This window comes from Emys orbicularis, chromosome 4 (genome assembly GCF_028017835.1).
Source record: "Emys orbicularis isolate rEmyOrb1 chromosome 4, rEmyOrb1.hap1, whole genome shotgun sequence".
NCBI lineage: Eukaryota > Metazoa > Chordata > Testudines > Emydidae > Emys > Emys orbicularis.
In genome coordinates, this window is record NC_088686.1 from 150,483,382 (window position 1) to 150,555,470 (window position 72,089).

General features: G+C 45.3%; 3 protein-coding genes across 5 annotated transcripts; all 3 read right to left on the reverse strand.

Moving 5' to 3' along the window:
* Positions 1-9,575: 9,575 nt before the first annotated feature.
* LOC135877908 (olfactory receptor 5T17-like) lies at positions 9,576-10,532 on the reverse strand. The gene has a single exon (XM_065403431.1). The coding sequence runs from the start codon at positions 10,527-10,529 to the stop codon at positions 9,576-9,578; it is 954 nt and encodes a 317-aa protein (XP_065259503.1). The 5' UTR covers positions 10,530-10,532.
* Positions 10,533-26,407: 15,875 nt separating this feature from the next.
* On the reverse strand, positions 26,408-29,505 carry LOC135877650 (olfactory receptor 5AP2-like). 3 transcript variants are annotated; one of them, XM_065403175.1, is made up of 2 exons: positions 29,487-29,505; positions 26,408-27,345 (listed from the first exon to the last, which is right to left on the reverse strand). In XM_065403175.1, exons 1-2 carry the CDS (start codon positions 29,503-29,505, stop codon positions 26,408-26,410), a joined length of 957 nt encoding a protein of 318 aa, XP_065259247.1. The 3 variants fall into 3 exon arrangements, with proteins under 3 accessions (XP_065259247.1, XP_065259248.1, XP_065259249.1); XM_065403176.1 differs by lacking the exon at positions 29,487-29,505 and adding an exon at positions 28,460-28,476 and having other exon boundaries at positions 26,408-27,320; XM_065403177.1 differs by lacking the exon at positions 29,487-29,505 and having other exon boundaries at positions 26,408-27,349.
* A 9,795-nt stretch (positions 29,506-39,300) lies between these two features.
* On the reverse strand, positions 39,301-40,257 carry LOC135877910 (olfactory receptor 5AR1-like). The gene has a single exon (XM_065403432.1). It carries the CDS (start codon positions 40,255-40,257, stop codon positions 39,301-39,303), a length of 957 nt encoding a protein of 318 aa, XP_065259504.1.
* Positions 40,258-72,089: the final 31,832 nt, after the last annotated feature.

Genomic DNA, 72,089 nt, shown 5'->3' on the forward strand with positions numbered 1-72,089 from the left:
GAGAGCGCTATAAAAGTGCTCCCTGTTTTCTTCCTCATCATCAAGTGTTGGGGCGTATGCACTGATGACTGAGGCCTATTGGTTGTTGCTGAGCTTGAGCCGAAGAGTCATGAGATGCTCGTTGATCCCCACGGGTCTCACTAAGAACTGCAATGTCAATGTTGAGTCTTGCCAGTTCTCTGGCAATTATGGCCGTTCTTCTTTCTGGGCATTCCCTGTGCTGGGAAAAAAAAGGGACAAGTTACATAGGAACTTCTTTTTAGTCTATACTTAGTTACATGGTTTAGTTAGTCTTAGTCTATACATAGTTTCCTTAGTTCCTCTTAAGGGGAAAAAAAAGGGAAAAGAGAAGAAAGAAGACGACTTTTTCTCTCCTTAACTCCCTGTTTGGGAACAGTTTCTACAGTTTACCTTTACAATTAACTCCCACCCTTATCTCTTGAGAGGCGGGAGAGGCTTAACAGCAGTCATGCCGGGCTCAACGGGATTTAAAAAGTGTGACTCCTGACATGAACCGATGCCGGTCTGCCATACATCCTGCATTCGCTGTCTGGGGGAAACTCATATCTCCCCAAAATGCATACATCGCACCAAATTAACAACAAGGGCAAGACGTGACAGGGATCTCCGCTTGAAAATGCTTCTGCTGGAGAAATCCCTCCAACCTCCACAAGAGACATCCTCCAGCAAGTCTCATAAACAGAGATCCCTGAGCTCTGATAAGGTTCCAACTTCCAAAACTGTCAGGAAGCGAGCCTTGACCTCTCCAGCAAGGGGGTCTCAGAAAAAGAGAGCTTCCCCAGTGAGGTCTTTACCCTCAGTGCTCCACTCATCCAGAGTGAGCACTGACGAGGCACCGGGCTCCTCCGGCACTATCCCTCAGTGGACCCCTGCTGAGCCTCAACGCGCGGCACTGGAGTTGAGATGTCAAGTCTCCTCCACGGCACCGACTACCCCAGTGCAGAGTGCGGCACAGGCAGCGGCACCGCGATCAATGCTGCTGCCACCGGCACCAACCCAAGACTTGCTGCCGCCTATCAAGCCGAATTCAGCACCGGTCGGCGCTCCAACGGTCGACCGCAACCCCAAGGCAGGACCAGCGCAACTCCTGCGTCCTGCTGACATAGCAGTTTCTTCGGCACCGCAGTCACCACTGCTTGGCACCGAACACGCCCCACGCTATATAGCATGGTACCATCCTTCATCTCCTGCACCACTCTCCATGCATATTGGTGAGGAAGGAGACATGCAGGACAACCGCTTCTCCTCTTAACGTTCATCCCCATCACAGATGAGATCTACATGGAATGCTGTGAAGCCTAAGCCTCATCCCTCCGAGCATTCCCAGCCCTGGTATGCACAGCACTGGCCTTACCCATTACCACCTTACCCCTTGCAAAGGCCACAATGGGGTCCTTGGCCCACATCCCAGAACTCCTATTCTGGTCCCCCTTCCCCAGCAACAAGAGGTTCCAGAGTACACCCATCATTACCACATAGAGAAACCTCTGACCCCCCCCCCCCCTCTGAGATAGAGATAGAAGAGGAAGAGATACTATCTCAGGCAGACCTGGATAATTCAACACCTGCCCCACACTCATCTTCTGCCATTTTAGATTTGGTTTTGGTGAGTAGTGAGGACCTCATAGAAGAAATGGTTGTAGGGGACAACCTTGGTTCGAGCGATCATGAGCTAATTCAGTTTAAACTAAATGGAAGGATAAACAAAAATAGATCTGTGACTAGGGTTTTTGATTTCAAAAGGGCTAACTTTAAAAAAATAAGGAAATTAGTTAGGGAAGTGGGTTGGACTGAAGAACTTGGGGATCTAAAGGTGGAGGAGGCCTGGAATTACTTCAAGTCAAAGTTGCAGAAACTATCAGAAGCCGGCATCCCAAGAAAGAGGAAAAAATTCATAGGCAGGAGTTGTAGACCAAGCTGGATGAGCAAGCATCTCAGAGAGGTGATTAAGAAAAAGCAGAAAGCCTACAAGGAGTGGAAGATGGGAGGGATCAGCAAGGAAAGCTACCTTGTTGTGGTCAGAACATGTAGGGATAAAGTGAGAAAGGCCAAAAGCCATGTAGAGTTGGACCTTGCAAAGGGAATTAAAACCAGTAGTAAAAGGTTCTATAGCCATATAAATAAGAAGAAAACAAAGAAAGAAGAAGTGGGACCGCTAAACACTGAGGATGGAGTGGAGGTTAAGGATAATCTAGGCATGGCCCAATATCTAAACAAATACTTTGCCTCAGTCTTTAATGAGGCTAATGAGGCGCTTAGAGATAATGGTAGGATGGCAAATAGGAATGAGGATATGGAGGTAGATATTACCACATCCGAGGTAGAAGCCAAACTCGAACAGCTTAATAGGACTAAATCGGGGGGCCCAGATAATTTTCATCCAAGAATATTAAAGGAACTGACACATGAAATTGCAAGCCCATTAGCAAGAATTTTTAATGAATCTGTAAACTCAGGGGTTGTACCGTATGACTGGAGAATTGCTAACATAGTTCCTATCTTTAAGAAAGGAAAAAATGTGATCCGGGCAACTACAGGCCTGTCAGTTTGACATCTGTAGTATGCAAGGTCTTGGAAAAAATTTTGAAGGAGAAAGTAGTCAAGGACATTGAGGTCAATGGTAATTGGGACAAAAAACAACATGGTTTTACAAAAGGTAGCTCGTACCAAACCAACCTGAGCTCCTTCTTTGAGAAGGTAACAGATCTTTTAGACAAAAGAAACGCAGTGGATCTAATTTACCTCGATTTCAGTAAGGCATTTGATACAGTTCCACATGGGGAATTATTAGCTAAATTGGAAAAGATGGGGATCAATATGAAAATTGAAAGGTGGATAAGGAACTGGTAAAAGGGCAAACTACAACGGGTCATACTGAAAGGTGAACTGTCAGGCTGGAGGGAGGTTACTAGTGGAGTTCCTCAGGGATAGGTTTTGGGACCAATCTTATTTAATCTTTTTATTACTGACCTTGGCACAAAAAGTGGGAATGTGCTAATAAAGTTTGCGGATGACACAAAGCTGGGAGGTATTGCCAATACAGAGAAGGACCGGGATATCATACAGGAAGATCTGGATGACCTTGTAAACTGGAGTAATAGTAATAGGATGAAATTTAATAGTGAAAAGTGCAAGGTCATACATTTAGGGATTAATAACAAGAACTATTGTTATAAACTGGGGAGGCATCAGTTGGAATTAACAGAGGAGGAGAAGGACCTCGGAGTATTGGTTGATCACAGGATCACTATGAGCCGCCAATGTGATATGGCCGTGAAAAAAGCTAATGCAGTCTTGGGATGCATCAGGCGAGGTATTTCCAGTAGAGATAAGGAGGTGTTAGTACCGTTACACAAGGCACTGGTGAGACCTTATCTGGAATACTGTGTGCAGTTCTGGTCTCCGATATTTAAGAAGGATGAATTCAAACTGGAACAGGTACAGAGAAGGGCTACTAGGATGATCTGAGGAATGGAAAACCTGTCTTATGAAAGGAGACTCAAAGAGCTTGGCTTGTTTAGCCTAAGCAAAAGAAGGCTGAGGGGAGATATGATTGCTCTCTATAAATATATCAGAGGGATAAATACCAGGGAGGGAGAGGAATTATTTAAGATCAGTACCAATGTGGACACAAGAACAAATGGATATAAATTGGCTATCAGGAAGTTTAGACTTGAAATTAGAGAAAGGTTTCTAACCATCAGAGGAGTGAAGTTCTGAAACAGACTTCCAAGGGGAGTAGTGGGAGCAAAAGACATATCTGGCTTCAAGACTAAGCTTGATAAGTTTATGGAGGGGATGGTATGATGGGATAGCCTAATTTTGGAAATTAATTGGTCTTTGACTATTAGTGGTAAATATGCCCAATGGATTATGATGGGATGTTAGATGGGGTGGGATCTGAGTTACTACAGAGATTTCTTTCTTGGGTGTCTGGCTGGTGAGTCTTGCCCACATGCTCAGGGTTTAGCTGATCGCCATATTTGGGGTCGGGAAGGAATTTTCCTCCAGGACAGATTGGCAGAGGCCCTGGAGGTTTTTCGCCTTCCTCTGCAGCGTGGGGCACGGGTCACTTGCTGGAGGATTCTCTGCACCTTGAGGTCTTTAAATCACGATTTGAGGACTTCAATAACTCAGACATAGGTTAGGGGTTTGTTACAGGAGTGGGTGGATGAGATTCTGTGGCCTGCGTTGTGCAGGAGGTCGGACTAGATGATCATAATGGTCCCTTCTGACCTTAAAGTCTATGCTATTCTATGATATTCTGCACCAGATGAAGCGGTGACGCCGTCTACCCCTACGACACCACATGACCTGAAACAGTTCCAAGAACTCTTCAAAACAGTAGCAAACAGCCAAGAAATTGCCTTACATGAGGTGCAGGAGAAACAACATAAGTTGTTAAAAATCTTACAACCGGCATCATCGACCAAGATTGCCCTCCCCATGGATGAGGCTATAATAGAGCCTGCGGAGGTAATATGGCAAACACCGGCATCGGCACCACCCACCAACAAAAGGGCAGACAGAAAATACTTCGTTCCAGCCAAAGGCATGGAATTTTTGTTTTCACACCCTCTAGCCTGTTCGCTGGTAATAGGGGCTGCTAATCAGCGCAGTAAACAGCCTCATTTCCGCTCCTCACTGCAAGATAAAGTACACAAGAGACTGGACCTCTTTGGACGGAAAGTTTACTCGTCAGCCACCCTTCTGCTCAGAGTTGCCAACTATTCTGCTGTACTAGCAAATTACGACTACTCTAACTATAGTAAAATACAAGAGCTCGTGGAGCACAAACATCCTCAACTCAACCAGGGCTGGCTCTAGGCACCAGCAAAGCAAGCAGGTGCTTGGGGTGGCACATTTGCAGGGGCGGCATTCGGGCCATCCTTTTTTTTTTTGCTTGGGGGCCAGCCATAGCACCCCACAACACTCAATTCCTCCCCTCTCACAACCCTGCAGAAGTGGAGCCACCGAGCAGCAGCGGGGATCCCGCATAGGAGCTGAGAACCCAGGGGACCCTGGGAGCTGTAGTTCCTTGGCCAGCCAGCCCTGGATCAGGGAAGGAACTACATTTCCCAGCATTCCCTTGGTAGTGATCAACAGGAAAGGGAGGAGAGGGAGCGAGGTAACTGAGACCCCATGCTGCAGCTTGTGGTGAATGGAGAGCTGGCTGCTAGAACGGGGTGGTCCTATGAACGGGGAACAATAGGCTGCTTTGGCCCAGCTATCCCCTTCAGAAGACAGCCCCCAAAGAAGGAATTGGGTGGACTAAATGGACAGTGCCCCTCTCTATCTGAAGCCTAGCAAGGGAGATCCCACTAGAATTTAAAATGAAAAGTAAGGGAGGAGAGGCTCTACTAGGACCTGGGCAGCTTTAGATACACTACTAGGCACATAGGAGGATTTCCACTTCTGAGCCATGGAAGCAGAAATTGACTTTTCCTTTCCAGATTTAGCTAATATTCAGAAAGGGAATCTAGCACCTGCCTTCCAGATTTGAACACCCTCAAAATTCAGGAGTGCTCAAGCTCAATTTGGGCAGCTGTTACTTCATTTCTCCCAAATCAAATATACTGATCCACTGTAACTTACTGTAGAAAAAGTAGGATAAAATTGAGCAAGAAATGCTTCCCAGTGGTTATTAGGACTGGAATTGCTATTTTCAACAGCCATTGCCTTTTTTTTTATTTTTTTTTTAGTTTTATTTGTTTAAAAGAAAGACAGTGATATTGCATTGGCAAATTCCCCATAGAAACAAAGAGTGGAACAAAAGAATAATAAAGGCCCCTCAACTGTTCCTCATTTATATAGGACAGTCTTATAATATGCATCCAGATATCCTCCAATCACACAAGCTGAAAATTGTTCCACTTTATTGCAGTTCTGTAACCATATGGGAACCAATCCTGTCTGTGTTCTGTGCACATCCAAAATTCCTGCTGAATGACCCGCCCTGGGAGTGAATTACCAGTGACTCAGGGCTGGGGCGGCAGGAGGGTGCAGGTTGGGGGGAGGGCACTGGTGGGGAGGAAAAGGGGGAGCCCAGAGCGGGGGCGGCAGGGGGTGTGGGTGGTGGGGGGGGAGAGCCCAGGGCTGGGGCAGTAGGAGTGTGTGTGGGGGGAGCCTAGGGCTGGGGTGGGGGGCAGCCAAAATTTTTTTTTGCTTGGGGCGGCAAAAAACCTAGAGCCGGCCCTGAACTCAACGCCCTCATTAGCGAGGGTCAGTTAATAGTCCGCACAGCGCTGCAAACCTCAATGGATGTAGCGGACACAGCTGCCCGAAGAACCGCAACTGCTGTGGTTATGAAAAGAACATCATGGTTGCAGGCTTCGGGAATTCCAAAAGAACTACAGCTAAAAGTGGAGGACCTCCCCTTCGATAGGGATAAATTATTCTTGTCTCAAACGGATGACGTCTTCCATACCATGAAGGCCTCCCGAGCGACGCTGCGTACACTAGGCATACACCCTCTGCCTGACAAATGCCCTCACTTTACACCATACCAGAGGTCACAAGACACTTCATTTAACCGTCAACAACCACAATACTTCACTCAGAACACACCCAAACAATGGCCTCAGAGACAACGAGCTCCACAGAACCAGGCCTCGTCCACCCATCCATCTACATCTAAGCCACAATTTTGAAGTCTTGGTCGAGGGCATGCATGATCTCCCCATGCCTCTAGTGCCAACAGATACCCCATCCCATAATTTTGGTCACCGCCTACGCCCATTTTACCATGCCTGGGCTGCAATAATCACAGATCAATGGGTTTTGGAGATCATACAATCTGGCTACACCATTCCTTTCACAGCAATTCCCCTTACCCTCCCCCCTTCCCCGTCCCTCTTCAGGGACCTCTCTCATGACCACCTTCTGCAACAGGAAGTAGACCACCTCCTACTGCTGGGTGCTGAAGAATCAGTACCACATCAATCCTGAGGGAGGGGTTTTTATTCCAAATATTTCCTGACAGAGAAGAAAGGAGGGGGATGGAGACCAATCTTAGATCTCAGAAAATTCAACAGGTTCATATGCAACCACAAGTTCAAAATGTTCACTTTGGCCACAATAATCCCAGTGCTAGGTGTGGGGGGGACAGGTTTGCAGCCCTCGACCTCCAAGATGCATACTTCCATATTACAATACATCCTGCCCACAAACGGTTCCTGAGATTTACAGTAGGACCCAACCACAACCAATACAGGATCCTTCCCTTCGGACTGTCCACTGCTCCCCGCGTAGTCTCAAAAACGTTTGTGGTAGTAGCAGCAGCACATTTACGACACAAAGGAGCCATAATCTTCCCCTATTTGGATGATTGTCTTCTCAAGGGTGCCAACCGACAAGAATGCTGAAGACCACAATAGACCTGTTTCACCACCTAGGTCTACAGATAAACGAAAAGAAATCCACGCTGGAACCAACCCAGCAATTGGAGTTTATCAGAGCCGACCTAGACTCCATACAAGCCAAGGCAGTATTGCCAAACCACAGATTCACTACATTGACCAATCTTATTTCCGCAGTGATCATCAGCCCACAAACTTCAGTGGGGACATGCCTTCAGATTCTGGGACATATGGCAGCTATGACTTTTGTAGTAAAGTATGCCAGACTCCATATGCGCTGTCTGCAGCACTGGTTGAGCACGGTCTATGCACCCAGCAAACACTCTCTCAACAGACGTGTGACACTACCACCAAGGGTTATCCTCTCCCTACAATGGTGGACACAGCCAGGGAATGTATGCTCCAGGATTCCCTTTCAACAAGACCCCCCCCCCATCAGTGACTATCACAACAGATGCCTCGCTGATAGGTTGGGGCGCCCACTTGGGTCACCACAATGTACAAGGCAAGTGGCCAGCGACAGAAACCCAACTACATATCAATCTCCTGGAACTCCGCGAGGTACACAATGCATGCCGACACTTCCTCCCACTCATACGAGAAACCTCAGTCTCTATTCTCACTGACAATGTGGTGTGCATGTTTTACATCAATTGCCAAGGAGGAGCCAGGTCTCACTCGCTATGCGTAGAAGCCATGAATTTATAGAACTTCTGCATCGGCAACAATATAAACATCACAGCATCATACCTATCAGGGTGCCAAAACACTACAGCCGACAACCTCAGCAGGCACTTCTCACAGGAACATGAGTGGGAAATCCACGACAGTGTTCTCGACACAATATTCCAAAAATGGGGTCACACAGTAATTGACCTTTTTGCCTCGGTGACAAATCATAAATGTCCAGTGAAAGTATATGGCAATAAAGATTGTCTTTCAAGTAGCTCATTTTAAAGCAGGCATTGGTCTCTGGGAAAGAGAGGTGGGAGGAGGCCATACCTTATACTGACATGCTTGAACCTTTCATAAACTCAAGGTTGGTGTGTGGGAAGAACTTCTCCCTACAGAAGAAACAAACACAACAGAAACAGGACTTCTTTGTTCTGTTCTGCAACTTTGAATAAGAGTTATTGCTCCAACATCTGGCATTTTGCTGATTAGGCTTTTTTTTAGCAAAGCAAGGTTATCTTTTGTTTATTCTGCTTTCTCTTAGCTAATCACTATTTGCTAGGCCTCTGGTCTCTTGACCAAACTCTGGACTTCAGGTATGGAAAAGAGATGGTACAATCCATATACCAAGTTATTACATAAGCTCCACATGGATTTTAACCCTTCAATATCAGCCTCCCAGCCCCCCTGTACCCTGTTACAATGTAATAGCAAGCATTTGTATTGTATATACACCTGTAATTAAGTAAGCCATCAAACAGGTATAAACCTTGTGTAATGCAAATGAATGTTAACAGGAGTGTTAATTCCTGCACATTAAAAGCACGTGGTCATTGTGTGTGAGATTAAAGCTCAAACTCTCTAAATGCATTCCTCTTTTCCCTCCATGAAGAAAGAACTCACATGGGGGCCATCCTGTCAGATTGGTTTCTGTGAGAAGCAGCAATAGATATGGAAACAAGGAAAAATTCTTCTTTTTGGATTCTAACAGGGCAGAAAACTGAACCAGGAGGTGTAGATCCCCAGAGTTATTTTGAGTAGCCCTGAAAGACTTTTGGGAAACTGTCAGAACTCTACGTCTCTGCTACCTTTTGAAATTATAGACTGTGACTCACCTGTGCATATATTTTTATCTGCTTTAACCTCTCAATAATTCTTATTTCCTCACTTCCTCTTCCTGGTCCCAGATCACCTTTAGGACATGCTGGAATGCCTGTCTTGGCCCCCTTGCTCCAAGCTGGACAATATGTAGGAGTCAGAAGCCTCTGTTGAATATGCTTGCGGGTAAGTACAGATTTGCCTATCAAAGTTGCCCAGATTGGGTATAGGTTCTGAGATTACTGGGTTGGAATTGAGCCTCAGGTAAGCAAATCAGAGAATTTCCTAGGAAGAAGGATCCGGCCTTTGTTGCTGTCAATGCTGTTGACAGAAGGGTTATACATAGAATTCATGAAATTACGCAAGTTAGAAGCTGATGCATTACTTCCTTTGAAGCCATGCATTCTTTATTGTTTTATAAAATTGTTAATTATTAAATTTATTGGCAAACAATTTTATCTTAATTAAGGCTCTCAGGGCATCCTTCACATCTTGGTTTCTCAGGCTGTAGATGAGGGGGTTCAGCATGGGGATCACCACGGTATACAATACAGAGAATATTTTGTCTTGGTCCAAAGAGTAACTGGATGTGGATCGGAAATTCAAGAAGAGAATTGTCCCATGGAATATGGTGACAGCCGTCAGGTGGGAGGTGCAGGTGCTGAAGGTTTTCCATCTCCTATTGGTGGAGGGGATCCTGAGGATGGTGCTGAGGATGTAAATATAGGATACCAAGACTGATAGAATAGTGATTATTTCAATTAGTCCAGCAAGGTTAAATATCAGGAGTTCATTCGTATGGGTGTCAGAGCAAGAGAGCGATAACAATGACGTAATAGCACAGAAAAAATGATTTATCTCCTTAGACCCACAGAAGGACAAACTGAATGTGAAGCTTGTGTGTACCATGGAATGCAATAGGCCAATTATGTACGACCCAGCTACCAGTGAGACACAGACTCTAGGCGACATGATAATTGTGTAGAGCAGAGGGTTACAGATGGCCACATACCGATCATAGGCCATCACAGCCAGGAGGAAACACTCTGTAGTGCCCAGGGCTAAAAAGAAGTACAATTGTGCTGCACAGCCAGCCCAAGAGATGGCTTTTCTCTCCTCTAGGAAGCTGACAATTGTCTTGGGTGCGGTCACAGAGGAGTAACAGATATCCAGGAAAGATAAATTACTGAGGAAATAGTACATGGGGGTGTGAAGCCGAGATTCAATCCTAATTAACGTGATCATTCCAAGATTCCCCACCAAGGTGATGGTATAAATAGCTAGAAAGAATGCAAAAATGATGGTCTGAAGTGTTGGGTTTTCTGTTAATCCCACAAAAATGAATTCAGTGGCCTCTGTGGTATGGTTATCCACAGCCATTTTGTCTAAACTGAGTTACCTAGAGTTGACAAAAGAGAAGAGACAGACATTAGATGAGATTGTATAGGCAGCTAAATTAACTGCGTAGAGATGAAACACTTCTGTCAATCACTTTCTTGCTTAGTAGTCATAACTCCATGTGCATGAAGGGCTATGCTAGAAAGTGTTTCCATACCCCAGTATGAGCTGTTTACACCACATCCTGGTGCTATTTGGTGTTTTTTAAACATTAGGACTGGAGAAAACTCACTTGCCCAACACAGTCTCAAAAACACAGAGAACACACATTCTCTGGGTGTGTCTGCTCTGCAAAAAAAGATGTATTCTTAACTAGGGTTAAAATAGCAGTGAAAATGTGACAACTCAGCTTTTAATTTGGTTTAGCAACTTGAGTTAAAGCCTATAGGGAAGCCTGGGATTGAAATCAAGGTGCTACCCCAAGATAAAAGTCCAGTTGCCATATCCTCACTGCTATTTTCACTTGAGTTAGTTAATGCAGGTTAGCTAACTCATGGCAAGAACATACATTTTTATGCAGAGTAAACACGCCACCAGACCTTTACAAACAATCACATCAGGAATCTGGTTTTCAAACAAAGGGCTAATTAGAAACAACCCCTCCAAAGCAAAACTTGGCTTAGAAAAAGTTAATGTTTAAAAGTCCCCCACTGCCCGCTGCTCTTCAGCAATCCAAACACAATAACTATTTCCTCACTTCCTCTTCCTGGTCTCAGATCACCTTTAGGACATGCTGGAATGCCTGTCTTGGCCCCCTTGCTCCAAGCTGGACAATATGTTGGAGTCAGAAGCCGTGGTGTGGGTCTTTGTAAAGGATTTTGGTAGGATTTTAATTAATTGTTTTATAGGTATTTCTGTGTTCTATTCTTTACCCTGACAATAGTGTGCATTTAAAATATTGTCAAGGGAACCCAGAACGTTGGATGGGCCATCTTTTATTGTAGGAAAAATCTAAATAAATGAATAAATATAGTCCTTGTGCATCTAGATTCATCGATTTTAAGTTGAGAAAGGACTATTAGATCCTCTCGTCTGACATCATGTATAACACAGGCCATAAAAATTCACTCAGTTACTCCTTTACTGAGCCTAATAACTTGTTTTTGATGAAGGCATTCAGACCTGAAGACATCAATAGCTGGAGAATCCCCAGTTACTTTGGTAGTTAGTTCCCAGGGTTATTCATCCTCACTGTTAAATGATGTACTGCTTGCTATTAGCACAACAGATTTACATGAAACAATCTACATATGAAATCGTGAGTGGATTATTTTAAAAAAGAGTTTTTCTCTAAGAAATACATGTACATATATTTACATACAATTATACTTGAGGAACATAGACACTATCAATGTGACACTAATATATACTGCAGAAATGCTCACCACAAATTAATACACATTTCTTACACAATAGGATAAGAAATCCCAGATCATGGCTTCCGCAAACACGTTCATACATCTGAGACGCCACATGACTGATATTGTTCACATTGCCTAACAGATCATTCATATCATTTCCATTCCTAGAAATAATCTTCTGCTTCACCAACACATCCTACTGTGAGAAACAATAGTGCCTGATTCAAAGCCCCATTAAAGTCAATGAAAAGAATGCAGGGTACAGGAGGGAAAGAAAAATTGGAGCAGTGTGCAGTAGAATGTAGAGAAGTGTCAGGAGGCATGGGGAATTTGGGGTGTGTGGTGTGTAAAAGAATGTGGAGGGTAGGAAGGAAGGGGAAAGTGGGGGTACACTCCTGCTGCTATGTGCTCTTCCAGAGTAATCAGAGAGTAGCAATGAATCTGGCTCTAAAAGAAAATTAAAAAATATATCTCTTTAACTCATCAGAAATATCACATGATAGCATTATCATTGTGTTTTAGTGCTCAAGTATGAAAGTAAAATAAAACAAAAACAAACAAACAACAACCAAGGAAATTCCCAGGGAAACATATGTTAAGATGGAGTTAAGTTTCAGAATATGTATCAGTAAAATAAATTAGAAGGATGGTGTGATTATCCCAAAATAAGAGAAATCCAGGAAAATGTAAGACTTAAATCCAAACATGTCAAGGTATGAAGAGTTAAGCCACCCAACAAGCCTTAACTCTACTCTGCAGTGACACCATGAAAGGAGAAAAAACAGAAAAAAATTATTCAAAAATTGGTTAAATCTCACCCAACCCCCCACCATGTTCTCTCCCAAATGTTTCTCTCTCTCTCTCTCTCTCTCTCTCTCTCTCTCTCTCTCACACACACACACACACACACACACACACACACACACCCCTTTTCATTGTGCATCAGAATAGAAGCACATTTCAAACCTTGAAATATTTTGCCAAACAAGAATTCTTGTTTTCTGACCTGGTGTTAGTGGATTCAAACAGCTTGGGAAATTCAGTGTCACTGCCCTCTGAACACCAGATAGATGGGCTGTCACAACCCTAGAGCTGGGAAAATAACTGAGTTTTCAATTCAGCCAGCAAACCAAAAACATGAGGAAAAGAAATTATCAGATTGGTTTAGAAAATGTCCAGAATCTGTCAGCAAATCAGAGGAGGTGCACATGAGTGTAACCATGCTCCCCTTTGTAACCTATTGCCCAGCATGGTTTCATCTGTGCCTGGGATGCAGGAGACATCTCCTACTCTGGAACAGGGGCTTGAATTCAGTTCTTCTTTTTCCTTTGTGAGGTGCCAGACCAGTAGGCTTTAGGCCAAGGTGGGGTGAGTTGCTCTCAGACTGTCCTGCTGAAGTTGTTCTACTGTGTACAAATAAAGAGTAGGACAGAGAGAATGTCCCTAGAACCTGGTGATTAAAGGACTCGTGTAGCCAGTAGAAGATGTCATTGCAAATCCCTTCTCTGACTCATCACCTGCTTCCTGGGTGAGTCCCTTAATCACCAGGCTTCAGAGCTGATTGTGTGCTCTCTTTTCCACCCAATGAATATTGAAATATTTATACACAATGGAATAACTTCAACAAGAGCGATGGAGAGCCATCCATTCCAGAATAGCCTATAGTCTGGCAGTCAGACTGCTCATGTTGGTGGGGGGAGCACTGAGTTCACATCCCTGCTCCAGTGTGAGAATTGAGACCTTGGTCTACTGCACCCCAGGCAGGTGGAGGTTGTTAATGAGATGCACACATGCACTGTTTGCTAGCTGTGCAAAAAAACTGTTTCCCAGGTGAAGCTCTTTGGGGATAAACTATTTGCCTTCACATTTTCTCCCAGCTCTAGTCACAGCAAATACGTAGATCTCCAGCAAGAGTAATTGCATCATTAACCTTGACATCTCATTCTACTGCCTGAGTTGCAAAAATCAATTCCTGATTCTGAACTTCCCCTGTTGCAGCTTAAGCCCCTTTTTGTGACCTCAGCAACTTTATTGAGAGTAATCAGTCCCCACCCTCTTTATGACATATCGGTCTAGATCCAGGAAAGTTCTATTGCTTTTCTTGTCTTTTCTCCTCACTTTACATGCCCTACTCCCTTAATTCCCTCCCCTCTTCCCCCAATAATAAAAAAAGAATTTAAGCTGTGATCTTTGTGATCTGGGCCATACATCTTACCTGAACTACAGGAAAACAATTCTTCAAAGACCAAGGGAATTTGGTGTACAGATGAGATGCTACTGGCGTGTTTTATTTGTTCTGAAACCTTCTGGGAATGAGCCACTAAGACATCTCCAAGCTCTGTGTCTCAGATGGCTCTTCAGAAGCAATCACAATTCTCCTCTGTCTTTAAAGAGAATGAGGATGTGGCTCAGATTATGTACATTTATATTTTTAATGGTTGGATTGTATGTACTGTTCCTCCTTTCTGAATAAAAATATTTATCTCAGTGGCGAAGGTTATGGCTAAGATACTTCCATTCCAATATAAGAAGGGAAAACAAACTCACAAAGGATGCTGCCAGTCAGGATTCAGGCACATTCACTGAGCATCGTGGGGCTTCTAGACTGACAAGGCCTTGAAGGGGGACAGGATAACTAAGTACAGGCTTAGTTAACTTTGGTTTACTGAAGGCCTTGTCGCAGACCACTGGCTATGAAGTTACATCCATTTTGGCTTCTTTATTGGATTCTTATTCAGATGCTTATGGGTGGGTTGGGGAACTGGTGTTAGTGGTGGAAGAGTCAACTGTGAAACGTAGATTCTAAAACATTCTGGTGTCAAGCCCTGGAAACTTTTCAGATTTGGATCTGATAATGGTGCTTTGGACCCAGTCATGAGACCACTCTATGTCTTTCTGAGGAACATAAGAACAGCCATATTGGGTCAGACTAAACGCCAGTCTGGCCCAGTATTTAGCCCAGTATCCTGTCTTCCAACAGTGGCCAATGCCAGGTGCTTCAGAGGGAATTAACAGAACAGGTAATCATCAAGTGATACATTCCCTGTTGCCCACTCCCAGCTTCTGGCAAACAGAGGGTAGGGACATCATCCCTGCCCATCCTGGCTAGTATCCATTGATGGACTGATCCTCCATGAACTTATCTAGTTCTTTCTTGAACTCTGTTATAGTCTTGGCCTTTATAACATCCTCTGGCAAAGAGTTCCACAGGTTGACTGTGCGCTGTGTGAAGAAATACTTCCTTTTGTTTGTTTTAAACCTGCTGCCTATTAATTTAATTTGGTGACCCCTAGTTCTTGTGTTATGAGAAGGAGTAAATAACACTTCCTTATTTACTTTCTCTATACCACTCATGATTTATAGACCTCAATCATATCCCCCTTTAGTTGTCTCTTTTCTAAGCTGAAAAGTCCCAACCTTATTAATCTCTCAAACGGAAGCCATTCCATACCCCTAATCATTGTTGTTGCCCTTTTCTGAACCTTTTCCAATTCCAATATATCTTTTTTGGGATGGGGCAACCACATCTGCATGCAGTATTCAAGATGTGGGCATACCATGGATTTATATATAGGCAATATGATATTTTCTGTCTCATTATCTATCCCTTTCTTAATGATTCCCAACGTTCTGTCCGCTTTTTTAACTGCTGCTGCACATTGCGTGAATGTTTTCAGAGAACTATCCACAATGACTCCAAGATCTCTTTCTTGAGTGTTAACAGCTAATTTAACCCCACTATTTTATACTTATAGTTGGGATTATGTTTTCCATTGTGCATTACTTTGCATTTATCCACATTGAATTTCATCTGTCATTTCCTTGCCCAGTCACCCAGTTTTGAGAGATCCTTTTGTAGCTCTTCGCAGTCTGCATGGGACTTAACTATCTTGAGAAGTTTTCAACCATCTGCAAATTTTGCCACCTCACTGTTTACCCTTTTTTTCCAGATCATTTATGAATATGTTGAATAGGACTGGTCCCAGTACAGAACCCTGGGGGACACCGCGATTTATCTTTCTTCATTCTGAAAACTGACCATTTATTCCTACCCTTTGTTTCCTATCTTTTAGCTAGTTACCAATTCATGATAGGACCTTCCCTCTTATCCCATCACAGCTTACTTTGCTTAAGAGCCTTTGGTGAGGGACCTTGTCAAAGGCTTTCTGAAAATCTAAGTACACTATATCCACTGGATCCCCCTTGTCCACATGCTTGCTGAACCCCTCAAAGAATTCTAGTAGATTGGTGAGGCATGATTTCCCTTTACAAAAAACATGTTGACTCTTCCCCAACAAACTATGTTCATCTATGTGTCTGACAATTTTGTTCTTTATTATAGTTTCAACCAGTTTGCCTGTAATTGCCGGGATCAACTCTGGAGCCCTTTTTAAAAATTGGCATCACATTAGCTATCCTCCAGTCATTTGGTACAGAACCTGATTTAAATGATAGGTTACAGACTACAGTTAGTAGTTCTGCAATTTCACATTTGAGTTCCTTCAGAACTCTTGGGTGAATGTGATCTAGTCCTGGTGACTTATTATAGTTTATTTTATCAATTTGTTCAAGAACCTCCTCTAATGATGCCTCAATCTGGGACAGTTCCTCAGATTTGTCACCTAAAAAGAATGGCTCAGGTTTGGGGATCTCGCTCACATCCTCAGCCATGAAGACCGATGCAAAGAATTAATTTAGTTTCTCCGCAATGGCCTTATCATCCTTGAGTGCTCCTCGATCATCCTGTGGCTTCACTGGTTGTTTAGCAGGCTTCCTGCTTCTGATGGACTTAAAAAAAAATTTGCTATTACTTTTTGAATCTTTGGCTAGCTGTTCTTCAAATTCTTTTTTGGCCTTCCTAATTATATTTTTACACTTCATTTGCCAGAGTTTATGCTCGTTTCTATTTTCCTCACTAGGATTTAACTTCCACTTTTTAAAGGAAGCCTTTTTGCCTCTCACTGCTTCTTTTACTTTGTTGTTTAGCCATGGTGGCACTTTTTTGTTTCTCTTACTATGTTTTTTAATTGGGGTATACTTTTAAGTTGAACATCTATTATGGTGTGTTTTAATAGTTTCCATGCAGCTTGCTGGTATCTCACTTTTGGCGCTGTACCTTTTAATTTCTGTTTAACTAACCTCCTAATTTTTGTGTAGTTCCCCTTTCTGAAATTAAATGCTACAGTGTTGGGCTGCTGTGGTGTTTTCCCACCACAGGGATGTTAAATTTAATTATATTATGGTCACTATTACCAAGCAGTCCAGCTATATTCACCTCTTGGACCAGATCCTGTGCTCCACTTAGGACTAAATTAAGAATTGCCTCTCCTCTTGTGGGTTCCAGGACTAGCTGCTCCAAGAAGCAGTCATTAAAGGTGTCAAGAAACTTTATCTCTGCATCCAGTCCTGAGGTGACGTACCCAGTCAATATGGGGATAGTTGAAATCCCCCATTATTATTGAGTTTTTTATTTTGATAGCCTCTCTAATCTCCCTGAGAATTTCACACTCACTATCACCATCCTGGTCTGGTGGTTGGTAATATATCCTTATTGCTATATCCTTATCATTAGAGCATGGAATTACTATCCATAGAGATTCTACAGTACAGTTTGGTTCATTTACTATTTTTACTTCATTTGATTCTATGCTTCCTTTCACATATAGTACTACTCCCTCACCAGCATGACCTGTTCTGTCCTTGTGATATATTTTATACCCTGGTATTACTGTTTCCCATTGATTATCCTCATTCCACCAAGTTTCTGTGATGCCTATTATATCAATATCCTCATTTAATACAAGGCACTCTAGTTCACCCATCTTATTATTTAGACTTCTAGCAATGGTATATAAACATTTGTCACTTTTTTAACTGTCTGCTATTACATGATGTAATTAAATGGGACTTTTTTTCATTTGACTGTTTCTCATCAGATCCTTTCCTCCTTACTAGGACACAGAGAATCTCCGTTACTAGATCCTGTCCTAAGGGATGTCTCTGTCCGAACCACGTGCTCCTCCACACCTGTCGGCTTTCCCGCAGCCCTTAGTCTAAAAACTGCTCTACGACCTTTTTAATTTTAAATGCCAGCAATCTGGTTCCATTTTGTTTAGGTGGAGCCCATCCTTCCTGTATAGGCTCCCTATAATGAATTGTGTAGATAAGGTAAATACACATGCCTGATCTTTCTCAAAACCTTTAAGTTTTTTTCACCTATATCTGGTTAAGACTGCCAGGCATGGAAATGAACATTTAGAAAATATAATACACACCATTCACCATAAGAAAAGCAATTAGGAAGGGAAGGATGGGTGTGGTGTATCAGGTGCTAGCCTGGGATTTGGGAGACTCTGTTGTTTCCCTGTTTTTTCACAGACTTCCTGTGTAACCATGGGCAAATCTCTATGCCTCAGTTCCCCATCTACACAGTGGGGAGAACAGCACTTCCCTATCTCACAGTGGGCTGTGAGTAGACCCAGATGGGGAATGGTTTTCTTGTCCTGCAAGAAGTTCAAAAAAGATTGCTATACCAAACTGGAATTAAAAATCAATCTTGCAAATGGATAAATCCAAAATATAGTCCAGATCAGAACAATCAACACATTTTGTCACCATAATTTCAAAAAGTTTCATTTTGATTTTGACCTTTTGAAAATACTTTTTGTGTGTGCGTGTTTAACTAACTAAAATTTCTAAAGGAAAAATATTTTCAAGCCTAAACTTTTAGGTTAAAAAATGCCAAAACAATTTTGTTTTCAATAATTTGGAATCTTTCTTTTTACAAAAGCTATTTGAAGCAGGAAGTTCATGAATACAGCCTTTCCCACAGGCAGTTATGGTTTCAACAAATGGGCATTTTCCATTTAAATCATGATTATTTTTAAAAGGAAAATCTGACCCACTCTAGTTGTGAGGATAAATACTTCACAGATTGTTAAGTGCAGGGCTTAAATTCAGCCATAGCTGTCCAGAGCAGAGGTCTGGTAAATATTTTCAAACCCGCGGGGCTGAAGCCCCAAGCCCCAGTGCCCCCAACATGGCAGAATCACTGAGCCCTGGTGCCCCCCATGGGGCAGAAGCTTCAAGCCCTGGCACCCCCCACAGGGCAGAAGCACTCCAGGAAATACACTGTGAGAATTTAAGCTGTGGTAAGGTGGTTAGGTGTGATGGTGATGGAGGCCATAGATAGTTAGCAAAATGCTCTCTCTAGTTTGCACTTCAGACCTCCTGAGGTCTCTTCCAACCCTAATCTTCTATGATTCTATGCCTCAGACTGACAATGAGCTATTCCCAGAAGATTCAAGAGTTTGTCCAGGCACAAGTCATCTCCTGCATGAGCAGATTTTTTATTTTCTTTCAGAACTGGAGTTTACAAGCAAACCCCCTCATGATGCTGGGTCCAAAAGGGCAATTCCAGGGGGACGTTAGGGATTTCGAAAATGTTCAGCAGTTCCCATATGCTCCACCAGGTATGGCTGCTCTAGCCATGTCAGAGTGACAAACAAAGTAGGAGGAAAAAGTTAAATTATTCAAGTACCAGACACTCATTGCTTGGTAAAGGACTGGACAGCACTGTAGAACTGTCTTAGTCCCTCGCTCCTGGAGTCATGCAATGATTACATCAGCATCTTGGCTTCTATTTTTAAGGAAGTTTCTAGCCTTCATGAAAATTTGGAAGGAATATCAAAAAATTTGGAAGGAATATCAAATATCTTGTCATATCTCCCATGATGCACCATAGTCATATCTCATGGTGAGGAGACCGAGTTTCATTTTGGGGGTCCTTGGCCTGCGGTGTCATGGGAGATGTAGTCCAGCTGAGGAGATCCACACATAAAGGAGAATGGGGATATAAGGGAATTGACTACAACTCCCAGGAAGTGCTATGTCAGGATATGCAGACTGAATTTTTTTTAATAAAATTTGAAAATTTCCACTGAGAACAGACACTTTTGAGGGAAAAAATTGTCAAGACCCCAATTTTCTTTTGCAAAACATTGTTTTCCCCCCGTTAACATCCCCATGAGGCAGTAATAGACTCATAAACATGTATACATGGGGTAACCACTAGAGGGGGACAAAGAGGCAACTGTGGTAGCATGGTTTCACTGGAGAGCTGCTTGTAAATTTTCCGAGCAAAACAGTTCTCAGTCAGAAAATGCTGATTGGACAAAATCAACACTTTCCATGGGAACTGGCAACGAGGCAAGCAGGCAGCCTAGCTGGCCAGATCTTGGGCTGCCTGCTTGCTGAGTGGGTGGGGTGCCTGGTTTCCCAGTTGAGTGGTCCTTTAGGCTCCGTGGCTGTCCAGGTTACTTACTTCCCCAGCTACTGGGAGAAGGAGCAGACTGCCTGGCTCACTGAGTCCCCTGGCCACACAGAGAGAGCTGGTTTGCTGGTTCCCTTGCTGCTGCCCCACTGGTGGTCAGGCAGGCTGCCTGGCCCCTCAGCTCCCCAAACTGCCAAGCTCCTTGGTTGGCTGGTTCCCTGAGCTGCTCTTTCCTAAATTTTATTTTTTACTTTAATATCACATTGATTTTACCTTATTTTTTGTAATCTGTATTTTATTATATATACAAATAAAATGAAAGAATACAGTTACATGTTATTTTTCTATTTTTTTTTATTTTAATGGTTTTATATTCTATCAATTGGTAATAGGAAATGACCAATTATCAAACCTATTATTAAACTAGACAGCAATTACAACGAAAATTTCAAAAACAAATACTAATTACTAAATTATATAATATAACATAGTCCACTTTTGACATATTATGTCATACCACTGTGTTGATTAGGTCAAAACCTCCTAAACCAATGAGTTTACCCAGAAACCCTCATTCAGGTTAAATGTAAGAAACAATAGCGATCTCCAAGGCAAAGGTACATCCAGGGCCCCCCAGGAATTCTAACAACTCAGGTATTGCGATGGCTCAGATGTGTGTCTTTGTGTGAGGGATACATAGCCGAAACAGAGAGACACAGGGACAGAAGCAGAGAGGGAAAGCCAAGCAAACATAGCCTTGAAACACATTAATGTAGCCCTAAGATCATAGAATCATAGAAGATTAGGGTCGGAAGGGACCTCAGGAGGTCATCTAGGCCAACCCCCTGCTCAAAGCAGGACCAACCCCAACTAATCATCCCAGTCAGACCTTTGTCAAGCCGGGCCTTAAAAACCTCTAAGGAAGGAGATTCCACCACCTCCCTAGGTAACCCATTCCAGTGCTTCACCACCCTCCTAGTGAAATAGTGTTTCCTAATATCCAACCTAGATCTCCCCCACTGCAACTTGAGACCATTACTCCTTGTTCTGTCATCTGCCACCACTGAGAACAGCCTAGAGAACAGTTCCATCCTCTTTGGAACCGCCCTTCAGGTTGTTGAAGGCTGCTATCAAATCCCCCCTCACTCTTCTCTTCTGCAGACTAAACAAGCCCAGTTCCCTCAGCCTCTCCTCATAAGTCATGTGCCCCAGCCCCCTAATCATTTTTGTTGCCCTCCGCTGGACTCTCTCCAATTTTTCCACATCCTTTCTGTAGCGGGGGGCCCAAAACTGGATGCAATACTCCAGATGTGGCCTCACCATTTCCTGAATAGAGGGGAATAATCACTTCTCTAGATCTGCTGGCAGTGCTCCTACTAATGCAGCCCCATATGCCGTTAGCCTTCTTGGCAACAAGGGCACACTGCTGACTCATATCCAGCTTCTCATCCACTGTAATCCTCAAGTCCTTTTCTGCAGAACTGCTGCTTAGCCAGTCAGTCTAAGCCATGCACTACAACAGATGGATTCTGGATGACTGTAGACGACCCAGATGCCAGCCCAAAGAAAGTCTGGGCTGGTGAGGAAAACGAGAGAGGGGAAGGTGTGTAGGGTTTATGATTTGTTATAGATCTGTGTATTTCTCATGCTAGTAAAGGAAGAGCAATTGTGTTAGAACCTGTGCAAAGTGCCTGGTGTGTGTTATATGGTACATCTATCACATGCTGCAACAGGAGATAAAGCAGAAGGTTCAGCCTGTGAGCTGGAGTTCTGGGAAAGGTTAAATGTTAACTGCAGGAGGAGGCTAAGTCAATTGTACCTAAACCAGCTGAGAGGCCTAATAAAACCAGCACCACCATTTGGTCACTTCTCTCTATTGGGGCTGGTTCAGACAATTTGTGTATTTGGACTTAAATAATAACAGAAAAGGTACCTACACAAGGCTCCGGGCTCCCTAAAACATAAATAATACAACATCAAAACACAGCAGCATTAAAAGTATAATAAAAAAGGAACTCTGCTGGCCTGTCACCTACAATAAAAGCTCCTTTCCATCTCTTCATCATTCTGGGAAGCACACCCTCAACCCTTTCCAAAAATCCTGTCATACAAGGCTGGCCATGGTAGTATAATATTTTCTGATCATTTTCCAGTGCCATGAGATATGCAGTATGACCTCCTTCATGCCTCTTGTAAACTCCATGGTCATAACATAGGGCCTTTGGGGGAGTCAGAATGCCAACTACTTTATTATTGTCTTGATCAGATCGCCCTATAGGTTCCCACCTGCCCCTTGTAACAAGAGACTTCTAAGTGTTAGTCCCCTAACTAACTGTACAAATACCTTCATGCATTACCTAACTCCCATCCACACATATCCACCATCCAGCACACAGAAATTCTTCAGTGCTACATAGAACAAAGGACGGGGACCTCCTGGGTCATCGAGTCCAGTCTGTCACGCTGTCATAATATCTCATTTATACACTTATCAGGCTCCACATTAAAACTAGTTGTTTGCCCCATTACTCCTGTGGTGAGGCTGTTCCAGAACACCACTCCTCTAATGGTTAGAAACCATCTAATTTCCAGCCTAAATTTAATCAGGGCCAAATTATCTCCCTTTGTTCTTGTGCCGATGTTATCCAATAGTCTTTTCCTTCCTTCCTATTTACTTCCCTGATGTATTTATAGAGGGCAATCAGATTCCCTTCTTGGCCTTCATTTTTCTAGGCTACACAAGACAAGCTCTTTAGTCATGAAAGAAGACTCTCTATTTTGCTGATCATCCTAGTAGTCCTACTCTGCAGCTATTCCAGTGTGAATTTCTCTTTCATGAAAATGGGAGACCAGAACTGCACACTGTAATGGCATAGGAGTTTGGAACAGGTGATAGGGTGAGAGACACACAGAACCTTGGTCCCCAAGATTTAATGGAATAAAAAGGAATTGAAGATGATCCAGATATCCTTGTCTGGACTGGTCTCAGATCCCCACCTTCATTTTATCTGCCCTGGTTTGACTCAATATTCCTTACATTTGGGGACCAGAATAACCAGCTGTAGTTAACTAACTTCAGACACACAACATTAACTTGGATGATCATGAGTTTGTCATTTCACACAGATCTTCCAGGCACTAGTCTTGCATGTTTTGGTGTTGAACCTTCAAACATTTCAAAGGTGTTGATTGCCTGCAGTTTCACTGACAGAGTTTCAGTTTGAATTTTCACTCACTGGTGGCCCTGTAGCATAATAACTTGAAACACTCTTATAGTTTCTTCCTTTGTTCCCCTGTGGAGCTGGGAGTTAATGGCTTGCCCGGAGACTTTGTCAGGTGCCAAGCTGTGAGATGGTTCTCAAAAGGATAGGGATTAAATAAGCCCCCCAGCACCAGGCAAGCTTGAATCCATTGGAGTGAGAGAGGGAAAGCCACTTCATTTGCACAGGTAGGTGGAAAGATTTGAGATGCAATAACATTGCCCACTTGTGTAGCTATTCTCATCCAGAAGAGATGCTAAAGTCAATGATAGCCTTTGAATACAAGGCCCCTGCCACAAAAGTGCCACTGGGATGGGGAGGCGGCATCCATCCAATGTTTTTGAACTCAACCTGTTTACAATTCCAACCTGTGCTACTGTGGGTGTTAATAAGAGTTGTAGCACCAATGGGGGCCAGTTGTTGATGTTTGAAGTATCATCTAATTCTGATCAGAACAAGTTCAGATATCATAGTTGTTAACATACCATTGCACACTGCTTATTTTCCTACAATAGTACTCCATTCATTGCTAATGTAATTTGTAATGATTACAAATGGTCTGGACTTGGATTTCACATCTCATCCAGGCCAGCATTCCCAGCAACTCAGTCATATGCCGGAAGATTGATTTAGTACTAACTCAAAGAGAAAGTTGCTCCCTTCTTTAATACCAACAGCTCTTTCTGCAGTGAGTAGGGTTTGGGGGTTCTTTTTGGAGATTTTTTTATATTCATCCCCTGTAATTTGACCTAGTTTCCACTTTTTGTATGAGTTCTCCTGGTCCAATCACCCTTTAATTATTTAACCAAAGTGGAACAACTTCAACAGGGGAAACTAAGGCAGCCCTACATCAGAGCATCTCATTGCACAGTGGTTAGAGCACTCCTGAGAAGTAGGAGACTCCTGTTCAAATCCTTTCTTCCTATCAAGCAGATAGAGGAATTGAATTTGGGTCTCCCACATCCCAGGTGAGTACTCTAATTCCTGGGCTAAAAAACTATAAGGAGGATACCACCAGCCTAACTCATTCTCAGAAGAAGCATCTTAGGTGGCTAAGCTTCCTGTCTCCAGGAGAGTGGTTCCCAACTGTGCATCACAAGGAGAGCTAGGCACTTCCCTACAGCCCGGACAAGGCACCTGTCTCCCTGAGGGTCATCTCCCATTGGCTACCTAGTGTGCTGGCTTTTGTGGAGCCCAGACGTAGGCACCTGCTTCTCCCCATTCATTGTTTAGGAGCCTAAGCATCTAACTCAGGCTTTGTGAATTAACGTCTGTTCCTCTGGTTTTCTAGGTGACTAAAAGGTAAACATAGCAACACAGCCTTTCAACACCTAAGTACCTTTGTGAATCTGGGCCATGAAGCATGCGACACCACCGGATAACTAAAATAAATAGAATCCATTTTTAGAGCAAAACCATGCTTTAAAGCTAGACAATCTATAGCTAGTTGGCATTCCCTAAAGCTGAGAGCAAAGCGTTACCTTCTCTCAATTAACCAGAACTCTGATTTCCATAGAAGGTTTCAAGTTTCCTCCAACACCTTTATATAATCAGGAATGCCCTACAATTGCTCCTCACTGGCTTCAACCAAAGGTCACTGAATCTAATAGGAGTCTTTCCATTGACTTCAGTAGGCATCAGATCAGCCCCTATGTGTCTTCATGTCTGCTTCAGTACACGTCACCATTCAAATGATTTTTCATAGCAACCTAGCTCTGCAGATACAAACTCATAGACTTTAAGGCCAGAAGGGACCATCATGATCATGTGGTCTGACCTGCTGCAGGCCACAGAACCTCATCCACATTACAGAATCCAGAGCATGAGTTCTAAGTATTAGAATAAACATCATTTTTTAAAAATGCCATCTTCTATCTGATTTTGGAAATGGCAGCTGAAGGTTCCCAAGGTGCATTGCATTTTGGGAGCTGTCATTAGGGAATAATTAGCAGCAGTGAAAGTTCATCTGTCTTCTGGGTCTTCTTGTTTATAGATCAAACGAGAGTTTATGTGATACAATGAATACTACAATAGCAATCAGACTAGGGCTCTTAATGCCACTGCAGCAACATGAAAAGGGAATGGGATTGATACTGCTGCAGAGGAAAAGAAGACAGCATCTAACCCAGAACTCAGCACATACACACTCAGAAACCAACACTGTCAAAAATGCACCTTAGCTCCTACACATATCCAAATGTACTCACAGTGACACACCCATATTCACAAGGACACATGCTGCCACAACACTCATCACACAAAACATACATGCACAGGCACAAATGCACCACAAACACACTCATATCCAGAGACACTCATTTGCAAACACACACTGATGTACACAAACACATATTTGCTAACGTCCCACTCACTACATTTAACATAGACCCATATAGACAAAGACACACTTATTCACCTATACACACAATCACATTCATAGAAACACACATAGGCTCACTACATGCATCATACAGCAATAGGCACAACACACCATAAACACACACAGTTACCTTGATATGTACTCACAGACATGTACATCCACAGACACAAACATGCAAACGCCACCACAACACTCCACACACAGAGCAGACAGCCATAGACACAAACATGCCAGAGACACACATTGATTACCTCAGGATATATGTATGCACACACCCATGCTAATATAGACAACCAGATAAACACTGCATCCACAAACACAACAACATACTTATAACCCAGATACATGTGGCACACTCTCAAACACAACACATTGGGAGATGAATAATCTGCCAGCAGCACGGTATGGCTTACAGCACACATCGCCTCATCTGTTGTGCATATCCATTTAATGTATACAGGCACTAAATAGACAAACTACCCTAAAGCCATAGAACCCACCACTCCATTCTACCAGTACAGCATATCACTAACTTGCATCAGTCCCAATGCCTTAGTCCTTGGTGAAGCATGTTTCAAAGTCTTTCCCTAACTAAAGATTTTCCTCCCAAACCCTCTCCTCAGGGCGTCCTTCACCTCCTTGTTCCTTAGGCTGTAGATCAGGGGGTTCAGCATGGGGATCACCACTGTGTAGAACACAGAGACCACTTTGTCTCGGTCCATGGAGGAGCTGGAGCTGGGTCGCAGATACATGAAGAGAGTTGTCCCAAAGAAGACAGTGACTGCCGTCAGGTGCGAGGCACAGGTGGAGAAGACTTTGTGCCTGCCCTCGGTGGAGCGGATCCTCAGGATGGCAGAGAGGATGTACAGGTAGGAGATAAGGACGGTGAGGAGGCAGCTGATTTCAATTAAGCTGGCGAAGGCAAAGATCACCACCTCATTGATGAAGGTATCGGCACAGGAGAGCTTCAGCAGAGGAGGGACGTCACAGAAAAAGTGGTTGATGATGTTGGAGGCACAGAAGGGTAACTGAAACATACAAATGGTGTGTATCATCGAGTTGACAAACCCAGATAGAAAGGAACCGGCCACCAGCAGGACACAGACTCTGTGGGACATGATGACTGTATAGAGCAGTGGGTTACAGATCGCCACGTACCTGTCATATGCCATCACAGCCAGCAAGAGGCACTCAATACCCACAAATGAGCTAAAGAAAAAGAATTGGGTTGCACAGCCGTTGAAAGAAATGACTTTGTTCCCAGCTAAGAAGCCCACCAGCAACTTGGGGGTGATGACAGAGGAGTAGCAGAAATCAACCAGGGACAAGTTAATGAGGAAGAAGTACATGGGGGTGTGAAGTTGGGGGTCACTCCTGATTAATACGATCATCCCAAGATTCCCAATCAGGGTGATAAGATAGATCACTAGGAACACCGTGAAGAGTGGGACCTGCAGCTCTGGATGATCTGTTAGTCCCAGGAAAATAAACTCTGTCACGGTGGTGAGGTTTCCATCAGCCATTTCTTCACCGTTTGTATTGTTTACTGAGATACAATAGCATCACAGATGTCACAAGTGCCTAAGACCTGTTAGGGCTTCCAGTCCATCTCTCTGAGGCTAGTGCAGAATTGATCCCCAGTGTAATTTTAAAATATCCCATGCAATGCAGTGTCAACCACTTCCCTTGAGAGGGAATTCCACAGCCGGATAGACCTCTCTGACATGAAGATTCAGCCTAGATCTTCCCTTTTTCATTTTCATCCCCTTATATCTAGCAACACCATGCCTATGCATTGCACTAAAAAAAATCCTTTCTACTGAGAAAAATATTTGCCTAAACTCTTAAAATATTTTCTCACTGCCATTGTGTCTCCTCTTCACACCTTTATTATTCCTAACCTCAACCAGACGTATTAGTTCTTTTAACTTTTCTCATTGATCGTCTTTGTTGTTGATGCTTTTCTTGGAAATCTCTCCAATTTGTCTAGCAGATCAAAAGAAGGAAATCAGAATGAGATTGAGAAGGGGTATTTTCATGGCTCGGGATATATCTAAATTCATTAATCCCTCTGTCTTTCTCTCACTGCATTTCTATCTTGCTCTCTCATCATGAGGATTCTAGGGGAGAAAAAAAAACTGCTCTTAGAACATGGTGAATTCTCCGTAGGTTAAACACACCCCAATAGCTGATCATAATTTTATTCCCTGTGCACCATCCACATTCCACAAAAAGTTTTGATGTAAACAGGAAGAAAAAAGATTCTAGCTCAAAGCTGAAAAAAATCTTTAGTTTTCAGCCAAAATCATTGGGTTTTCAAGTTTTCTATTTCTTTTTTTTTTTTTTTTTTTAAGGAAAGCAGACACTCTCTGCAAAATATTTTGTTTAATCAAAAATTAAATTTCCCATTGAAAAAAGTCTAAATAGAAAATTGTCAACCAGCCCTAATCCACCCCAGACCTATACAACACTTAAGCACAACAAAATGGGACACAAATGGGACCATAGACCTGGTTCTGACGCAGCGGGGATTTCCTCCTCTATTAGGAAGAGAAGTCCATTTTAAAGAAATGGAGTCTATAGTCTGAAGCAGGAGACACCCAGAATCAGTGAACCTACTTCTGGTAGAAAGGCATCATTTCTGCATTGGCTCCATGGCAAGGACATGTGTCGAAGGCCGATGTGTGTATTATATCAGGTTTGCAACTTTGGGGCCTTCTTTGTGAAGTGTCCCCCAGCACCAATTAAAATAAAATGCTGTGGGTTTATTTTTCTCCCCTCCTTGGATTAATGTTTTGGAGCACACTTAGAATTTATTTTCCTCATGGGTGTGGATGGTTAGAAGTCACTTGTGCTCTTTGCATAATCTCAAGAGATTAGGGTCTGTAGAGACACAGAAGAGATTGATTTAATCATGCAATTGTTGACATTCCACAGCCATATTCTGAGCAAACATTACCTCTGCCCTAATTATTATTATTATTTTATTAGCGCACGTAGAAGCCTTAATCATGGACCAAGATACCATTGTGCTAGGCACTGTTCAAACACAGAACAAAAAGATGGGCCCTGCCCACAAAGGCTTACAACCTAGGCAGGGACCTGGAACTAGGGATACTGGGAGTGTGGCAGCACCCCCTGGTTTGAAGTGGTTTCCATCATATACAGGGTTTACAGTTTTGTTCAATGGCTTTCAGCACCCCCACTATAAAAATTGTTCCAACGCCATGAACCTACTGTGACAGATTTATGTTACCAATCTACCTGAGGCGTCAGGTGATCAGGCTGAGGCCGCAGGATCTTTAGGGGAGGAGATGGAGGAGCACACCAAGGTCTAAATTTTAAAGCTTTATTAATAAAATAATAAAATAACAGCGGAGAGTGATGGGTGCTCCCCACGTCAGTCAGAGGAAGGAAGAAAGCGTTAGTGCCCCAAGCCCTAACCCACTTTCATAGTCACACATGCTCTACCTGAGGCTGGCCAAACCAGCTTTCTGTGGTCTTCTCCGCTTTCCCAAAACATACCGGCTCCAGGGACGTGAAGCTCTGCTCCCCCCGCCCCTCGTCGCCTCGCCCCTGGTTCAGTGTACTTTTTCTTTTCTCATGGCTGTTTGTGGCTGAGTGAGAGATAAACGCAGCTGCAGAGTTCTAGTCTGGCGACGTGACTTTGGATCGGGGCCAGCATCTTATCTTCACATCGAGCTAGCTAAAGTGTCGAGTTAATCCGTTCTCTGCTCTCTTCCTCCTTCCCCCTCTTGGCCTCTTGCAACCTGCAAAGGAATCTTCCATTTCACACTCCCCACACCTTTGACCCTCCCCCGAAATGTCTTGCGATGCTTGCAACCGCGTTAGCAACATACAATGCTGATTTGCCTCCCCATGGGACCCCCTGAGGGAGGGAGTCCTTGGGCCTGTGACAGTCCCCCCCTTGACCCCGAATCAACATTTTGTTGTGAGGGGTCACCACTTAGGTTTCCACGGTGGCTAGGGTTACTGTTGGTCTCCTACATAAACAGCAACAATTGCATACACTAGCCAGTAGTGACTTCTGGCTTCATTATTAACATGGCATAACACATCCCCCTATAGATGCCCCTCCCGAATGGCGGTGGCAAAGGCGGCTTTCTCCAAATTAAACATGTGCTGTGACTCCGTAAAGGAGGAGGAGGCCTCTGTCTGGAATATGGTCAGTTGTTCCCGGGTGTGTGTCAAGGGCAGGAAAACATTGGGTGTAATCCATGAAAACTTAAACACAACACAGTTAGAGATATTAACCATAATTTGCATAACCGTGGGCCAATGCACTGAGAAATTTTGTGCCTGAGAGTGTAACAGCAAATTAAGGGGCACCGTGGGGTAGGTGGTCCTCCAAACACATGCAGAGGTATTGGTAAACACATGGGCATTAGTGGGGGCATATCCCGATGCCTCCCCTTCCCAGCAGGTGTGTTGACCCACCTCATAAAAGCGGCCTGGTGTTGCCTTTTCTTTACACATCATTTGAGGGGGCTCTGTAGGTGGATAGAAAGTTGGCTAGATCATCGGGCTCAACGGGTAGTGATCAATGGCTCCATGTCTAGTTGGCAGCCAGTATCAAGCAGAGTGCCCCAAGGGTCGGTCTTGGGGCTGGTTTTGTTCAATATCTTCATTAATGATCTGGAGGATGGCGTGGACTGCCTTCTCAGCAAGTTTGCAGATGACACTAAACTGGGAGGAGTGGTAGATACGCTGGAGGGTAGGGATAGGATACAGAGGGACCTAGACAAATTAGAGGATTGGGCCAAAAGAAACCTGATGAGGTTCAACAAGGACAAGTGCAGAGTCCTGCACTTAGGACGGAAGAATCCCATGCACTGCTACAGACTAGGGACTGAATGGCTAGGCAGCAGTTCCACAGAAAAGGATCTAGGGGTTACAGTGGACGAGAAGCTGGATATGAGTCGACAGTGTGCTCTTGTTGCCAAGAAGGCTAACGGCATTTTGGGCTGTATAAGGAGGGGAATTGCCAGCAGATCGAGGGAAGTGATCATTCCCCTCTATTCGACATTGGTGAGGCCTCATCTGGAGTACTGTGTCCAGTTTTGGGCCCCACACTACAAGAAGGATGTGGAAAAATTGGAAAGAGTCCAGCGGAGGGCAACAAAAATGATTAGGGGGCTGGAGCACATGACTTATGAGGAGAGGCTGAGGGAACTGGGATTGTTTAGTCTGCAGAAGAGAAGAATGAGGGGGGATTTGATAGCTGCTTTCAACTACCTGAAAGGGGGTTCCAAAGAGGATGGATCTAGACTGTTCTCAGTGGTACCAGATGACAGAACAAGGAGTAATGGTCTCAAGTTGCAGTGGGCGAGGTTTAGGTTGGATATTAGGAAAAACTTTTGCACTAGGAGGGTGGTGAAGCACTGGAATGGGTTACCTAGGGAGGTGATAGAATCTCCTTCCTTAGAGATTTTTAAGGTCAGGCTTGACAAAGCCCTGCTGGGATGAGTTAGTTGGGGATTGGTCCTGCTTTGAGCAGGGGGTTGGACTAGATGACCTCCTAAGGTCCCTTCCAAACCTGATATTCTATGATTCTATGTGCCTGTACCACAACACTAACTCGGTGATATTTGTGAAAAGGGAGGGTGACTGGAATCCCCTCTGGGGGATTATTTAGGGGACCTCATGAGAGAGATCCTGCCAGATCAACACATCACCGAATTTGTGTCAGCAGGCCTGAAAACATACGGGTATAAGCTGTCAGGAGGAAAGGTCTGTATGAAAGTCAAAGGGATTACCCTGAACGTAGCAAACTGTGAAAAGATCAGCTTTGACAGTTTGAAAGATCTAATCCTGGACTATTGCACGGGCCTGTGAGAAAACACCTCAAAAAAGATAGAGGTGCAGCAGCTCTCTATCGTAAGGAACAAAAATCAGTGGCGAATAGAGACAAAAACCCCTAAGAAAATGCAGAAAGTTGTTTACTCAACTCACTTACTGGATGCTGAAATGAAGTCTGTTCTTCAAAGAACTGACTTAGTCGAGTACGAAAAGGCTAAACTTTATAGCGCCGTGCTTCAAAGGTACCTAACATACGTGAAGCAGAGCGATGCGGATAAAGGGAAAATCTAGAAAGGCATCGTCGAGCTGTCGAGAGATTTTCAGAAAAGAAACAGTGTATGTTCCCACTGCTTGTTTTAGAATCATAGAATCATAGAATATCAGGGTTGGAAGGGACCTCAGGAGGTCATCTAGTCTAACCCCCTGCTCAAAGCAGGACCAGATTTAGGCAACCCTGAGTTGGTTCCTAACCCCATTACACCCCATCCTTGACCGTCACTTCTTAATCGTTCATTTACCCGAGTGATGTCTTTTCCATTCACCTTGTCCATCAGTGACTCCCCCGAGCCGTGGTTGCCTTCCTCCATAGGGGTGGACAACGAGAGGCCATCACGCTCATCGGTCTTCCTCATGAGTGGTTGGGTTTCAGTGTCGGGCTCCAGTGTATCCATCAACAATTGAGTCAAAGGGCCCTTGTTGGAACTGTCACTGATGTAGAGCTTTCTCCACACAAGTTCAAAGGTGCTCAGGGCTAAAACAAAGTCCAAAATTCTCACGAGCGTGGTGAAGGAGTCCATGTTTCCTCTCAGTGTTTCCACCATTTGTAAAACACGCTTTCTTGGTAAGAGATTGCCTCTTCTGCCTGGCGCTGGCACTTTTGGTGTGGTGGTGCTATGCTCTGATTGGCAGAGAGCAGTGGGAGGAGTTCTTAGAGGGGTCAGATGACCCTCTTCTTGGTGGTTCATCCCGCCCCAGAACCTGCCATATTTTGTTCAAATCTGCTCTCAGGGCGGTCCTCTGTGGCCGAAACCCATCATGATTGGTAGTGAACGGTGGGAGGTGTTCTTAGAGGGGTCACACAAAACACTTCCGGACGGGTCACCTCGACCCAGAACTCCCCCCGATTGGTCAAATCTCCTCTCGGGGGTGATCCCCAGCAGCTGAAACCCCTCCTGATTGGTAGAGGGCAGTGGGAGGAGTTCTAAGAGGGGTCAAATGACCACTTCTGGATGGGTCACCCTGCCCTGGAACTCCCCCCGATTGGTCAAACCTCCTCTCGGGGGAGTCCTACGGGAGGCGAAACCCACCCCGATTGGTAGAGGGTGATGGGAGGAGTTCTTAGAGAGGTCACACAAACCACTTCCGGACAGGTCACTCTGGCCCAGAACTCCCCCGATTGGTCAAATATCCTCTCGGGGGTGATCCCCAGTAGCAGAAACCCCTCCTGATTGGTAGAAGGTGGTGGGAGGAGTTGTTAGAGGGGTCACACGACCCACTTCTGGATGGGCCACCCTGTCCTGGAACTCTCCCTGATTGGTCAAACCTCCTCTCGGGGCAGTGCTACAGGGGTGAAACCAAACCTGATTGGTAGAGGGCGGTGGAAGGAGTTCTTAGAGGAGTCACACAAACTACTTCCGGATGGGTCACCCTGGCCCGAAACTCCCCTGATTGGTCAAATCTCCTCTCAGTGGTGATCCCCAGCAGCGGAAACCCCTCCTGATTGGTAGAGGGCAGTGGGAGGAGTTCTAAGAGGAGTCGCATGACACAACTTCCTGCCGGTCATGGGTCCGGGTTGACCCCATCATATTGTATGTATAGTTGGGGTTATTTTTTCCAATGTGCATTACTTTACATTTATCCACATTAAATTTCATTTGCCATTTTGTTGCCCAATCACTTAGTTTTGTGAGATCTTTTTGAAGTTCATCACAGTCTGCTTTGGTCTTAACTATCTTGATCAGTTTAGTATCATCTGCAAACTTTGCCACCTCACTGTTTACCGCTTTCTCCAGATCATTTATGAATAAGTTGAATAGGATTGGTCTGAGGACTGACCCTTGGGGAACTCCACTAGTTACCCCTCTCCATTCTGAGAATTTACCATTAATTCCTACCCTTTGTTCCCTGTCTTTTAACCAGTTCTCAATCCATGAAAGGACCTTCCCTTTTATCCCATGACAGCTTAATTTACGTAAGAGCCTTTGGTGAGGGACCTTGTCAAAGGCTTTCTGGAAATCTAAGTACACTATGTCCACTGGATCCCCCTTGTCCACATGTTTGTTGACCCCTTCAAAGAACTCAAATAGATTAGTAAGGCATGATTTCCCTTTACAGAAACCATGTTGACTATTGCTCAACAGTTTATGTTTTTCTATGTGTCTGACAATTTTATTCTTAGCTATTGTTTCGACTAATTTGCCCGGTACTGATGTTAGACTTACCGGTCTGTAATTGCCGGGATCACCTCTAGAGCCCTTTTAAAATATTGGTGTTACATTAGCTAACTTCCAATCATTGGGTACAGAAGCCGATTTAAAGGACAGGTTACAAACCTTAGTTAATAGTTCCGCAACTTCACATTTGAGTTCTTTCAGAACTCTTGGGTGAATGCCATCTGGTCCCGGTGACTTTTAATGTTAAGTTTATCAATTAATTCCAAAACCTCCTCTAGTGACACTTCAATCTGTAACAGTTCCTCAGATTTGTCACCTACAAAAGCCAGCTCAGGTTTGGGAATCTCCCTAACATCCTCAGCCGTGAAGACTGAAGCAAAGAATCCATTTAGTTTCTCCGCAATGACTTCATCATCTTTAAGCGCTCCTTTTGTATCTCGATCATCAAGGGGCCCACTGGTTGTTTAGCAGGCTTCCTGCTTCTGATGTACTTAAAAAACATTTTGTTATTACCTTTGTAGTTTTTGGCTAGCCATTCTTCAAACTCCTCTTTGGCTTTTCTTATTACATTCTTACACTTAATTTGGTAGTGTTTATGCTCCTTTCTATTTGCCTCACTAGGATTTGACTTCCACCTTTTAAAGGAAGTCTTTTTATCTCTCACTGCTTCTTTTACATGGTTGTTAAGCCACAGTGGCTCTTTTTTAGTTCTTTTACTGTGTTTCTTAATTTGGGGTATACATTGAAGTTGGGCCTCTATTATGGTGTCTTTAAAAAGCGCCCATGCAGCTTGCAGGGATTTCACTTTAGTCACTGTACCTTTTAACTTCTGTTTAACTAACCCCCTCATTTTTGCATAGTTCCCCCTTTTGAAATTAAATGCCACAGTGTTGGGCTGTTGAGATGTTCTTCCCACCACAGGGATGTTGAATGCTATTGTATTATGGTCACTATTTCCAAGCGGTCCTGTTATAGTTACCTCTTGGACCAGCTCCTGCGCTCCACTCAGGACTAAATCTAGAGTTGCCTCTCCCCTTGTGGGTTCCCGTACCAGCTGCTCCATGAAGCAGTCATTTAAAGTATCGAGAAATTTTATCTCTGCATTTCGTCCTGAAGTGAAATGTTCCCAGTTAATATGGGGATAATTGAAATCCCCCACTATTATTGAGTTCTTAATTTTGATAGCCTAATTTCCCTTAGCATTTCATCATCACTATCACCGTCCTGGTCAGGTGGTCGATAATAGATCCCTAATGTTATATTCTTATTAGAGCATGAAATTTCTATCCATAGAGATTCTATGGAACATGTGGATTCACTTAAGATTTTTACTTCATTTGATTCTATATTTTCTTTCACATATAGTGCCACTCCCCCCCTGCATGACCTGTTCTGTCCTTCCGATATATTTTGTACCCCGGAATGATTGTGTCCCATTGATTGCTCTCAGTCCACCAGGTTTCTGTGATGCCTATTATATCAATATCCTCCTTTAACATGAGGCACTCTAGTTCACCCATCTTATTATTTAGACTTCTAGCATTTGTGTACAAGCACTTTAAAAACTTGTCACTGTTTATTTGTCTGCCCTTTTCTGATGTGTCAGATTCTTTTTTATGTGAATGTTTATCATCTGATCTGGCCCCTACTTTATCCTCCTCCATCCTCTGCTCCTGACTATAACCTAGAGAATCTCTATCATTAGACTCTCCCCTAAGAGAAGTCTCTGTCCGATCCACATGCTCCTCTGCAGCAGTCGGCTTTCCCCCATCTCCTAGTTTAAAAACTGCTCTACAACCTTTTTAATGTTTAGTGCCAGCAGTCTGGATCCACTTTGGTTTAGGTGGAGCTCATCTCTCCTGTATAGGCTCCCCTCATCCCAAAAGTTTCCCCAGTTCCTAATGAATGTAAACCCCTCCTCTCTACACCATCGTCTCATCCACGCATTGAGACTCTGAAGCTCTGCCTGCCTACCTGGCCCTGCGTGTGGAACTGGGAGCATTTCTGAGAATGCCACCATAGAGGTCCTGGATTTCAGTCTCTTCCCTAGCAGCCTAAATTTGGCCTCCAAGACATCTCTCCTACCCTTCCCTATGTCATTGGTACCTACATGTACCACGACCACCGGTTCCTCCCCAGCACTACACATAAGTCTGTCTAGATGCCTCGAGAGATCCGCAACCTTCGCACCAGGCAGGCAAGTCACCATGCGGTTCTCCTGGTCATCACAAAGCCAGCTATCTACGTTTCTAATGATCGAATCTCCCACTACTAACACCTGCCTTTTCCTAGCAACTCTCCCCCGGAGAGGTAACCTCAGTGCGAGAGGCAACCCCAGCACCATCTGGAAGGAGGGTCCCAACTATGGGAAGGTTTCCCTCTGCTCCCGTTGACTGCTCTACTTCCCTGGGCCTTTCATCTTCCTCAACAGTGCAGGGGCTCTCTGACCGGAGGTGGGACACTTCTACAGTGTCCCAGAAAGCCTCATCAACATACCTCTCTGCCTCCCTCAGCTCCTCCAGTTCCGCCACCCTGGCCTCCAAAGTCCGTACGTGGTCTCTGAGGGCCCACTTTTTGATGAATACACTATTTGTCAAAAAAATTTCACCCAGTTCCACTTAAAGTCAGCCATTAAACAGAAGGCTGTTCTCAATCTTAACATAGTACAGCAGTTGTTCTACTACATTAAACATATGGGAAGCAAGCTTGGTGTGAAAATATCAGTCTGTGAATAGATAAGGAAAGAGGATTATTATCTTCCTGACAGACTGAGAAATAGATAAGAGGAAGTAGAAAGAAAAATTCAAGTGTGAGTGCTTAAAGTTAGTGACTTCCTTCAATATTTAGGCACCTAAATAGAGAGACCTGAGTTTTAAAGAAGAGGATCACCTACAGAGCTCATAAAAAGTCAATGGGAGCTGGGGGTTAACATTGCCTACAAACCCACTCAACTTCAGGAATCAAGCTCTGAAATGTTTTGTTTTGTTTCTGTGATGGGGTCCCCAAACCACTCACGAATCACACAGAGAAAGGCATCAGCCAATTCCTCCCAGTTCCCCAGCCTTGCATCCCCAAACTATACTGTCTTTCTCTGGTCAGAAGCCTGACCAGTGTAAATTTATTACCCAGTCTGCCCCTCCCTCAGTGTGGAGGGGACATGCACCAGCCTTTGAACCTGAGCTGAGATTTCCCAAGCACTTCGACTAAACCACCTTGTTTTAGGTAAAATATAAAACAGATTTATTAAATACGGAAAGATAGATTTTAAGTGATTATAAGTGGCAGGCATAAGAGGTCAGAGATGGTTACCAAAGAAAATAAAAGATAAACACACAGTGTAAATCTTAAACCTTATTACACTAAGCAGTATTTAGATCAAGCAATTTTCTCACCGCCCTGGATGTTACAGTTCTTAATACACAGGTTTCTCTCTTAAGCCTGGACCAGTCTCCTCAGTTGAAGTTTTTGTCTTCTCAGCGTTCTTGTTGCTTCCAACATAGGTGGGAGGAGGAGAAAGGCAAAGGCATGATGCCACTGTGACAGGTTGCATCACAGAAACCCCCTTGGGAGCTGCCACCTGATGTGCCAAGACTACTTCCATCCCTCTGCTTTCCCTGCCAGCTCAGGACTCCAGCACCCTGTCTTGCTGAGCCAGACATGCCCGTCTGCTCCAGCAAAGACCCAGGGTCCGAATTACTTGCCTCAAAGCTGCAGGTTGACCTGAAAACAGCTCACAGAAGTGTTCCCGTCTTTAACTCAGATGCCCAACTCCCAATGGGGTCTAAACCCAAATAAATCCGTTTTACCCTGTATAAAGCTTATGCAGGGTAAACTCATAAATTGTTCGCCCTCTATAACACTGATAGAGAGATATGCACAGTTGTTTGCTCCCCCAGGTATTAATACATACTCTGAGTTAATTAATGAGTAAAAGGTGATTTTATTAAATACAGACAGTAGGATTTAAGTGGTTCCAAGTAGTAACAGACAGAACAAAGTAAGTCACCAGCAAAATAAAATAAAATCCACAAATCTATGTCTAATCAAACTGAATACAGATAATCTCACCCTCAGAGATGTTTTAGTAAGTTTTTTCCTCAGACTGGACACCTTCCAGGCCTGGGCACTATTCTTTCCCCGGTACAGCTCTTGTTCCAGCTCAGGTGGTAGCTAGGGGATTCTTCATGATGACTCCTCTCTCTCTCTTTGTTCTGTTCCACCCCTTTATATATCTTTTGCATAAGGCGGGAACCCTTTGTCCCTCTGGGTTTCCACCCCCCCCCTCACTGGAAAAGCACCAGGTTAAAGATGGATTCCAGTTCAGGTGACATGATCACATGTCACTGCAAGACTTCATTGCCCTCTTGCCAGCACACACATATACAGGAAGACTCACAGGTAAAACACAGCCATTTGCAGACAATGGTCCTGGTTAATGGGCGTCATCAAGATTCCAAACCACCATTAATGGCCCACACTTTGCATAATTATAATAGGCCCTCAGAGTTATATTTTATATTTCTAGTTTTAGATACAAGAGTGGTACATTTATACAAATAGGATAATCACACTCAGTAGATTATAAGCTTTGTAATGATACCTTATAAGAGACCTTTTGCATGAAGCATATCCCAGTTACATTATATTCACTTATTATCATATTTTTATAAAACCATACAGACTGCCCGACGTCACAGCCACTGTTTCCTGTTTTATATCCTTAGTCCATGTGCCTAAAAGACACTTGCACAGACATATCCTGGTGGGCTTTGCTGAGTCACTGGAGTTGTGCAATCTCCCTGGGTCTTGTGCAACTGAGTCATAGAGTTGAACAGTCCCCATTGTGTGGTGCTTGGGCAGCCCTCATTGAATTGTAAATCCCTTGATTACAACTCCCCTGGTGATTAATGCTCGTTGCACACCCTCCTGGGAGTGGTTTGCTTTCTTTGTATGTCCCTAGCAAACTTTCAACATATTTCAGTAACAACCATATAGCACAATTTAATCACTTGATACACACTAACAATATACGTATTTGAACAGAACAATGAGATTCAGCAGATCATGACCTTTCACATGATATCTTACATGACATGTTTTATATAAAATATATCATAATTATATGACTGTGGTGAATATGGGGTCTTCAGGGTGCTGTTTGAGGTACAAAGTGCTACAGTATCTTCTGTCTTTTGATCAGTCATAAGCAAAAAAGAGATTTCAACTCAAGATGTCCTTGTTTCTAAACATATGTTTGATCCATTAAATCATGCTGCCCCTCTACTTTTCGCAGAGGAGTGGAAAGTTCTCCCTATAATTCTCCTTGCCGCATCCTTCACCTCCTTGTTCCTCAGGCTGTAGATCAGGGGGTTCAGCATGGGGATCACCACTGTGTAGAAGAGTGAGACCAGTTTATCTTGGTCCAAGCGGTAACTGGAAGTGGGCCGTAGATACATGAAGATCATAGTGCCGTAGAATAAAGTGATAGCTGTCAGGTGGGAGGTGCAAGTGGAGAAGGCTTTCTGCCTGCCCTGAGCGGAACGGATTCTCAGGATGGATGAGAGGATGTATAGGTAGGAGATAAGAATGAAGATCAGGGTGCTGAGTCCAGCAAAGATACCGAAGGCAAACAGCACAAGCTCGTTGATGTCGGTACTGGAGCAGGAGAGTTCCAGGATTGGGGGGATGTCACAGAAGAAGTGATTGATAGTGTTGGAGCAGAATTGTAAACTGAACACTGAGCCAACGTGCACTGATGTAAGTACAATGGCCACTGCATAGGACCCTCCAGCTAGATGGACACAGACTCTTTGGGACATGACAACCCTATAGAGCAGTGGGTTACAGATGGCCACGTAGCGGTCGTACGCCATCACAGCCAGGAAATAACAGTCAGCAAGTACGCAAAAGCCAAAAAAGAACATTTGTGTTGTGCACCCAGAATAAGAGATGGTTTTTCTTTCTGCTAAGAAATTAACCATCATCTTGGGAGCAACAGACGAAGAACAACCAAGGTCTATCAGAGACAAGTGGCAGAGGAAAAAGTACATGGGGGTGTGAAGCCGGGAGTCAATGCTGATTAATATGATCATCCCAAGATTCCCCACCAGGGTGGTCACAAAGAACATTAGGAACACCATGAAGAGGACGACCTGCAGATCTTGTTGATTTGTGAGTCCCAAGAAAATGAACTCATCAATTATAGTCTGATTTCTTCTGTCCATTCCTTGAACAGACGTAAATCTCTGTGAGAAGACAGAAGGCAAAGCATACAAGTGAGCTGACATGGATGAATGGGTAATACATGGAGACACCTAAGACTCTCCCTGTTGCACATGAGATGGGGAGTATTGTTATATGCTGAGGTTTTCAAAGGAGCCTAAGAGAGTTAGACATGCATTGAAACAAATACCCAGTACAGGGAGAAGATGCACATTTAGTGGATAAATGGACACGGCTGATATTATCCTTAAATATTTGGATACAAGGTTATCTGTCAGGCTGCCTCTCTCTCAATTAGGTATTTTCACATTTATGATCACTGAAAATACTCAAGCTGGAGTCCCCTCAATTTAAAAGGAGGGCGTAGAGAGAAAAGATAATCCCACAGTTATGGCTCACACTTGGGACTCTGAAGATCTGGATTCAATCTCTGCCCCCTCACAGGCTTCCCATGAGAGTATGGGTAGGTTACTTAGTTTCTTTCTCAGTTGCCTGCCTGTAAAATGGGGATACTAGAGCTTCCCTACCTCATGGGATTGTTGGGAGGTGCTCAGAGCTATGGTACTGGGATCAGATAAGTAATTAAGAAAGATGGGGATTTGCTTACCCACATCATCTGTCAAAACCCAGATTTACTAATCTTGGTAACATTTAATCCATTTTGCTGAGAGGAGGCAACTAGGTTGACAGAACAATCCTTCCTTTGACCTAGTCGTGTTTACAGTGGGGGTAGGGTCGACCTAACTATGGTGCCCAGGGTGCTGATTTTTTCACAGCCCTGAGTGACTTAGCTAGGTTACCCTACATTTTAGTTGTAGGCCAGGCCAAGCACTATTAGATACTGCCATCAACAAAAGGCTAGAGCATGGTCAGCAGCGAACCAGCTGAGCGGCGAACAGCAGAGGCTAACAGAGGGAGTTTGCCTGGGAGCTGTCCGAGAGGAGGTACGCTAAGTGCTGCATTAGGGGGGCTGTGTTGGTGATTATCTGAGTGTCTGTTGCTGGGACAGTTTGTCAGTTTGACCGTGTGCTTGATTGCTTGCTTGTTTGTTTGAAAAGTGTGAATTGGGAGTGCTTTGTTCCAGGTGGGCCTGACTGGTATATAAGGGCAGTCAGCAGCGAACCAGCTGAGCGGCGAACAGCAGAGGCTAACAGAGGGAGTTCGCCTGGAGAGAGCTCACTGAGGCTTTCATCTGCCGATTTCTCTGAGTAGTTCCTGCGACAGCTGAGGAAGCTCTTAAGAGGAAAGTGATATGGAAGGTGAGCGATCAGCTGTTGTAACCTGCACAGGTTGTGCCATGTTTGTCTTTCTTCCACAGGACAGAAGCGACTTTGTCTGTACAAAGTGCAAGCTGGTCTCCATATTGGAAGAGAAGGTTCGAGGTCTGGAGAAACGAGTATCGACTCTGCGTTGCATAAGGGAAAATGAAGATTTCCTGGACAGACGTCAGGAGATGCTTCTACGGCCACAATGTTCTGAAGATTCAGAGCAGGCGCAGCAGGGACAGGATGGTGAAGAAGTTTGGCAGCATGTGACCTCCAGAAGGAGAAAGAGGAGCGTCCATGGACCAGCAATGGAGATACAGGTGAGCAATCGTTTCCATGTTCTCTCTACAGGTACTAATGCGGAGAGTGGACTAGATGACCCATCTGAGGGAAGGGAGCAGAAGGAGACTCCACCGATTGGAAGGCAAAGGATGCACTGTCCTAGGGATGGGGGTTCCACGACCACCACTCCCAAGAGGAGGAGGAGGGTGGTGGTGGTCGGGGACTCCCTCCTCAGGGGGACTGAGTCATCTATCTGCCGCCCCGACTGGGAAAACCGAGAGGTCTGCTGCTTGCCAGGAGCTAGGATACACGATGTGACGGAGAGACTGTCGAGACTCATCAAGCCCTCGGATCGCTACCCCTTCCTGCTTCTCCACGTGGGCACCAATGATACTGCCAAGAATGACCTTGAGCGGATCACTGCAGACTACGTGGCTCTGGGAAGAAGGATAAAGGAGTTTGAGGCGCAAGTGGTGTTCTCGTCCATCCTCCCTGTGCAAGGAAAAGGCCTGGGTAGAGACCGTCAAATCGTGGAAGTCAACGAATGGCTACGCAGGTGGTGTCGGAGAGAAGGCTTTGGATTCTTCGACCATGGGATGGTGTTCCAAGAAGGAGGAGTGCTAGGCAGAGACGGGCTCCACCTAACGAAGAGAGGGAAGAGCATCTTCGCCAGCAGGCTGGCTAACCTAGTGAGGAGGGCTTTAAACTAGGTTCACCGGGGGAAGGAGACCAAAGCCCTGAGGTAAGTGGGGAAATGGGATCCTGGGAGGAAGCACATGCAGGAGAGCGCAAGAGGGGAGGACTCCTGTCTCATACTGAGAGAAAGGGACGATCAATGAGTTATCTTAAGTGCCTATGCACAAATGCAAGAAGCCTGGGAAACAAGCAGGGAGAATTGGAAGTCCTGGCACAGTCAGGGAACTACGATGCGATTGGAATAACAGAGACTTGGTGGGATAACTCACATGACTGGAGTACTGTCATGGACGGATATAAACTGTTCAGGAAGGACAGGCAGGGCAGAAAAGATGGGGGAGTTGCATTGTATGTAAAAGAGGAGTATGACTGCTCAGAGCTCCGGTATGAAACTGCAGAAGAACCTGAGAGTCTCTGGATAAAGTTGAGAGGTGTGAGCAACAAGGGTGATGTCGTGGTCGGAGTCTGCTATAGACCACCAGACCAGGGGGATGAGGTGGACGAGGCTTTCTTCTGGCAACTAGCAGAAGTTGCTAGATCGCAGGCCCTGGTTCTCATGGGAGACTTTAATCACCCTGACATCTGCTGGGAGAGCAATACAGCGGTGCACAGACAATCCAGGAAGTTTTTGGAAAGTGTAGGGGACAATTTCCTGGTGCAAGTGCTGGAGGAACCAACTAGGGGCAGAGCTTTTCTTGACCTGCTGCTCACAAACAGGGAAGAATTAGTAGGGGTAGCAAAAGTGGATGGGAACCTGGGAGGCAGTGACCATGAGATGGTCGAGTTCAGGATCCTGACACAAGGAAGAAAGGAGAGCAGCAGAATACGGACCCTGGACTTCAGAAAAGCAGACTTTGACTCCCTCAGGGAACAGATGGGCAGGATCCCCTGGGAGAATAACATGAAGGGCAAAGGGGTCCAGGAGAGCTGGCTGTATTTTAAAGAATCCTTATTGCGGTTGCAGGAACAAACCATCCCGATGTGTAGAAAGAATAGTAAATATGGCAGGCGACCAGCTTGGCTAAACAGTGAAATCCTTGCTGATCTTAAACGCAAAAAAGAAGCTTACAAGAAGTGGAAGATTGGACAAATGACCAGGGAGGAGTATAAAAATATTGCTCAGGCATGCAGGAGTGAAATCAGGAAGGCCAAATCACACTTGGAATTGCAGCTAGCAAGAGATGTTAAGAGTAACAAGAAGGGTTTCTTCAGGTATGTTAGCAACAAGAAGAAAGTCAAGGAAAGTGTGGGCCCCTTACTGAATGAGGGAGGCAACCTAGTGACCGAGGATGTGGAAAAAGCTAATGTACTCAATGCTTTTTTTGCCTCTGTCTTCACGAACAAGGTCAGCTCCCAGACTGCTGCACTGGGCAGCACAGTATGGGGAGAAGGTGACCAGCCCTCTGTGGAGAAAGAAGTGGTTCGGGACTATTTAGAAAAACTGGACGTGCACAAGTCCATGGGGCCGGATGCGCTGCATCCGAGGGTGCTAAAGGAGTTGGCGGATGAGATTGCAGAGCCATTAGCCATTATTTTTGAAAACTCATGGCGATCGGGGGAGGTCCCGGATGACTGGAAAAAGGCTAATGTAGTGCCCATCTTTAAAAAAGGGAAGAAGGAGGATCCGGGGAACTACAGGCCAGTCAGCCTCACCTCAGTCCCTGGAAAAATCATGGAGCAGGTCCTCAAGGAATCAATTATGAAACACTTAGAGGAGAGGAAAGTGATCAGGAACAGTCAGCATGGATTCACCAAGGGGAAGTCGTGCCTGACTAACCTAATTGCCTTCTATGATGAGATAACTGGCTCTGTGGATGAGGGGAAAGCAGTGGATGTGTTATTCCTTGACTTTAGCAAAGCTTTTGATACGGTCTCCCACAGTATTCTTGCCGGCAAGTTAAAGAAGTATGGGCTGGATGAATGGACTGTAAGGTGGATAGAAAGCTGGCTAGATCGTCGGGCTCAACGGGTAGTGATCAATGGCTCCATGTCTAGTTGGCAGCCGGTTTCAAGCGGAGTGCCCCAAGGGTCGGTCCTGGGGCCGGTTTTGTTTAATATCTTTATTAATGATCTGGAGGATGGTGTGGACTGCACTCTCAGCAAGTTTGCAGATGACACTAAACTGGGAGGAGTGGTACCCTCAACTAGAGGGTAGGGATCGGATACAGAGGGACCTAGACAAATTAGAGGATTGGGCCAAAAAAAACCTGATGAGGTTCAACAAGGACAAGTGCAGAGTCCTGCACTTAGGACGGAAGAATCCCATGCACTGCTACAGACTAGGGACCGAATGGCTAGGTAGCAGTTCTGCAGAAAAGGACCTAGGGGTCACAGTGGACGAGAAGCTGGATATGAGTCAACAGTGTGCTCTTGTTGCCAAGAAGGCTAACGGCATCTTGGGCTGTATAAGTAGGGGCATTGCCAGCAGATCGAGGAACGTGATCGTTCCCCTTTATTCGACATTGGTGAGGCCTCATCTGGAGTACTGTGTCCAGTTTTGGGCCCCACACTACAAGAAGGATGTGGAAAAATTGGAAAGAGTCCAGCGGAGGGCAACAAAAATGATTAGGGGTCTGGAGCACATGACTTATGAGGAGAGGCTGAGGGAACTGGGATTGTTTAGTCTCCAGAAGAGAAGAATGAGGGGGGATTTGATAGCTGGTTTCAACTACCTGAGGGGGGGTTCCAGAGAGGATGGAGCTCAGCTGTTCTCAGTGGTGGCAGATGACAGAACAAGGAGCAATGGTCTCAAGTTGCAGTGGGGGAGGTCTAGGTTGGATATTAGGAAACACTATTTCACTAGGAGGGTGGTGAAGCACTGGAATGCGTTACCTAGGGAGGTGGTGGAGTCTCCTTCCTTGGAGGTTTTTAAGGCCCGGCTTGACAAAGCCCTGGCTGGGATGATTTAGTTGGGAATTGGTCCTGCTTTGAGCAGGGGGTTGGACTAGATGACCTCCTGAGGTCCCTTCCAACCCTGATATTCTATGATTCTATGATTCTATGGTTACAAGAAAGCTGGGGTCCCACATCTGGAGTCAGTATAGGGAATGCTAATTGATAAGAGGAGAATAAATGCCATGCTCCAATAATTCATTGCCCATCTTTTAACCTTTTGAATGTAATAAAGTTTCGCACTTTCTTATCATTGTCTTGTTTATATGACTGTAGTCTCATGTTTTAGAGACAATGAGAACTATGAATAGGTAGTTTAATTATTAAATGCCTGATCTGGCCAACACTTTCTACTGAGCTTAACAATTAAGTACCATAAGTATTTCCACACAAGACCGTTCTCAAAAGCACCGGAATGAGTTAGGAGCCCAAATCCCACTATCTTTCAATGGGACTTGTATTCATAACTTCCTACTGCTCTTTTGAAAATAGTTAAATTGGTACAAAATCCGTGTGTAGACAAGGACTCAGCATCTCTCTCTCTCTCCCTCCCCCCCCTCCATCCATGTAAATGAATCAGACCAATCAAGCTACAACAGTTAGTGATGTTACTGCATGAATTTATCCCTTTACCCTTCTCTTCCCTTCTATTTCTGCCTCTTATTATTTGATTTAAAATGTTTGCTATTCTAGCAGTGACTGCCTCTTGCCGAGTGTTTGTACACTGCCTAACACAATAGGGTATTGGGGCTTTTGGTTGCAACTGTGATAAATAATAATACATCTGTGTTGATTTTAATGTATTAATGTTCTATCGAATAATATTATTGTTAATATTAGTGGCTATGACATTAATATACTAAAACGATGTCTATTATTGTTATAGCCGACCTGGTTTAAATATATTAATGTTATATAGTTAATTATATTAGTAACAGTCACCACCACCCTAACATCCTGGAATGTTTTTTTAAAAAATGAAAAAATATTTGGCAGTATCTCATTCTACAGGGAAATGCAAAATTATACCATTGGCAACTAGTTCAAGTCTTTTTTCTATAGCTGGCTAGCATTTATGGTCAGCAACATTCATCTCCCTGATTTCACCAATTTCCCTGTTAACCAGTTGTAAGTGCAACTGTGGGCACATAGCAGTATAGATTCTAAAGTACAATTTAAAAGATAAGAAGGGGATTAGGAGGCTAAAAGTGAAGTTGGAGATCAATGAAACAAATAAATATCACAAACAACAATGAGATTATGGATAATTAAATAGCTCAAAGTCACCACAAAAGGATTTATTATTAGAGCTGGTTAAAAAAATGCCAATTACGTGTCTCAGGAAATTTTTTAATTTACATTTTATTTTATTTGTTTGTAGAAAAACAGCAGTATGTTTTTTTGGTTAAAAAATATCAGTTTTCAAAAACAGGAAATTTTTCAAACCCCTTCCCCCCCACCCCCCAATTAAAAAGCTAAACATTTCTTCTCAACCAGATTTTTTCATGAATATGTTCATTTTAGTCAAAAAGGCATTTTTGACAAAAAATACTTTGTTTCATCAAAAGAAAAAGTGTCATTCAACTCCCTCTTACAGAGGCAGTTTGCATTCTCCAGAGAATCTGTCATCACTTACCAAGGTCTATGTGAAGTTTCGAAGGTATTCCTGTGTGTCTGCTGGATATCAAACAAGTAAGATGCTCAAGCAACAAAACAAAGAATGACCAGCTGGGGTTCTCTGCAATTGGATAGAACAGATGGATGAAACCTGGGACTTTCAAGCCCAAACAGTCAAGAGGTCTTCCAGCTAAGCTAAAGGCACAACTCTAGTACCTGGTAGCTATAGTAGGCTGTTATCCTGTGTCAGCTAGCCACCAAAGAAAGATGATCTCAGACACACACTCTTCATGTTACATAAAAGGTTGAGCTCAGCTGTTTCTACACTGTATGTAGGTACAAAATCTGCATTAGTTTATACACTGAACAGACAGGAATTAAGGACAAATAAATAAAATAACCAATCAACTAATCTTACTCCCCCAAAATATGTCAGTTTGGTTACACTTTACATTTTTCTATATTAGAAAACCCCCCTCCCCCTCCCCCAAATCTCCTATCTCTCCTGGAAACTGTCTGGCTGCAGACGGAGGTTTCAGCTAGTTCAGTGACTGTGGCTCACATTTCATCCCTTCCTTCTGGATTAGAGAACAGAGATGTGAGGAGTCAAGACAATCTGCGCCCATGAGGGCAAGACCATCTTCTGATTTTACCCAACCTGACCACTCCTCTCAGAAAAGTCCTCCCTTTCATCACCCTGCTAACAGTTTTAATCTGCTCCAGCATCTCAGCAGTTGTAGTGCCTCCTGAGGGAGTCTCTGTTGTTGCCCAATAACTTATACTAGTAGCACCTCATCCCCTAAAGTCCCTGCCTATCTTCTCATCCCTTCATTGCAGAGAAAGGGGTTTGTGATCATGTCCCCCAATCCTTCTCTGTCCAGATTACATGACCCAGATCTGCAGCAGGTGGGATTGCCAAGGGAACTGGACCTGTTTACCCTATGAGGAGCTGACCCTATAAACATAGCTCTCTCAGGCTCTCCTTAAGACACCTTCTGCTCAAATTCATGGATCGTGGTGTTAGCCTTATCGGCACCTTCCATAGCTGCTCAATTTCCTATCTGGGTACATGGAGAGCCACAATTATATGCAGTATGCTGCTATATGTGGCCATATTCAGGCTATACTGCAGGAACGATCTTGCTATTTACATTAGATTTAACTCTTCATGCCGTTAAGAATAGCACTAACTCCTTTAAAGGTAGTTCCATTCTGCAGTCACATATGCAGTCTATTTTCTAGCACCTTCACTCCAGATCACCGTATTATGTGCTGGTTACTAAATAGCTCTCCTCCATAGTTATACCTCCCCAAAGATGCTACCAGTAGCTGTGCATAGACAGACACTGCACTATGAACTCATCTGGGAGCCTTTGTCCAGGAAGATTAAGGGAAGAGGTTCTTTTTGGGCTCATTTGCAAAAAACAGGTTCCTCTTCTGTACTCACTTGTTTGAGTTGTCTGCAACAGCATATGCCAGACATAGTGAGTGTGACTCCTAATGGAGTCATTAGGGGGAATGCTACTAATGGGTTAAAGTCACCAAGTAGTGAGTAAAATCACCCGGGTAGCTGTTTATATTACATTTTGTCTTGTCTTTGCTTTCTGGATTGTCAATAGAGCTGATGCGATTGCAGAATTTCCTTGGTAAATTCCAACACATGGAAATTTGCTTTCATTCTGAATCAGAATCAAAGGTTGAAACATCACAAAGAATATCCCCCCTCCAAAAAATAATATTCAGAAATCTCAAAACTTTGTTAGATAATGTAAAAAATATTTCATTTTGATAATGTTGACATGTTATAATGCAATATAAATTAAAGATAATATTAAATATGATATGAAAGTTGAAATAAAATAAATAAAAATGATAAAGTCAAAATGTTTTTACCCTACCTAGAGCAAATGTTTGACATCAAAATAAAATGAAAAAGGCTAAATTCTTCATTACTATTTTTTCAGAGTAAATTGATTTGTTCCACTGAAATGTTTCAGTTAAGAAAGCTACATTTTTCGATGGAAAACTGTTGGATCCAAAAAAGTGACCAGTCTAGTTATTAGTGAATTGAATCATTTCTAATCCCCTCATGTCATCTCAGAAATCCAAAAGCAGCTGTCCTGCCCCTACCTCTGCACTCTACCTTGTGAAAACATCTGCTTGAAAGAAGCCAGGGTCCAGAGACAACCCCTAGTTCTGAGCCATCCTGAACTTTGTGTCTGGACCCGGACTCTGTAGAAGACCCAACTAAAGGTCAGATTCTAAATTTCGCTCACACATCCTGAGCTTCCTAATAGTTAAGATCCAGAACCAACCTCTGCTGCTCTGGTCCGTCTCTTCTTGAAGCTATTCCCCACTTGGATGTCATGTATGGATGATTGCGCTTTGCTCCTGGTCTGCCACCTCTAGCTAGCAGCAGAGTGTAACTGCGCATCCCATATTTGGCTGTGCCCACAAACACTTGTGCTGTCTGAGCCTGGCTGATCAGGGAGACAGTATTTATTCAACTTAGATTCCCAGCTGAAAGAAAACTATGACGTTTGCAATGTTCATGTGCCACACAGGATCATTCAGAACCCTGTTTCCCCAAGGCTCTCTAAGCTCTAAATCCCAGATGTTTCATGGCAGAAGCAGCCATGAAAATATGTTATCTCTTCCACAGAATGTGAATTAAAGACTAGGGAAAGGTGGACATTGAAATTCCCTCTTTATTGTCCGGAACAGGTACAGCACAACTGAACTTCACACAGATTGCTGCTTCCTCTGCAGATTGTGCCTCACCCCTGCCAGGGTCGGCACAACCCATTAGGCGACCTAGGCGGTTGCCTAGACCGCTACAATTTGGGGGGGCGGCGACCGCGGCGGTATTTCGGCAGCGGGACCTTCCGCCGCCTCTGTGGGGGGCAGCATTTCGGGGCGGGACCTTCCGCCGCCTAGGACGGCAGAAAAGCTGGCGGCGCTCCTGACCCCTGCTCTAAAGGGATCACACCTAAGGAGGAGACTGGACCCTACCCTTGGCTCTTTATCTCATTTCCAAATGCTTCACCCATCCAGATGCTACCCAGCTGGAGCTACACAGTGAAACAGAGGTGAACTGGTCTGCTTAGATTCTCAGAAGATGTAAATTGTCATAGCTCCAGTGACTTCAACTCATTTATGTTCATCAACGTCAGCTAAGAGTTCATCAATTCCAGGGACAGAAGAGGCCATTGTGTGGCCTTTAGAGGCTATAGAACAGGCCCTTCTGTGCACATTTCTACTGCTCCCGGCTGGTTGTGTTCTTCCTTTTTATTTAGCCACATGGCTGTTGACTTTAATAAAGTAAATGCCACTTTAAACATGGGACAATTGAGTTACAATAATTATTGTATCTGGCACCATCCATCTGATGATCTCAAAGTGCTTTGCAACGGCATGATGTGTAAGCAGAATTGTCACTCTACCGATCAGTGGGGGAGGCTGGGTTGTGGGCACAATTTTTAAAATACTTACATGGGAGGAGCTGGCAGTTTGAGTGGTTAAAGAGTATTTTGGGGGGCTCTCCCCATGCAAGAGGTCTGCTATTCAAGCCTAAAGTCTATCCAAGACCTGTGGTGAGCTGGCTAAGTGGGCAGGTCAGGACATGGGTTGCTGTGCTGGGTGATCTTGCAGGATTGTCAAAAGCACCCAGGTTGAGATGCGGACCTACAATATTTGTCGGTGAACAGAAGGGGTGAAATACCGACTGAAAAGTTACTGGGAGCTTAACCATTGACTCAAGTGCAGTCAGGATTTTACCCAGTCCAGTTCTCACAGTCAATGATCCAACACCCATGATGCAATGTCAACCCCTTGAGGGTTCCTTTTCTTTGTTGCCCCTTCTTAAGCTTCCCCCAATGTTCTTGCAATAGTCAGTCCCATCCCTATGGCCAGCACCGACCCAGCACCACATGCATAAACTCTGCTGCTGTCTGTGTGCACATGTGTGTGCCTCTGGGATACTTGAGAACCTCTCTGAAAATGTCCCACTGTTTCCAAACACTTCTCAGAGCAAAAGCATGGCATTGTCATATAGTAAGATGAGATTTCCATACATTAATGAAGTGTTGTTGGGTGGAGACGTGTGGGGCTGCATGCCCCACACATTTGAGTGTTCTCTGGGTCTTCCAGCAAACAGGTTTCCATTCATTCAGTTGCCATTGTTAGAGGGCTTATTCCTTCACCCTCCCACTTCGCTGGTCCTTCTCGCATGAACAGAGAGCAACAATACCCGAAGTCCAAAGGTGCAAACAATTCAATGTTTATTGGGGTGAACTTCCAGCAAGCATGATTCCAGTTTCCTTCCTCAGTGTCCCCCTTCCCAGCTGTGACACCACAGACCCTTGCCTGTGTCCCTGTTCCCATTCCCCCCCCCCGTTAGCAAAACATGATTCCAATTCCCCCACCCCCATTCCCTGTTCCCATTCCCCCCCTTACTTCCTGATGACTGCAGACTATATAGTAAAACGTGAGTTCTGCTTAGCTATACCTTAACCAATCATTTTACTGAAATTTAACTAACCAATCCTAACACATTGTAACATAATTATTTAACCAATTATATCCCACCACCTTAATTGGTTTACACCCAACAAAATTAATTATACAGCAGACAGAAACAATCACAGAACCAGACAGAGATTATACAGACAAACAATAGGGAAGTGGAGACTACAGTGATAGAACAATACAGAAATGAGGATTTCACATCCCAGCTATTGATAAGTGAGTTCTTGCCAGACAGGATGCTAACAAACTAAGTTTCCTTTTACATCTTCTAGGCTCTTCCCTTTCTCTGGAGGTGATAGATCGGATCACCTTCCTAACAGCCCCAGATGGCCTTATTTCAATGTGACTAGTTTGGAATGTGAGGATGTGACCGTTCGCTTCCCAGTTTATGGCTGCCTCTGCTGCGTAGCCAAAGGCCTTAGCCTAAGAACCAGGCCTCAGACTGTCACAGTACTAGAAGGCCCTTACACTGGCAGACAGTGATTTTGATTCTTTCTTTTATACCTCTATAACTAGCTAAGTGATAAGAATACACCTACATTCTTAAAGTATAGGCCTTTGCAGACAAGCCTGAATATCTATATCCTAACAGCCATCATGGCTGTGCAGTACAACATAGCAGTTATCACATTCTGGGATGCAATCCAGACCAGTGAGGGGTTGTACCACCACCTGCCCTGTAACTCTGGGGGCCTTAACTGTTCTGCTGGCATGACTCACATCCTGCACACTAACAGCCTGGGGGCTGAATGTGGATTTGCTCTCAGGAAGCAGCAGTGCAAGCATGATCCCTCCAACCTACCCCCGACTGAGCCTCATTACTGCCCCCCAAGGAGGAGAGCAGAGCTCGAGCCTTGGAGCCTGCCATGCTACGGAGGGGTTCCTTCCTTCTCGAGCTTCTGCAGGTCTTTGGAAGCAGGCTGTTCGATTTTGAAGATGCCCAGGTTGGAGAGCAGGGTGCTCTCCTCATCCTTCATGGTGGCCAGCAGCTGCCGCATCGCTGCGATCTGCTCCAGGGCCATCTCGCAGCTCACAGCACTGGTGAATGGATCTACGCAACAAAGTACTCAGCGGCTTCTGCCCATGCTGCACCACTTCTGGATGACTGGGCTATGGGACAGGAACCCTTTTCTTGTGCTTGGAGTGGTCGAGGGAGGCTGACCGATGAAGTGATTAGAGCATGGAAGTGGGAGCCAGGACTCCTGGGTTCCAGCCCTGGCTCTGGGAGGGAAGTGGGGTCTAGTGGTTAGAGCAGGGGGGCTGGGAGCCAGGACCCCTGGGTTCTCTCCCGGGCTCTGGGAGGGGTGTGGGGTCCAGTGGTTAGAGCAGATGGAGCTGGAAGGCAGGATGCCTGGGTTCCATTCCCAGCTCTGGGAAGGTAGTAAGGTCTAGTGGGTTGGATCAGGGGGTGGGGGTAAAGCGTCCTTGGTTCTATCCCCATGTATGGGCGGGGAGGGCAGTCTGGTGGTTAGAACAGATAGGGCTAGGTAGTAGGACTCCTAAATTCTATTTCCTGCTCTGGAACAAAAGTGGGGTCTAGAGGGTTTGAACAGATGGGGCTGGGAGGCAGAATTCCTGGATTTTATTCCCAACTCTACAGAGCATGGTGAAAGTTCAGCAGCGCTCAGTTTACTGAAGGGTTGTTCAGTGAGGGAGGGTGAGGAGGTACGGTACAGTGATTTACAAGAGGACTGGAAAAATTAAGGGATGTACTATAGGGAGGGGCATTAGATTCAAACTCACTAACTGTAAATATCTCAATCTATTGAACCAGTTTCTTCAAACCTGGCTTGTTCTTTAGGTCTCATTGAGATCTAGAAAACAGGCCAAATATGGTGTTTCTGGCATGAGCAATTTGTGAGTTCATTGAGGCCTCTGTTCTGTGCGTGGCACCACCACTCACCTTTGGTGCAAAAATCCTGCAGAAGGACCTGGGCCTTTTTCTTGAAGTCATCTGCAGAATGGATCAGGCCCGTCTTGAATTTCTCCTTGTGTTTCTTTAGCATGACATCACTCTCCAGGAGGCACTGCTGAAAGGACAGCCACTCAGAGTTGAGAACTTCCAGTGTCTGCAGCACCTGGGACAAGGGAGAGGGAGAAAGACGAAAGGTGTGTTATCCCTCCAAGATTACCACTGCTTCAAGAAGAAGGCTGGGCATGGTGGCTTCCAGAAATCTGGCTAGGATAAATAGAAACCTCCTCCACCCCCACGGCATGGGGATCTCATCCATTTCACTGGAGCTGGGCAGGACTCGGGTAATTTCTACAAGTCCTTATTCATAGAAATCGCTACCAGTATAGAGCAGTTACAGTAAAAGCTTTTTTATCCAGCATGCTGGGGGAATGGGGGAATGGTAAGTAAAAAATTCCAGTTACCTAACTGGGAGGGAGTTTGGGTGCGGGAGGGGGCTCAAGGCAAGGGTTTGGGGCATGGGAGGGTTTCAGGGTGCCAAGTCCAGGGGGTGCTCACTTCGGGCAGCTCCCCACAAGCAACGACCTGTTCAGGCTGCTCCTAGGCAGAGGCGTGGCAAGCAGCTCTGCACGCTGCCTCCACCCGCAGGCACCGCTCCTGCAGCTCCCATTGGCCGTGGTTCCCGGCCACTGGGAGCTGCGGAGCCAGCACTCGGGGCAGGACGGGGGCAGTGCAGAGCCGCCTGCTGCGCCTCTGCCTAGGAGCAGCCAGGACAGGTCGTCGCTTGTGGGGAGCCACGCGAAGGCAGGTAGAGAGCCTGCCGACCCCACACCAACCAGACTATAAAACGGACTTTCTACGAAGATTAGACCAGGAGGGGATTAAAGATTATTAACCACACAGCCGGTGCAGCATAGTGGAGGCACACTGGCCACGAACTCACTGGGGATAGGCAGCACAGAAGAGGGGGTGGCTGGAGCTGTCTTTGGAGAAGGGGTAGGGAGCCAGTGACGCTGGGGGTGTGGGGTGAGCTGGGGCACAGAATGGCAGAGAAAAGGGATGGGTAGGCAAATGGGGCAGGTGGTTATAGGGAGGGAGGGAGGGAGATCACAGGTGTAGATGGGCCAAAGAGGCTGAGCAGAGGAAGGGAAAGGCAATGAGGTCCCGGAGGGAGCAGGTGGGAGGTGATGGGGGAGAGGAGAAAGTAGAGCAGGGTGCCTGGGAATTCACAGCAGAGGGGAGCATAGGGCTCTTGAGCAGGAATTGGCAGGGGTGGGGCCAGAGGAGGAGGGAAAGTAGAGCTGGGTGCCTGGGAATTCACAGGAAGGTCTGCAGGGATGGAGGCTACATGACCCCCTTTGTCTGAATGGAGAGAAGGGCTCAGATCCTCACAGGGATGTAGGCTCCTAATTCTCATGGAAGTTAGGTGCCTAAATCCTTTTGGGGTCTGGGCTAGCGTGGCAGGCGCCACTCAGGGTCCATTTCCATACTTACCCCCTTGTCCACGGCCACTTCGTATTTCTCCAGGATGGCAAACTGCTTGTGCTGCAGGGTGTCCAGGAGTTGCAGGCTTTGGCCCAGTTCCTCCAGCATCTGTGGAGGCTGGCTGACTCTGTGGGCCAGAGCGGGGAAGAGACCGAGAGAGACAGGACTGGATACGATGACAAGGGCTTTCTTGTGCCTGGGTTGGAAGACTGGCAGTGTGGTGGCATTCGTTCGGACTTGCCTGTTATGCTGCGCTCCCCACAGCTGCTTTGCTCGGGTAAAGGCGTTTGATGCCCCATGGCAGGACTGACACTACAAGCCATTGAGGCTAGGGCCTACCCCTATGGAACACTGGTCCTTCCATGGGTGCCAGCAAGGGGTCCGAGCTGAGCCAGGGTGGGGGCCCTATTTAATAGCAAGGTTCTGCTCTGGGCAGGAGGCCAGCTGACCACTTCACACGTAAGCTGACAAACCTTGGAACCACAGAAATGGTGAGATCTGGGCTTTTGCTATTTTCCCAGTTCTGTTACTCTTAAGTGCTTTAAGAGTAAAATCCTTGTGGTTAAGAAGTTCCTCTGCTGAGCCTCTGTTCCTCGCTTTCCTGCCATGTTTCTCTCTGAAGGGGTTAAACTAGAAGCCCCGAGTACCCTCTAGATGGGGCTTTGCAGGACTGGAGGGCTTGGGAGGGCTTGGCTGGACAACGGCATCCCATGTCCCAAGGAAGAATATTAGACAGGGCCCTAGAATCCCAGAGCTAGAAACAGAGACTAGACTCTACCCAGACCCAGCTGGCATGGAAGCACGTGGGACCCAGAGAAGGTGACTATACAGTGGGTAACTGGGCCATCGCATCGGTGGGGAGAAGGGAAGGCCAGAGAGGAGCCTCCCCAGGGAGAAGGGCATGGGCTGTCTCTGCCCCAACCAGCGTGGGGTACAGGTAACGGGGCAGGAAGGAAGGGGCAGCATGATCTCTGCCTGTCCAGGGAAGGCCTCACTTCCCGGCGTTCTCCTGGAGGTAGGTGTACAACTCCTGCAGCCGGGTACCGGCCATCTCGTTTAGCAGGCTGGTGAGCCTGTTCTGCCACTTGCAGTGCTGGACCATGGAGAACTTGAAGTGGGAGCAGTCGAGCAACACAAACTGGATGTTCCGCACTGTCTCCTCCTTCTGCACGTTGTTGGCCACCTCCATGTACCTGGGCTGGGCAGGTAAGAAAGGCAGAGGTGATTTTCAGACCTGGATTTGGCAGTTTCAAGTCTGCACATACTGGAGGTTTTGTGACTGATGCTGGAAATGCTGTTTTGTTGTTACACAATGTAAAATTAAACCTGTCAAAGGAACTCACTGACAGAGAATGTTATTGAGGCAAATAGTCAAAAACAGATGAGGTCGTTAGATGAATAAAAACACTATCTGCCATGACAATTGCTTTTGCAGAAATTCCAAGTCTTCAAGCTACAGGGAGTAAGGTGATCCCCGGATGAGTGTCAGGATGACTTCAAACATACATGCGCATGCACGTACACACGCACTCCCCCAAGCAACACAGGATAGTACTGGCCTGAAACGGGGTGGCACGTTACACCTTGAAGCAGTAGGTATTGGCCCCTATCGGAGGCAGGGATATCAGATGAGATGAACCATTCGTCTGGGTCGGTGCTGTGTGAAGGCAGGGATACCAAACTACATGGACCAGTGATCTGACCTGATGCATCCGGAAGGCAGGGATACTGGGCTAGATAGGTACATTGTGCCCAGGAGTTGGCTGGGTTTTCAATCCTGCCCCCTCTCTCTGACAGGCAGACTTTGGGGTGAAGGAGCTTTCTTATGTCTCTCCAAGAGCCACCTCTGCAGCTGATTATGGGGCAGTGCTAACAGGCCCCCAAGGAGAGCTCTGTCCCATTCAACAGAGATAGAAAGGGCCCCTGACATGGGGGCATGAGACAGGGAGAAATGGACAGCTGGAACAGGGGTCTTGCCATGGACATGCGATACTCACCTTTAGGGATCTGTCAATGCGCCGGCGCAGAGCCTGCAGCCAGTGCACCAGGCCCGAATAATGGCACATGTGCGGCGGCAGGAACGGCAGCTTCTTGCTCAGCAATTTGTTGACCAGGGAGTGCTCTCCGTTGAACAGCATGTAGACATCCACGGCTTTCTTGTCAAAGGTGCCCTTGATGGCCTAGGGGAGGAAAGAGGCCAGCTGATCCAGATAGGGGGGTGAGGCACAGGGCCAAAGCCACTAGCCCATGCAATGCAGCAGCTGCACCAGCAATCCACTCCCCATCCAGCAGCTGGTCCCCCCACTTCATCTGGAAGATGCACTCATTGACATAACCTGAGGGCTGTCAACACCCCCGTACTCCCCAGCTAACCAGTCTGGGAGCAGCCCTCTCATAGCTCACAACAAGCCAGTCTAGGAGTAAGCCCCCCCGACTGCCATGTCTGAGAACTGCCCCCACTCAGAACCACCAGGTCCAGAGGCTGTTCCCCACTGACACCCCAATCTTGGAGCTGCCCCATACTCCCCCATTCCCAGGAGCTTCCAAACTTCCTAACTATCCAGTCAATAGCTGGCTAGGAGTTTGGCATCTGTGTCTGGAAAGGTTAATTGTCTTCGGGACACAGTTCTCTGACAGGGTCCTGCCCCGCTGCCCTGGCACCGGCTCCGTACCTCTTGCGCGGACAGGTGATGGAAGATGTCCTGAATCTCAACACCATGCTCCACATCCCTCACCGTCTCAAAGGCCAAGGGATCAGGTTTTGACCTCCAGGTCACCTCCAGGTCTTTGACACCTGAGCGGAACCTAGTGTCACAGAGTGGTGGGGATTCGCAGTGAGAAGGGAAAAGGTGTTGTAGGACAGCATGGCTGCCTCAGGGTTCTGGGGACACAATAGGGGCCATTCACCCCTAGCTCATTGGTTACAATTGTGTCCTATTCAGCAGTGACTGAGTGTTTTTAAAACCTGAGGACTGTTTGGAGACCTGTGTGGAATGAGCTGCTTTGTGGAAAGCTGAGGTCTCAGTCTAGTTCCTGAAAGAAAGATCCCATAACATGATGCACACAAGAAACATGGGAGCATCCCAGTATTAGTGCATGGAGGTGAAGGGGTGAATTGGCCAGGCAGACTTGATTCTCCTTTGACGCGCAGATCTGCTCTATCCCGGCCAGAGTTGAAGATTATTAATGAAACTTTTGGGAGGAGGTTGCACGGCCATGGCCGGTGCTGCACCGGCTCTGAGGCTGGGAAAAGTGGAGACATTCTAATTCCAGGCCCCATAGAGCAGCAATGTCCCCTAGCAAGGAATTATAGTGAGTTAATAAATGAAATGTAATAATGTGAAATTCTCTCTCTCCAGGTGTGAGACGGGGAAGTTCCAGCAGCCAGTGGAGATTTCTCCTGAACTGGAAAAGAGATTCAGTCATTTCTCCTAGAAAAATATTACTCTAAAGGAGGCTCTGAGGAAGTTCAAAGGTACCAAGAAGGGATCTAGGGGAGGAAATCAGGCCTCTGTCCCTGGGGAGAGAATCCGCCCCGGGACAGAGGCGGGGTGGCCGGGATCCTAGTTCAGACTGTGTCCCTGAGAGATTCATAGATTCTAGGACTGGAAGGGACCTCGAGAGGTCATCGAGTCCAGTCCCCTGCCCGCATGGCAGGACCAAATACTGTCTAGACCATCCCTGATAGACATTTATCTAACCTACTCTTAAATATCTCCAGAGATGGAGATTCCACAACCTCCCTAGTCAATTTATTCCAGTGTTTAACCACCCTGACAGTTAGGAACTTTTTCCTAATGTCCAACCTAGACCTCCCTTGCTGTGGTTTAAACCCATTGCTTCTTGTTCTATCCTTAGAGGCTAAGGTGAACAAGTTTTCTCCCTCCTCCTTATGACACCCTTTTAAATACCTGAAAACTGCTATCATGTCCCCTCTCAGTCTTCTCTTTTCCAAACTAAACAAACCCAATTCTTTCAGCCTTCCTTCATAGGTCATGTTCTCAAGACCTTTAATCATTCTTGTTGCTCTTCTCTGGACCCTTTCCAATTTCTCCACATCTTTTTTGAAATGTGGTGCCCAGAACTGGACACAATACTCCAGCTGAGGCCTAACCAGAGCAGAGTAGAGCGGAAGAATGACTTCTCGTGTCTTGCTCACAACACACCTGTTAATACATCCCAGAATCATGTTTGCTTTTTTTGCAACAGCATCACACTGTTGACTCATATTTAGTCAACAGGGGAGAGGGGCAGGGGGAGGAGATATCCCCTGGGGGACCCTGAAATCAGCCTCTCTAGCCTCACACAACCTTTTCTCTATGACCCTGGAAGACTTCTCTCTTCCTGGAGACTTTCTGCAATGCAGTCTATATGACCCCGGAGATTCTAGGGTGTCTGACCTGTCAGACCATAGAGAGCAGGGGATGGATGAGGTAGAGAAGCCAGTCTCATTGACCAAAGGATTTTTCAGCCTGTTTGTCACTGTCCTCTGTGCCGCAGGAGATCAGACGGTATCACTAGATACTGCAGGAATAGCCCACTGGGAATAAAAAAAATGGGCTCCTCTAGCTTAAGTCATCCTAGTATTTGTGACTGTGGTGAACTCCCATCTACCTACCCCCTGGCTCTTCTCTATGACCCTGGAGGACACCTGTCTGACCAACTACCAGTACCTCATCTCTATGACACTCCTCCCCCTCCCTCCCTGCAGCACCAGGGATGGGAATGGGGAGGGAAGAGCCCCTGGAGCTGAAGGAGGAGCAGATCAGGGCCACCATGCTCTCCTTGACTCGTGTTACCTGTGGGGGGTGCGTGCTTTGTCCTCCTGCTGCAGCTGGGCCTGCCCCCCTGGCACGTTCTGCCGCTGTCCCTGGCAGGCAGGAGCCCCGGTGGGAGCCCCTTTTAACCCTGGCCCCTCACGGTCACTGCTCTGCAGCCCTGCCCCGCTGGGGAGGAGGCAGCTTCCGCTCCACGCCAGTCTCAGCTGCTGGGGACCTCGGCACCCGAGCCTGGGCAGGAAATGGAAGTGACCTCCCCAGCCAGGCTCTCTCAGGCAGCCACCGCGCAGGGCTGCATCTCAGCGGCTGGAAGGGGCTGATCCTGCCCCTTCCACTCCCAGCATCTGGGCCATGCTTCTTCCCACCCCTCGCTCCCCCCAGCACCTGCGGTGCGCATGGAGCATAGGGCCAGGCCAGTGCACGGCGCCCTCTTTGGCAGGCTGTCCTGGGCACCCACCCCAGCTGCCCACCCCTGGTCCCGGTCATGTCCCACATTTTCTGGTGCCCTATGCAGCCACGTATGCTGCGTATGCCTAAGGATGGCCCTGTCATCACTTCTGTTTCACAGATGGGAAAACAGAGAAACAAAAAAGGGCAGTGATTAAGGATGAAAGATACTCTCTTAATATAAGAAACATAATCTCTTTATCATGGTAAATCCAACATTAGTGATAAAAACACATTAGACCAACATGAGTTCTTCTTCTAACTAAAGAATCAGATGCAGAAAAATCTGCATGACAAAGACATTCCCATACACAGGGTTCTGAGGACTGAGGAACGTCAATCTTTTACCGGCAACTGCCCATTCTGTACAACGGATGAAAGCAATGAGATCTGAAACCGGAACACCGATACCAAAGATGATAGCAAGAAGAAGAAAAATCTGATAATTATAGCCAAGAAATAAATGCGCATAGACATTTGGTCCCTCTCAAGTTTTTTAGTTGAGCATGGAGTTGATCGCTAGAGAGGGTGTGGTAGAAATTTAAATCCCTGCTTCGTTCCAAAGCTGCTAAGCTGAAATTCAGACATTATAATAATTTTCTAATGCCAGAGGGATCTGGTCCCAGAGATAGCATTGCAATTATGTATCCTAAGCTTAGCAAACTAATTGCTAATTGCAAGTGTTTATGGCAAAGGAAGTTTTGTCCAGGAGTAACATTTTGAAAGTAGCTACATGACTTTTCAAAATGTTTCATTAATTTTCCATAACACTTTAGCTGGTGCCTGAGACACTTTTTCATAGATTCCTAGCTTTTAAGAGCAGAAGGTACTAATAGGTCACCTAGTCTAGCCTCCATACAGGCCAGAGAGTTTCATCCAGTCACTCCTGTTTTGAGCCCAATATCTAATGTTTGATGAAAGCATATCCTCCAAAAAGGCATCCAGTCTAGAATTGTAGACTTCACAAGATGAAGAAGCCACCACTTCTCTTGGTAGTTTCCCTCAATTGGTAATCCCCCCTCATGGTTAAAAGTTTGTGCCTTATTTCAAATTTGAATTTGTCTGGCTTTAATTTCCAGCCAGCAGTCCTTGTTATGCTGTTCTCTGCTAATTTAACAATCCCTTTACTGTCCAGTTTCTTGGATATAATCCCCCAGTCTGTAGTCATGGCATGGAACATATTTCATTTGAATATATTAAAATGCATTTTGTTTGAATGGGCCCAGATCATCAAGTTACTCAGATAGCTCTGTATGATTGCCCTGTCAATCTTAGTATCATCTGTACATTTCATCAGAAATGATTTGCAGTTTACTCCCGATTACTAACAATATTGAATAGCATCAGGCCTACAATGGGTTCCTCTTGAACCTCCCTAGAAGCATCCCTATCAGTGATGATTCTCCATTGACAATTTTTTTCTTTCTGAGATCTGTCTATTTAATACCCTAACCCCAAATCCCCTACCCACAGGAATCCTAACCCTAGCCCCAAATCCACTCCCCATAGGAACCCTAACCCTAGATCCAAGTCCCTTACCCATCGGAAACCTAATCCTTGCCCCATGTCCCCTCGCCATAGTAATTGAAATCCTAGGTCAGGGGGACCTCCCCACAGGAACTGCTCAATGGCTAGATGGAGAGGAGAGAAGGTGTTCAGAGGGGGTCAGACGTGTTCTCCTAGAAAGTAGGAAGCCATCCAGCCGCCGAGCCTACCTGGCGAAGTGGTCCAGGTTCTCCAGGTGGGCAGGTGAGCGGGGTTCTTCCCCAATGTCTGCCCCACTCCAGCTTATCTTTGAGTACCTCCTTCACCTTAGACCTCAGGGCCTGTTGCCCTCCTCTGTCAGGGTGCTATATCGGCGTTCCATCCGCCGGTCCAGGGCTGCTCGATTTTCTCCCATACCATGACTGGGCATTTCCTCAAAGGGCTAGACCGGTCTTTTCCATACTCTAGACCCCCTGTTCCTCGGTGGTATCTAAATTTGGTATTATCCCACCTCACGGGGCTCCTGTTCGAGCCCCAGCCACATGCTCATGGTCTCACCTTTCATGGAAGGTAGCCTTCCTCGTGGCTATCATGTCAGCCCGGCGGGTTTCAGAGCTCAGGGCCCTTACCTGCGACCCCCCCTACACGGTCTTTCACAAGGACAAGGTACAGCTCCACCCACACCCCGCATTCCTCCCTAAGGTGGTCTCCGCCTTTCACATGGGCCAGGACATCTTCCTGCCTGTCCTCTGCCCCAAACCTCATGCCTCTAGCAAGGAACGCTGCCTCCATATGCTCGATGTGCGCAGGGCACTGGCTTTTTATCTGGATTGGACTAAGCCATTCCATTGGTCTTCGCAACCATTTGTTGCTTCAGCCGAGCACATGAGGGATCAACCGATCTCCACCCAGAGGCTTTCTCAGTGGATTACATCGTGCATCCACACATGCTACGACCTGGCAGGGGTTCCCTCACCACCTATCGTGAGGGCGCACTCGACTAGGGCTCAGGCCTCGTCGGCTGCCTATGTGGCCCATGTCCCTTCCAGGACATCTGTAGAGCCGCTACCTGGTCCTCAGTGCACGTTCACCTCGCACTATGCAACTGTCTCACATGCCAGGTATGACGCTGGTTTCGGTAGAGCTGTGCTTCAGCCAGGGAATCTGTGAACTCCTACCCACCTCCATCAGACATAGCTTGCAATCACGTACTGTGGAATACACATGAGCAAGCACTCGAAGAAGAAAGGACAGTTACCTGTTCCATAACTGGCGTTCTTCGAGATGAGTTGCTCATGTCTATTTCACATCCCGCCCTCCTTCCCCTCTGTCGGAGTTGGTCCGGCAAGAAGGAACTGAGGGTGGGGGGAGTGCGCAGCTCCCCTTATAGTGAGCTATAGAGGTGCCACTCCAGGAGTTGCAGCAGCGCTCCCCCTTTGGGTACTGCTAGGGGAAAAACTTCCAGCACCGGTGCACGTGGTGAGCACGCACACCTACAGTGGAATAGACATGAGCAACACATCTTGAAGAATGCCAGTTACGGAACAGGTAACTGTCCTTTCCTGCGCCCTCAATAAGGCTTCTTTAAAAAGAAGCACAGATTGTGAACGGCAGAGTTGAGAACACAACCCAAATCTTACAGGTAAGAGTCTGGGGTAATTTGGATATTTTGGGTTCTCTTACCTTAGAAGTGACATAGGAGCCAAATTCTGAGCTATCTTATATCAGTGTAAATCCATCGGAATTAATGTTAACATTGTGGGGTTGTACCAGTCTAGCTGAGCTACCGATCCAGCCTTTTGTGTCTAAACTTTATACAAATTGATGCTGTAAAATAATTTAAAGTGACTTTTTAATAAAAATGAAATGGAACAAGTTCTTATTAAATCCTGTTAAAACGTTTGTAGGAAATGACCAACATAAGAGATACAAAACTAATCTTAATTGTGTTTTTCCTCTGCATAGTTAAACTCCTGGGATTTGAGGTGCTCCAGAGAGCACGTCCAGAAGCCAACAAAGCTTAGTAGAGCTTCCACTCCCTGGTGATGGGGGTCTGAGCAGCAGGAAAAGGAAGTTCGACTCAAAAGCCACCCTATAGTTCAGACCAGGAACTACTTCCTTTCTTCTCGTGTCGGAAGTAACAAAAGGGGAAAATCAAAGAGCTGTCACTAAAGTGTAGTGTAGACAAGGCCTCAGAGTCCTCCCTCTCTCGTGTCCCATCACCAGCCATTGGAGATATTCGCTGTTGGCAGTCACAGATCAGCCATTGTAGGCAGTCTCATCATACCTTCCCCTCCCCTACATCTGCCCAACTCTTCCTTGTCCAGCAATTAATTCAGCCCCCAACCCCTAAATCGATCCAACCCCCAATCCCTGCATCATTTCTGTCTTCCAAACCCCCACCCAGTCTCCCCATCAATTCTGCCTCCAGCCCTGAGATCAATTTTGCCCCTACATGAATTCCCAACCCCCCCCCTTGCCTCACCTCTGCTCCTCCTGGGGTTCTTCACCCCTTTTGTCCCCTTCCTCCCCTACACAGGCACATGGGGGAAGACAACCTCGCTCTTTGTTAGTATCAGATGCTGTTTCTCAGAGTTGAATTGAGACTGCGGATATTGTTTGAATGATTTCTTATTGCCATTGGCTCAAGCAGAGTGACACAGGAGATGGAGCTTACTCATGGCTGTTGGTATCGTGTGGTGAAGTGGCGCCCACCTCACCTGGTGTGACAGGGACATGTCACAGGGGAGGGAATGGCAGTCATGGCCAAGGCCAAGCATTCAAAAATTCCGAGCCAGGTCCCCAGAATCATGAGATTGGCTGGTATAGATGTAGATAAAACAGGAATTTCTTAAAATGTATTTTATTTGCCTCTAGTTTCTGAACCTTTTACTGTGTAACTTAGGCCCCATTTTCAAGCTTTTCTGTGGAACTACATCACTGTCTTATTTGTTTTGTTTCTGTAACATAAACTGGGATTTTCATGTATTTCACCTGGCTCCAGGAGCTGGTGCTTTAAGGAAAACACCAAATACCACATGACTCACAATCAAGTCGTGAGAGCTGGGAACACTGGACTGGAGACAAGGGAGGGAATGTCTCTGGAAGGAGGCCATGTCCCCAGCAGTGCCAGAGGTATGCATGCGTGTGACTGCACAACAGGACAAACCTTCTGCTCCCAAACAACCTCCCGCTCTAGCAGACGCCAGGAAGGGGAAATGAACTGCCAGGCCCATTCTCTTTCCCCTGCAGAGGGAGAGTTGGAGGCAGCTGGTTTTCACTATTTCCCTCCTCAAACCCGGCAGGGGACGAGGGACCAGCAGGGGGATAGATTTTCCTGAGGCTCCCAGCTTGGACAATTCTCCCCCCATGTGTGTCCAGTGCTGCTCCCCCTACTGGCAGGAAGGCTGGGAGTACCATAAATGCCCCAGCCAGCATCACCTCCTCAGCTTGGTCCCTCTTCAGAGTCTCCCATGTGACAACTCCCTACTTCATCCTCCAGCCAGGAGCAGGAGGAGGGGCAGCTGAGTTCCCTCACACCCAGGAGACTGAGAAGACAGGGCTTGCCCCTTCTGCTCTTAGCAGATGAGAGGGAGCTGCACTCCCCCACCCTACCCCCGCTTTAAACTCCGCTTGGGATCTCTAGCTTGATGGGCAGACAACACAGCATAGGCCTCTGTGAAGTTATTGACTGAGTGTCTCTGGAGCTGTGTCTGGGCCATACATGGAAAGACTCCTTCACCCCTCTAGTCTTCGGTAGTATAATGGGGACCAGATAAAGGGCCGTTGTGTCAGGCATATCATTACTGGGCTGTGGCTTATGTTGAGCTCTCCTTTATATCCCTACAATCATCTTTTTATTTATAAGATAGGAATCAAAGGGATTCCTCCCCCCATACACTTAGAAAAAAAATTTGAATTCCTTTGGCGTCTAGCCCTGGCTTCATATCCGCCCTGGGCTAGTGTTTCATGTCATTGTTTGCCAAGAGGAAGGACACCTCTGCTGTCCCTCAGTAGCACACGATGCATTACCTGCAATAAGTCATCTTGAACCCCCCAACACCTGTCGCTCAGATTCTCAGCTGGTTTAAATGGCGCTTCCCTGGAGCTAATGCAGGGACTGTCTTTTTCTTGTGCATTTATACAGCACCTAGCACAATGAGGCCATGATCCCTGATTGGCATTTTTAGGTGCTACCATACTAATACCCACCTGTAGCACCGTTCCTTGTTCCAATCTTGAGGGTCTCAGAGCGGTCTCTCAAGGAACCTCAATTCTGTCCTGTCACATCCCTTGTTCAACCCCCTTCACAGCTCTGACAATACAGCTGAATTTTGTAATATAATAACCCCTGCTACTCCAGTCAAAGTGATGCTCCCATGTTGCCCTAGCAGTGCCTGTCAGTCTTGGTCTGCAGATCCCCTGGCCTGCTCCTGCATTCCTGCTTATGCCCTTTGCCAACCTCAATATTTCTGCAAAGCCATGTAGGATCAATGTGGCTACTAAGCTGGTGCTCTGAGCCCTTACTGCTTTGCAGTACCATGTGTATGATTCAGGGTCAATTCGCCAATCTGGCAGGGCATAAAAGCAGAGCCTGGACATAGTTCACACTTCCCTAGCAGTAAAATGCTTTCAACTGCCATGTAGGAAACCTGGGTTCACATCCTGTTCCAGTCTTGGTTCCTTGGTGAGTGGCAGCTGGAAATACTGCAGACCCTTTCACCTAGATTTATCCTATGGAGACGTCTGACAGCTCTGTGCTGTCCTGTGGGAGACCATGCTGTGGTGCTTTGGCATGCTGTTGTATATTTTACAATACTAGTGGTAAAGACCGGTGCTTTTGTGTGAGCACTTTATATTGCCTTTTATTCATGTAGGAAAGAGGAAAAAAAACTTGTTACAAAGTCTTGTCTGATCATGCTCCCATTGAGATCCTTGGCCAAGCTCACACTGATGTTTCGTTGTGTACAATTTGCTTCTAGTATGAAAGACATGGAGTTAACTGTCTGTTTTCTGTATATTCACACTCCTGGGATTAACGTTGTTCCCCAGGTCCCAAAGAACCCACTATAATTCCCAATTCCTCATGATATAGCTCCAGCGCTAATAAGGGAAATGTCACTCTTGTCCAACCGGCAGGAAAGAAGGAATGCTACTAAATCCCTTCTTATCGTCCAAACCAGGAACTGCTCCATATTTACTCATCTCAGAATAAGAGAAGGGAGAAAACAAAGAGACTCCACAAAGCCATGGGAAAGCCGGGTCAGTATCAAAACATTTCTGCTTGTAGGCTACATGACAGTGTGTGATTCACAAGAAGAAAATGGTGTCTTATCCTGAGAGGGGAAGTTCTTCTTTCTCTTCAATATTTATCTATCCAGAGAGAAGACAACAGCTTTATGAAGAGAGGGATAGGAGGTGCTGAGATCACTGCCTATTCTGATGACCAGCATTGTCTCATTGTCTCCATGTCTGTCTGTGTCTGTTGTGGCTTGTGATTAGATTGCAAGCTTTTAGGAACAGAGAATTTTTTTGTTAGGTTTTTATACAGTATCTAACCCAAAGAGGTCCTAGTGTATGACTTAGGTCCTGATCTGGTACCACGACACAATTTTTATTATTTTTGATTATCCCTCAGTATAACATCATGGGGGTTATTTTTAAACAAATAACCTTCCCAATATACAAGATCTTTAGGCATAGAAAGGGGAAAACTACAATAAAAAATGGATCCTCATGAGTCACCAATGAATCCTCACCACAAACCAACTGTAGGCTTGGGCAGTCATGAGTTTTGTTAAACCTTCTTCAGAATTCCTGCATTTTCGGGGCTCAAATGCACTGGTTTTCCTTAGACTTTCCTAAAATTCTCGCAATGCCTAAGAGCACAGTCTTCTGCAGGTCACTGACTGTGATGTCTTGCACTCCTAACGTGTTCTTCAGCTGCTCAATCATGCCCTTAGAGATTGCTGCAAATTCTCCTATAATCATTGGGATAGTCTTCTAGTTTTCCATAATCATTCCTCTTTGTGGTACTCTTCTTCATACTTTGCCATCTTCTCTTCTGGTTTCTTTGTTATGTTTTTCTGCTGGTATGGTCTTAACATGGTCTTGTTTGTCTTCTTTTCTACAACAGCTGTGTCCAGCTGTTTGCCTGAAATATTCAGTCCTTGATAATTGCCAGATTTGATAAAATCCTAGCCTCCTCATTCCCTAGACTTCTAACATATCTCCCTTTAGTTGCCGCTTTTCCAAGTTGAACAGGCCCAGTCTTTTTAATCTCTCCTCATATGGAAGCTCTTCCATCCCCTAATCATATTTGTTGCCCTTAGCTGTACCTTTTCCAGTTCTAATATATCTTTTTTGAGAGCAGATGACCAGAACTGCATGCAGCATTCAGGGTGTGGGCATAACATGGATTTATATGGAGGCATCGTGATATTTACTGTTTTCTTATCTATCCCTTTCCTAATGGCCCCTAACATTCTGTTAGCTTTTTGACAGCCACTGCACATTGAATAGATGTTTTCAGGCAACTATCCACAATGACCCCAAGCTGTCTTTTTTGAGTGGCAACTGCTAATTTAGACCCCATCCATTTGTACGTATCGTTGGGATTATGTTTTCCAATGTGCATTACTTTGCATTTATCAACATTGAATTTTATTGCCATTTTGTTGCCCAGTCACCCAGTTTTGTGAAATCCCTTTGTAACTCTTCACAGTCTGCTTGGGACTTAATTATCTTGAGTAATTGTGTATCATCTGCCAATTTTGCCACCTCGCCGTTTACCCATTTTTTCAGATCATTTCAGAATATGTTGAACAGCACTGGTCCCAGTGCAGATCCCTGGGGGACCCCGCTATTTACCTCTCTGAAAACTGACCATTATTCCTATCCTCTGTTTCCTGCCTTTAACCAGTTACTGATCCATTATAGGCTTTCCCTCTTATTTCATGAGAAACATGCTCAAACATTTCATTAAAGTCCGAAGACATTATGGCTACCACTTTCTCTTCATCCAGTATGGACCCAGTCCTCCTATCAGACCCATTTGAGTAGATGATTGTGCCCTAACGGAGTTCAGTGGGGCTTCGTACTCATGCACCTATAAGAACATAAGAATGGCCATACTGGGTCAGACCAAAGGTCCATCCAGCCCAGTATCCTGTCTGCTGACAGTGGCCAACGCCAGGTGCCCCAGAGGGAGTGAACCTAACAGGTGATCACTCTCCTGCCATCCATCTCCACCCTCTGACAAACAGAGGCTAGGGACACCATTCCTTACCCATCCTGGCTAATAGCCATTAATGGACTTAACCTCCATGAATGTATCTAGTTCTCTTTGAAACCCTGTTATAGTGCTAGCCTTCACAACCTCCTCAGGCAAGGAGTTCCACAGGTTGACTGTGCGCTGTGTGAAGAACTTCCTTTTATTTGTTTTAAACCTGCTGACCATTAATTTCATTTGGTGGCCACTAGTTCTTATATTATGGGAACAAGTAAATAACTTTTCCTTATTCACTTTCTCCACACCACTCATGATTTTATATACCTCTATCATATCCCCCCTTACTCTCCTCTTTTCCAAGCTGAAAAGTCCTAGCCTCCTTAATCTCTCCTCATATGGGACCCGTTCCAAACCCCTAATTATTTTAGTTGCCCTTCTCTGAACCTTTTCTAATGCCAGTCTATCTTTTTTGAGATGAGGAGACCACATCTGTACGCAGTATTCAAGATGTGGGCGTACCATGGATTTATATAAGGGCAATAAGATATTCTCCGTCTTATTCTCTATCCCCTTTTTAATGATTCCTAACATCCTGTTTCCTTTTTTGACTGCCGCTGCACATTGCATGGACGTCTTCAGAGAACTATCCACAATGACTCCAAGATCTCTTTCCTGATTAGTTGTAGCTAAATTAGCCCCCATCATATTGTATGTATAGGTGGGGTTATTTTTTCCAATGTGCATTACTTTACATTTATTCACATTAAATTTCATTTGCCATTTTGTTGCCCAATCACTTAGTTTTGTGAGATCTTTTTGAAGTTCTTCACAGTCTGCTTTGGTCTTAACTATCTTAAGCAGTTTAGTGTCATCTACAAACGTTGCCACCTCACTTTTTACCCCTTTCTCCAGATCATTTATGAATAAGTTGAATAGGATTGGTCCTAGGACTGACCCTTGGGAAACACCACTTGTTACCCCTCTCCATTCTGAAAATTTACCATTTATTCCTACCCTTTGTTCCCTGTCTTTTAACCAGTTCTCAGTCCATGAAAGGATCTTCCCTCTTATCCCATGACAACTTAATTTACATAAGAGCCTTCGGTGAGGGACCTTGACAAAGGCTTTCTGGAAATCTAAGTACACTATGTCCACTGGATCCTCCCTGTCCACGTGTTTGTTGACCCCTTCAAAGAATTTTAATAGATTAGTAAGACATGATTTCCCTTTACAGAAACCATGTTGACTTTTGCCCAACAATTTATGTTCTTGTATGTGTCTGACAATTTTATTCTTTACTATTGGTTCAACTAATTGCCCAGTACTGATGTTAGACTTACCGGTCTGTAATTGCCGGGATCACCTCTAGAGCCTTTTTTAAATATTGGCGTTACACTAGCTATCTTCCAGTCATTGGGTGCAGAAGCTGATTTAAAGGACAGGTTACAAACCACAGTTAGTAGTTCTGCAATTTCACATTTGAGTTCTTTCAGAACTCTTGGGTGAATGCCGTCTGGTCCCGGTGACTTGTTACTGTTAAGTTTATCAATTAATTCCCAAACCTCCTCTAGTGACACTTCAATCTGTGACAATTCCTCAGATTTGTCACCTACAAAGGATGGCTCAGGTTTGGGAATCTCCCTAACATCCTCAGCCGTAAATACTTAAGCAAAGAATTCATTTAGTTTCTCCACAATGACTTTATCATCTTTAAGTGCTCCTTTTGTATCTCGATCGTCCAGGGGCCCCACTGATTGTTTAGCAGGCTTCCTGCTTCTGATGTACTTAAAAAACATTTTATTACCTTTTGAGTTTTTGGCTAGCTTCAAACTCCTTTTTGGCTTTTCTTATTACATTTTTACACTTAATTTGGCAGTGTTTATGCTCCTTTCTATTTACCTCACTAGGATTTGACTTCCACTATGACTTCCAAGATGCCTTTTTATCTCTCACTGCTTCTTTTACATGGTTGCTAAGCCACTGAGGCTCTTTTTTACTTCTTTTACTGTGTTTTTTAATTTGGGGTATACATTTAAGTTGAGCCTCTATTATGGTGTCTTTGAAAAGTGTCCATGCAGCTTGCAGGGATTTCACTCTAGTCACTGTATCTTTTAATTTCTGTTTAACTAACCTCCTCATTTTTGCATAGTTCCCCTTTCTGAAAGTAAATGCCACAGTGTTGGGCTGCTGAGGTGTTCTTCCCACCACAGGAATGTTAAATGTTATTATATTATGGTCTTAGTTACCTCTTGTACCAGATCCTGTGCTCCACTCAGGACTAAATCGAGAATTGCCTCTCCCCTTGTGGGTTCCTGTACCAGCTGCTCCAAGAAGCAGTCATTTAAAGTATTGAGAAATTTTGTCTCTGCATTTCATCCTGAGGTGACATATTCCCAGTCAATATGGGGATAACTGAAATCCCCCACTATTACTGAGTTCTTTATTTTGATAGCCTCTCTAATCTCCCTTAGCATTTCATAGGCACTATCACAGTCCTGGTCAGGTGGTCGATAATAGATCCCTACTGTTATATTCTTATTAGAGCATGGAATTACTATCCATAGAGATTCTATGGAACATGTGGATTCATTTAACATTTTAACTTCATTTGATTCTACATTTTCTTTCACATATAGTGCCACTCCCAACCCCCCCTCCCTCCCCTGTACGACCTCTTCTGTCCTTCCGATATATTTTGTAGCCTGGAATGATTGTGTCCCATTGATTGTCCTCACTCCACCAGGTTTCTGTGATGCCTATTATATCAATATCCTCCTTTAACATGAGGCACTCTAGTTCACCCATCTTATTATTTAGACTTCTAGCATTTGTGTACAAGCACTTTAAAAACTTGTCACTGTTTATTTGTTTGCCCTTTTCTGATGTGTCAGACTCTTTTTTATGTGAATGTTTCTCATCTGATCTGGCCCGTACTTTATCCTCTTCCATCCTCTCCTCCTGACTAAAACCTATGAGGATATGATTACAGGTTTGGGACCTAATATTGATAGGCCATCAAAAAAAGTAATCAGGTTTGTTTGTCAAAATCTGAATCTTCACTGAGGAAACCTTGAAGGAGGCAAACGCCAAGAGGGAAAGTGCGCTTATCACGTGTTGCACACAATCAAAGGCAAAAAATTGTCCAAAGAAGAACTGAATTCAAGTCATCAGTGATTGAAGTCACTCATCTAGCTAACATGATGTTCTTTGATCCTAT

What these genes read in the sequence shown, in the direction of transcription:
- LOC135877908 (XM_065403431.1), bottom strand. Translation starts at nt 10,529, where the DNA reads ATGGCTGTGGATAACCATACCACAGAGGCCACTGAATTCATTTTTGTG.
- LOC135877910 (XM_065403432.1), bottom strand. Translation starts at nt 40,257, where the DNA reads ATGGACAGAAGAAATCAGACTATAATTGATGAGTTCATTTTCTTGGGA.